Source organism: Toxorhynchites rutilus, unplaced genomic scaffold (assembly GCF_029784135.1).
Source record: "Toxorhynchites rutilus septentrionalis strain SRP unplaced genomic scaffold, ASM2978413v1 HiC_scaffold_9, whole genome shotgun sequence".
In the NCBI taxonomy this organism is placed as follows: Eukaryota; Metazoa; Arthropoda; class Insecta; order Diptera; family Culicidae; genus Toxorhynchites; species Toxorhynchites rutilus.
Genome location: NW_026600157.1, coordinates 87,286 through 159,374, shown reverse-complemented (window position 1 = coordinate 159,374; position 72,089 = coordinate 87,286). Strand labels below are relative to the sequence as shown.

General features: G+C 37.1%; 2 long non-coding RNA genes across 2 annotated transcripts in view; both read left to right on the top strand.

Moving 5' to 3' along the window:
• LOC129782473 (uncharacterized) overlaps positions 1-471 on the top strand; it is a 13,903-nt gene extending 13,432 nt beyond the window's left edge. Inside the window, exon 2 of the long non-coding RNA XR_008744594.1 lies at positions 299-471. This is a non-coding gene — a long non-coding RNA (uncharacterized LOC129782473). The remainder of the gene's footprint in view (positions 1-298) is intronic.
• A 30,058-nt stretch (positions 472-30,529) lies between these two features.
• Positions 30,530-44,431, top strand: LOC129782474 (uncharacterized). The gene is made up of 2 exons (XR_008744595.1): positions 30,530-30,688; positions 44,259-44,431. It is a non-coding gene; the product is annotated as an uncharacterized LOC129782474 (long non-coding RNA).
• The last annotated feature ends 27,658 nt before the right edge of the window (positions 44,432-72,089 follow it).

Here is a 72,089-nt window from a genome sequence, read left to right as displayed (position 1 = left end):
TACTACGATTGGTCTATTTTTGACTGCCTCATGGATTACGATCATGAAACCACCGTATCCATCTAACCTTGAACTATAGTAATTGTTGTATCTCGGAATTTTGTATTTACTATTTTCATATTGTTGTTTCGTCCAACATTCAGAAATTATTCCAACTGTATACTTTTCTTTAACTAATACTCTGACTAGCTCTGATTTATTCTTTTCCAAACTTTGTATATTGCACTGAAAGATTTTACAGCTCATTTTGGTTATTACTTTTTTGGTAATACTTTTTTACCCTCATGTATATTTTCAGGTGATTGCATCCAGAAATCTTTAGCGATATCTCACAAAATTCAGCCATTCGAAATGACGTTCCTTCACAACAAACAGGCTCAAAACAAAAGAATTCTGATACTGGAAATACGTTGTCTAGCAATGAAAGCACGTCTGTTGTCGATGAATTGAAAGGTATTGTACATCAATCAATTTTTTTTTATTCTTCTAATTTGTTGATTCGTATGTTGTAATTTAAAAACCAAAGATTGTTTAAAGCACTGGTTGGAAAACTTATGAAGCGATCGCCGTTGACGTATTCTATGACCAAAACCGCGTTCTCTCTTGACCTCTCCGTCATTGGTTCCGATCTAAAATTGATTGGATTGTTATATATTTGGATTTTTGAAATATTTTGAGCGTATCAGTGGTGCAATGAGTTTGTTCTCTATGATCGGAAAAATTACCGACTGGACCATTTTTGGATCCATTACATCACGGGAACACCAAGCCAAACTGATGGTATTGGATTACATCACGGGAACACCAAGCCGAATGCGTAAATGGGTGCGAATATTACTTCGCTCGGACGCATTCATACGCAAACAATTTTTCATGACTGTTCCATGCGAAAGCAGAACAGAAACCGATGCGAGTGAAAGTACTCACGCCTTGCGTATGTCTGCTTTTCGCGTTGACGGTGGAATGGTGTCATCTGGATACGACATTAGTTTGTATGAGACCAGCTATTCTCTATCAGATTAGTCGCCCTTAAAGAAGTTTTAAATTGCTTGCACAAAATATGTGCAATTTTTCATATTTTCTGTTTGGACAACACATAGGTTCCATGTAAGAACATTTTTCATGATGTTCATTCAGAGAAAAAAATCAGCAGCGATCTTCACTCACAATCAATCGTACAAACAATTACGATAACTCGTACACGCAATAGGCCATGCAATGGATTGAAAGCAACGAAAAACCTTTTTGCTCAATTCGCCCTCACTAGAAGATTTCATGTTTACCTTATTCATGCATCGCCCCAGCTTCCCCCAGATTTTTTTTCTGATGATCAGGAAGTATATGAATGTTTCGCGGAATTGAAAAAAAAAACATGAAATTGAAAATATATAGCTTCGGTTTGAAATCTTCTTCTTCTTCTTCAATGGCACTAACGTTCCTAGGGGAACTTCGCCGTCTCAACGTAGTATTACTTGCGTCATTTTTATTAGTACTTAGTTGAGATTTCGATGCCAAATAACACGCCTTGAATGCATTCTGAGTGGCAAGCTCTAGAATACGGGTGATCACAGTGCAAGTCGGAGGAAATTTCTTTGACGAAAAATTCTCCCGACCAGAACGGGAATCGAACCCGAACACCCGGCATGTTAGTTATGACGCTAACCACTCGGCCACGGGAGCACTCGTACCAACTTATATGATACGCCAAACGATGATGAACAACGAATGACGAAGCTAGAGAGAATCGCAATGTCGTAGTGTTGATGTTTTCTGAGAAATGAACGAATTATTGATTTCTTGGTCTCTCAGACCTATGCGCGAGTATAGGAGTGTTAACCGTCATGGTGTTTCGTCGATTTTTTTCGGATATGCTAAATCTTTTACGGTTGAACCATAAAAATGATTCCCTGGTGGTGGAGGAGACTGGGAAGAAGAATTCAGGGTCTGCAGGAGTAAAATGCGGACTTAGAGAAGGTGCTCCCGTTCTAAAATAGTAGTATTCAAATTCAGAGTGCCGAGGAAAATATACCATACTAGTGGTCAATGATTCTATAAATGTACCTCTTTTGAACTAGTAGCTATTAGGACCAAGCAGAAATATTCAAACAAATGAGCTATTTCATTCAACATTCAAAGAACAGGTAATTTTGAACAGAAAAAAAATTATGTTGGTACAATAATAACATTGTGCATCATTCTCATTGTGTACTTTTTTTTCAATCATCCTCAAAAAATCATGAAATGGTAAATTTATCAATATACTAAAATACCATTTCATTCAAAAACAATTATTCTGCACCATGTTCATTTCAAAATTATATTTAATGTAACTTTTAAAATTATGATTCATACTTTTTTTATTACAAATATATCTGTTCTTTTTGATAACAAGAAATAAATATTCGCTCGGTTAATCGAATACTGAAAAACAATTATTCGAATGAATCGAATATTTAAAAATGACCCCACGATTAATCGACAATTGAATAAACGAAAAATTTAGACATCTCTATTTGCAGTCAAATCCCTTTCCACAGTCCTCTGTATATTTATACCGTTTCCCCTGCGCACTTATTGACGACACGGTCACACCTTTATTCCACACATCTTGGTTGAAACCAAGACGGGTCTATGGTACTAGGTGAGGCCGTTTCTTCACTAAGTTGGTTAGGGGAGCGGTATATGAAAACAGTACGGAAGAAAGCAGAAGGGGAATTTTTTCCTTGAAGTGTGAAAGAGACAGACTGATCACGAGCGAGCTTGGGCACAAGCGTATTGTGTTTTGTTTACAAACAAAACAGTAGACTTCCAAGATAGCTGAAGAGTGGTTTTAGCAAGTTGACCCACCTTAGGAATACTTCTACGCACCTTGGTTGAAACTAATTCATATTCAAAGACAATTTCGCTATATCTTTTCTCTGAGTGTACCATAAGTCACAAACGTCATAAGGATAAACAAAAGCGCTTTGTGGTTCACTTCGAGAAAACTGTTTTGCTTTTAATATGAATATTCAAGTTATCAACACTTATTAAATTCATTGCTTACCGGTCATTCATTACATTTTTTGTTTTTCTTGGTTGAGAATAATACTATAAAAACTGTGCCTCATAAGAAAGTGCTGGTTAGAAACTGTGATGGAATATAAAGAAGTATAAACATCATTGCAATCTGTTTTAAGATCTTATGGAAACCCTAAAAGTGATGTCTCAAACTTCGGCGGAAAGTAAAAACTCTAGCCGGGAAACCTCACCTAGTCGCAAAAATTGCCATTCAGGTAATTTATACTATAAACTAACGCATATTTTTCTTCTGTTTTGTTTATACAATTCATTGGGACCCAAAAAATTCTTCATTCGTGTGATAAATTTTGCTAATTGTTCGAAATGGATGTTTTTTAGTTGTTTTTCTAAAATGTTCAATTATGATGTGAAAATTTCCAGATACAGTAAGTTACATCTTATTCGACAGATCTGACGAATTTATGCAAAGCTACATCAGTTTATGCGACACCTACGTTAGGCCGCGGTGCAATTGCTTGCAGCTCATTAATGCTGGTTTAGAGTTCCCGTTAACGTGAACTTGAACAGGTGGTGGAATAGTACGATCATTTCACGGATGATTTTGTTCACGTTCACGTTCACGTTCATATTAAAAGTTCGGCAGTAAACGTGAAGTAAATAAATATCGATCTTCAATAAAGTAGTTTGGGTGAAGCATACAGTTGTTCATCAACCCGAAGCAACGAAGTTTTGACGTAGAACTACGTCTTTCATTTCTATACCGGGGTGTAAAATCAAAGTTTCGAAAACGAAAGCGTTACGCCGGAGACCGAGATTTTGAGCGTTAATAGCTCCTAAACAACTGAACGAAATGGTATGATAAACACTTCATTCGAAAGATAAAATGTCTACGCGTTCTATACTTGTCACTTTTTGATCCAAAAACTTGTTTCAATAGTCTTAAAATTGCTTTCAAAACAGGCTATTGAAATCACCAATCGGTATATAAGCGAGCACCGCTCGGAAATCCACTCAGTTCTAATTGATCTATTTGAAAAAATGATCACAAGTGTAAGTGTAAATTTTGTGTTGTGGTGAAAATTACTTGATATGTGAAACGATTTATTTCAATTTTCATAAATAAAAAACCAAGCTGTTTTTCCGCTCGAGAACGGGTCGTTTGGTTAAGCGGCGAGAAAAATTGTAGAAGTGAAGAAATATTAGAAAAAGTGACTTCCCATATGCTCTACATATAGTATAGTGTAGGTGTTGTTAGTCCAATTAAAATTCGCATTGGGTTGAATTAAACACAAACTAAAAATTATAAAAGAAAATTACTTTTTCCGTTTCCAATATGTTTTCTCTATATTAAGGTTAAAGTGGAAGCTAGCAACAAATGGCTGCCACAATTGCGCTCATTTCTTTCATGTCCCTCCCTCATCACTCGCCCGAAAATCAATAATTTTGCGAAACAGTGTGAAGAAAATGATCGTTTTCGCACACTTCCCATCAAAACTCGAGCAAGTGCTCTGAAAGTTAAATTTTCATTTTTCAATCTTCGACCATGGTTTTGTTTGTTTGGTGAAATTCGTTATTTTTTCGACACTGATGCCAATCAACATCATCGAAACAGCTATAAAAACTACTCAATAAAATGTTATTCCTTAGTCATAGCGTTTCATGTCATGAAAATCAATAGAATAAAATTTTATTGATATCAATACAATTATTATTTTTACGTTTAATGGGTGTATAATGTAAGTTTAAGCAACTTTAACATTGGGTAAGAAAATTGTATTGCAGAGCTCGGAACTCTGCCACGGCTGCCTATGCTTTCAAAAATAGTAAACGGAAAAGTATTACATTACATCAAAATGCCTCGGCCAACGAATATGTTCGAATATGCTCTCCAACGTGAATAGGTTCACAACAATACGATCAACGAAGGAAAATATTAAGGAATTCACCTCTATTCCGGATCCCGAACGGGTTGAAATTGGCAAAATAATGCATTTTGTAACCCGTTCGACTTCTTCTTCTTCTTCTTCTTCTTCTTCTAAATCGTGGGACTTTGACAATCCCCACTGTCAAATGGCACAGCATACTTGCTATCAAGACGGGTCTATGGTACTAGGTGAGGCCGTTTCTTCACTAAGTTGGTTAGGGGAGCGGTATATGAAAACAGCACGGAAGAAAGTAGAAGGGGAATTATTTGCTTGTAGCGTGAAAGAGACAGACTGATCACGAGCGAGCTTCGGCAATAGCGTATTGTGTTTCGTTTACAAACAAAACACAGTAGACTTTCAAGATGGCTGAAGAGTGGTTTTAGCAAGTTGACCCACCTTAGGAATACTTCTACGCACCTTGGTTGAAACTAATTCATATTCAAAGACAATTTCGCTATATCTTTTCTCTGAGTGTACCATAAGTCACAAACGTCATAAGGATAAACAAAAGCGCTTTGTGGTTCACTTCGAGAAAACTGTTTTGCTTTTAATATGAATATTCAAGTTATCAACACTTATTAAATTCATTGCTTACCGGTCATTCATTACATTTTTTGTTTTTCTTGGTTGAGAATAATACTATAAAAACTGTGCCTCATAAGAAAGTGCTGGTTAGAAACTGTGATGGAATATAAAGAAGTATAAACATCATTGCAATCTGTTTTAAGATCTTATGGAAACCCTAAAAGTGATGTCTCAATCTTCGGCGGAAAGTAAAAACTCTAGCCGGGAAACCTCACCTAGTCGCAAAAATTGCCATTCAGGTAATTTATACTATAAACTAACGCATGTTTTTCTTCTGTTTTGTTTATACAATTCATTGGGACCCAAAAAATTCTTCATTCGTGTGATAAATTTTGCTAATTGTTCGAAATGGATGTTTTTTAGTTGTTTTTCTAAAATGTTCAATTATGATGTGAAAATTTCCAGATACAGTAAGTTACATCTTATTCGACAGATCTGACGAATTTATGCAAAGCTACATCAGTTTATGCGACACCTACGTTAGGCCGCGGTGCAATTGCTTGTAGCTCATTAATGCTGGTTTAGAGTTCCCGTTAACGTGAACTTGAACAGGTGGTGGAATAGTACGATCATTTCACGGATGATTTTGTTCACGTTCACGTTCACGTTCATATTAAAAGTTCGGCAGTAAACGTGAAGTAAATAAATATCGATCTTCAATAAAGTAGTTTGGGAGACGGCGCCAGTGGTTGTATGGTTAGCGTAACAGCCTCACAATCCGATCGGCCTGGGTTCAATCCCAGCTGGCGTCGTTGGGATTTTCTGAGGCGAAAAATCTCTGGTTACGTCTTCCTTCGGAGCGGAAGTAAAAGAAGTTGGCCCGGCTCATGAGTTGTTGAGTCTGATAGGTAGGAACAGGTGGAGTCGCCTCCCTGATGTCGGTGATTGGCACTAAAGTGGCGGAAATAGGCCGACGAAAAATAAGCGAAGATAAAAAAAAAAAAAAAAAAAAGTAGTTTGGGTGAAGCATACCGTTGTTCATCAACCCGAAGCAACGAAGTTTTGACGTAGAACTACGTCTTTCATTTCTATACCGGGGTGTAAAATCAAAGTTTCGAAAACGAAAGCGTTACGCCGGAGACCGAGATTTTGAGCGTTAATAGCTCCTAAACAACTGAACGAAATGGTATGATAAACACTTCATTCGAAAGATAAAATGTCTACGCGTTCTATACTTGTCACTTTTTGATCCAAAAACTTGTTTCAATAGTCTTAAAATTGCTTTCAAAACAGGCTATTGAAATCACCAATCGGTATATAAGCGAGCACCGCTCGGAAATCCACTCAGTTCTAATTGATCTAATTGAAAAAATGATCACAAGTGTAAGTGTAAATTTTGTGTTGTGGTGAAAATTACTTGATATGTGAAACGATTTATTTCAATTTTCATAAATAAAAAACCAAGCTGTTTTTCCGCTCGAGAACGGGTCGTTTGGTTAAGCGGCGAGAAAAATTGTAGAAGTGAAGAAATATTAGAAAAAGTGACTTCCCATATGCTCTACATATAGTATAGTGTAGGTGTTGTTAGTCCAATTAAAATTCGCATTGGGTTGAATTAAACACAAACTAAAAATTATAAAAGAAAATTACTTTTTCCGTTTCCAATATGTTTTCTCTATATTAAGGTTAAAGTGGAAGCTAGCAACAAATGGCTGCCACAATGGCGCTCATTTCTTTCATGTCCCTCCCTCATCACTCGCCTGAAAATCAATAATTTTGCGAAACAGTGTGAAGAAAATGATCGTTTTCGCACACTTCCCATCAAAACTCGAGCAAGTGCTCTGAAAGTTAAATTTTCATTTTTCAATCTTCGACCATGGTTTTGTTTGTTTGGTGAAATTCGTTATTTTTTCGACACTGATGCCAGACAACATCATCGAAACAGCTATAAAAAACTACTCAATAAAATGTTATTCCTTAGTCATAGCGTTTCATGTCATGAAAATCAATAGAATAAAATTTTATTGATATCAATACAATTATTATTTTTACGTTTAATGGGTGTATAATGTAAGTTTAAGCAACTTTAACATTGGGTAAGAAAATTGTATTGCAGAGCTCGGAACTCTGCCACGGCTGCCTATGCTTTCAAAAATAGTAAACGGAAAAGTATTACATTACATCAAAATGCCTCGGCCAACGAATATGTTCGAATATGCTCTCCAACGTGAATAGGTTCACAACAATACGATCAACGAAGGAAAATATTAAGGAATTCACCTCTATTCCGGATCCCGAACGGGTTGAAATTGGCAAAATAATGCATTTTGTAACCCGTTCGACTTCTTCTTCTTCTTCTTCTTCTAAATCGTGGGACTTTGACAATCCCCACTGTCAAATGGCACAGCATACTTGCTATCAAGACGGGTCTATGGTACTAGGTGAGGCCGTTTCTTCACTAAGTTGGTTAGGGGAGCGGTATATGAAAACAGCACGGAAGAAAGTAGAAGGGGAATTATTTGCTTGTAGCGTGAAAGAGACAGACTGATCACGAGCGAGCTTCGGCAATAGCGTATTGTGTTTCGTTTACAAACAACACACAGTAGACTTTCAAGATGGCTGAAGAGTGGTTTTAGCAAGTTGCCCACCTTAGGAATACTTCTACGCACCTTGGTTGAAACTAATTCATATTCAAAGACAATTTCGCTATATCTTTTCTCTGAGTGTACCATAAGTCACAAACGTCATAAGGATAAACAAAAGCGCTTTGTGGTTCACTTCGAGAAAACTGTTTTGCTTTTAATATGAATATTCAAGTTATCAACACTTATTAAATTCATTGCTTACCGGTCATTCATTACATTTTTTGTTTTTCTTGGTTGAGAATAATACTATAAAAACTGTGCCTCATAAGAAAGTGCTGGTTAGAAACTGTGATGGAATATAAAGAAGTATAAACATCATTGCAATCTGTTTTAAGATCTTATGGAAACCCTAAAAGTGATGTCTCAAACTTCGGCGGAAAGTAAAAACTCTAGCCGGGAAACCTCACCTAGTCGCAAAAATTGCCATTCAGGTAATTTATACTATAAACTAACGCATATTTTTCTTCTGTTTTGTTTATACAATTCATTGGGACCCAAAAAATTCTTCATTCGTGTGATAAATTTTGCTAATTGTTCGAAATGGATGTTTTTTAGTTGTTTTTCTAAAATGTTCAATTATGATGTGAAAATTTCCAGATACAGTAAGTTACATCTTATTCGACAGATCTGACGAATTTATGCAAAGCTACATCAGTTTATGCGACACCTACGTTAGGCCGCGGTGCAATTGCTTGTAGCTCATTAATGCTGGTTTAGAGTTCCCGTTAACGTGAACTTGAACAGGTGGTGGAATAGTACGATCATTTCACGGATGATTTTGTTCACGTTCACGTTCACGTTCATATTAAAAGTTCGGCAGTAAACGTGAAGTAAATAAATATCGATCTTCAATAAAGTAGTTTGGGTGAAGCATACAGTTGTTCATCAACCCGAAGCAACGAAGTTTTGACGTAGAACTACGTCTTTCATTTCTATACCGGGGTGTAAAATCAAAGTTTCGAAAACGAAAGCGTTACGCCGGAGACCGAGATTTTGAGCGTTAATAGCTCCTAAACAACTGAACGAAATGGTATGATAAACACTTCATTCGAAAGATAAAATGTCTACGCGTTCTATACTTGTCACTTTTTGATCCAAAAACTTGTTTCAATAGTCTTAAAATTGCTTTCAAAACAGGCTATTGAAATCACCAATCGGTATATAAGCGAGCACCGCTCGGAAATCCACTCAGTTCTAATTGATCTAATTGAAAAAATGATCACAAGTGTAAGTGTAAATTTTGTGTTGTGGTGAAAATTACTTGATATGTGAAACGATTTATTTCAATTTTCATAAATAAAAAACCAAGCTGTTTTTCCGCTCGAGAACGGGTCGTTTGGTTAAGCGGCGAGAAAAATTGTAGAAGTGAAGAAATATTAGAAAAAGTGACTTCCCATATGCTCTACATATAGTATAGTGTAGGTGTTGTTATTCCAATTAAAATTCGCATTGGGTTGAATTAAACACAAACTAAAAATTATAAAAGAAAATTACTTTTTCCGTTTCCAATATATTTTCTCTATATTAAAGTTAAAGTGGAAGCTAGCAACAAATGGCTGCCACAATGGCGCTCATTTCTTTCATGTCCCTCCCTCATCACTCGCCCGAAAATCAATAATTTTGCGAAACAGTGTGAAGAAAATGATCGTTTTCGCACACTTCCCATCAAAACTCGAGCAAGTGCTCTGAAAGTTAAATTTTCATTTTTCAATCTTCGACCATGGTTTTGTTTGTTTGGTGAAATTCGTTATTTTTTCGACACTGATGCCAGACAACATCATCGAAACAGCTATAAAAACTACTCAATAAAATGTTATTCCTTAGTCATAGCGTTTCATGTCATGAAAATCAATAGAATAAAATTTTATTGATATCAATACAATTATTATTTTTACGTTTAATGGGTGTATAATGTAAGTTTAAGCAACTTTAACATTGGGTAAGAAAATTGTATTGCAGAGCTCGGAACTCTGCCACGGCTGCCTATGCTTTCAAAAATAGTAAACGGAAAAGTATTACATTACATCAAAATGCCTCGGCCAACGAATATGTTCGAATATGCTCTCCAACGTGAATAGGTTCACAACAATACGATCAACGAAGGAAAATATTAAGGAATTCATCTCTATTCCGGATCCCGAACGGGTTGAAATTGGCAAAATAATGCATTTTGTAACCCGTTCGACTTCTTCTTCTTCTTCTTCTTCTTCTTCTAAATCGTGGGACTTTGACAATCCCCACTGTCAAATGGCACAGCATACTTGCTATCAAGACGGGTCTATGGTACTAGGTGAGGCCGTTTCTTCACTAAGTTGGTTAGGGGAGCGGTATATGAAAACAGCACGGAAGAAAGTAGAAGGGGAATTATTTGCTTGTAGCGTGAAAGAGACAGACTGATCACGAGCGAGCTTCGGCAATAGCGTATTGTGTTTCGTTTACAAACAAAACACAGTAGACTTTCAAGATGGCTGAAGAGTGGTTTTAGCAAGTTGACCCACCTTAGGAATACTTCTACGCACCTTGGTTGAAACTAATTCATATTCAAAGACAATTTCGCTATATCTTTTCTCTGAGTGTACCATAAGTCACAAACGTCATAAGGATAAACAAAAGCGCTTTGTGGTTCACTTCGAGAAAACTGTTTTGCTTTTAATATGAATATTCAAGTTATCAACACTTATTAAATTCATTGCTTACCGGTCATTCATTACATTTTTTGTTTTTCTTGGTTGAGAATAATACTATAAAAACTGTGCCTCATAAGAAAGTGCTGGTTAGAAACTGTGATGGAATATAAAGAAGTATAAACATCATTGCAATCTGTTTTAAGATCTTATGGAAACCCTAAAAGTGATGTCTCAATCTTCGGCGGAAAGTAAAAACTCTAGCCGGGAAACCTCACCTAGTCGCAAAAATTGCCATTCAGGTAATTTATACTATAAACTAACGCATGTTTTTCTTCTGTTTTGTTTATACAATTCATTGGGACCCAAAAAATTCTTCATTCGTGTGATAAATTTTGCTAATTGTTCGAAATGGATGTTTTTTAGTTGTTTTTCTAAAATGTTCAATTATGATGTGAAAATTTCCAGATACAGTAAGTTACATCTTATTCGACAGATCTGACGAATTTATGCAAAGCTACATCAGTTTATGCGACACCTACGTTAGGCCGCGGTGCAATTGCTTGTAGCTCATTAATGCTGGTTTAGAGTTCCCGTTAACGTGAACTTGAACAGGTGGTGGAATAGTACGATCATTTCACGGATGATTTTGTTCACGTTCACGTTCACGTTCATATTAAAAGTTCGGCAGTAAACGTGAAGTAAATAAATATCGATCTTCAATAAAGTAGTTTGGGTGAAGCATACAGTTGTTCATCAACCCGAAGCAACGAAGTTTTGACGTAGAACTACGTCTTTCATTTCTATACCGGGGTGTAAAATCAAAGTTTCGAAAACGAAAGCGTTACGCCGGAGACCGAGATTTTGAGCGTTAATAGCTCCTAAACAACTGAACGAAATGGTATGATAAACACTTCATTCGAAAGATAAAATGTCTACGCGTTCTATACTTGTCACTTTTTGATCCAAAAACTTGTTTCAATAGTCTTAAAATTGCTTTCAAAACAGGCTATTGAAATCACCAATCGGTATATAAGCGAGCACCGCTCGGAAATCCACTCAGTTCTAATTGATCTAATTGAAAAAATGATCACAAGTGTAAGTGTAAATTTTGTGTTGTGGTGAAAATTACTTGATATGTGAAACGATTTATTTCAATTTTCATAAATAAAAAACCAAGCTGTTTTTCCGCTCGAGAACGGGTCGTTTGGTTAAGCGGCGAGAAAAATTGTAGAAGTGAAGAAATATTAGAAAAAGTGACTTCCCATATGCTCTACATATAGTATAGTGTAGGTGTTGTTAGTCCAATTAAAATTCGCATTGGGTTGAATTAAACACAAACTAAAAATTATAAAAGAAAATTACTTTTTCCGTTTCCAATATGTTTTCTCTATATTAAGGTTAAAGTGGAAGCTAGCAACAAATGGCTGCCACAATGGCGCTCATTTCTTTCATGTCCCTCCCTCATCACTCGCCCGAAAATCAATAATTTTGCGAAACAGTGTGAAGAAAATGATCGTTTTCGCACACTTCCCATCAAAACTCGAGCAAGTGCTCTGAAAGTTAAATTTTCATTTTTCAATCTTCGACCATGGTTTTGTTTGTTTGGTGAAATTCGTTATTTTTTCGACACTGATGCCAGACAACATCATCGAAACAGCTATAAAAACTACTCAATAAAATGTTATTCCTTAGTCATAGCGTTTCATGTCATGAAAATCAATAGAATAAAATTTTATTGATATCAATACAATTATTATTTTTACGTTTAATGGGTGTATAATGTAAGTTTAAGCAACTTTAACATTGGGTAAGAAAATTGTATTGCAGAGCTCGGAACTCTGCCACGGCTGCCTATGCTTTCAAAAATAGTAAACGGAAAAGTATTACATTACATCAAAATGCCTCGGCCAACGAATATGTTCGAATATGCTCTCCAACGTGAATAGGTTCACAACAATACGATCAACGAAGGAAAATATTAAGGAATTCACCTCTATTCCGGATCCCGAACGGGTTGAAATTGGCAAAATAATGCATTTTGTAACCCGTTCGACTTCTTCTTCTTCTTCTAAATCGTGGGACTTTGACAATCCCCACTGTCAAATGGCACAGCATACTTGCTATCAAGACGGGTCTATGGTACTAGGTGAGGCCGTTTCGCCACTAAGTTGGTTAGGGGAGCGGTATATGAAAACAGCACGGAAGAAAGTAGAAGGGGAATTATTTGCTTGTAGCGTGAAAGAGACAGACTGATCACGAGCGAGCTTCGGCAATAGCGTATTGTGTTTCGTTTACAAACAAAACACAGTAGACTTTCAAGATGGCTGAAGAGTGGTTATAGCAAGTTGGCCCACCTTAGTATATACTTCTAGGCGCCTTGCTTGCTATAACGCCAGTCAGTTTTTCATTGGGAGTAGCTTTTGTTTATTTTCGTCTTGTCAAAAGGTGCAAAGAGCGGTTTAGATTTTCATTTCGATTTCTTTGAGAAATTTACAAATGTTTTTCAGAGTATCAATGTTTTTGTCGTCGAAAGCATCTTGGATTGAGAAATATTTGTCAAGGTTGTGTTTGTCTCTGTGTGTTACGTAGTTAATACAGTTGAAAATTATGTGTTCTGATGTGTTAAGGCAGTCGCAAAGCTGGCAGTAGAACTCATCTTTAATTTTCATCTTGCTCAGCCAGAATGGAGAATAATCGTGTCCGGCCAGTAGACGGTTTAGGGTTCTTATCTCGGTGTTGGTTAGTGGCAGGTTATGGAACCAAGATTTCGAATTAATCCCTGTCTGCAGTTTGAAAAACTTTCTTCCTTTGCCAAATTCTTGAGTGTAGTTTACATACCATTGTTGTATTTTTTCAGTGACGTCGTTCTTGATCCAGTTGATTGCATCGTGTGGTAAAAACCGATTGTGGATCACCTCGTTCGACTGGAGCCCGGCTTTAGCCAGACTATCAGCTATCTCGTTGCCTTCCAGGTTCACGTGCCCCGGAATCCACTGAATACAGGAGTTGGTTGTTATGGCTGTTTCCAGGATTTCCTGAATGATTTCGTCCCTTTCTGTTGCATCTAGTTGCCCTCTGATGAACTCACATCCAGACTTCGAATCAGTAAGAATAACAGCATTATTGAGCTGGTTCCTCTTCAAATACCGTAGAGCTTCTCCAATCGCTTCCAGCTCAGCCGACATCGTACATACAGAGTGATTTAGTTTCCTGCTGATCATCCTCTTGCTGTAGTCATCGTAGATTCCAATGCCACAGTGATCGTTGTCCTTCGAAGCATCCGTATAGATCTTCCGGTGGAACTTGTATTGTCCGTGAATTTTTCCCAGTTGCTTCAAGATTCTGGCTGATGTATTTCTTTTAGTCCATGGTTGATCATCAATTTCTGATTGAACCCATACAACTTGTGAGATCTCGCTGAAAACATCCTTGTACTCCTCGAACTTCCGCTTCTTGGTAAGTTTGCTTATCTGCTGGTATGTCGTTGTGGGCAATTAACTGCCTCCAGACTGGTGTTGAGTACTGTGCGTGTCTAACTATTTCCTTTGCCGTTGTTAACTTCCGATGAAATTGCAAGGGTGGTTGACTGGCTATAGCGCAGAGAGTGTTAATTGGTGTTGTTTTTGAACAACCCGTTATTTTTCTCAAACAAACGTTATTCGTGACCGTGAGTTTTTCCAGGTTCGTTTTTGAAGAGTTTGCGTATATCGAAACCCCATATTCCAGGTAGCTCCGAACTATTGCGTTGTACAGTATGTTTAGGGTTTGAGGGTGTCCTCCATTTCGTGTACTGCTCACGACCTTCTGCATGTTAATCCTGTCAGTGGAGCAACTCTTAATCTCCCTTATATGTGCTCCATAAGTTAATGAACGATCGAGTGTAACCCCAAGGTATTTGTACATGTTCACCGATTCCAATTCTGTGTGTCCTATCTTTAGCTTCAAAACTTTTTTATTGAGCTGGAATAACATGACTTTTGTTTTGATTTCATTTATTTTCAGGTTCAAATTTTCAGTTTTACTCTTGAATTCGTTCAAAAAGATCTGGCCGCGGTTTTGAACGTCTTCGAAGTTTTTACCTTTGATTATCTCCATGAAGTCGTCGGCGTATTGCACCAGAACTACTCCTTCCGTTATTCCATTGTGTAGCTGTGCCGTATAGATGTTGAACAATACAGGGGACAAAACGTCTCCTTGAGGAAGTCCATCTCTGACGGTCCTTTCAACTGTCCTCGTTCCTACCTGTATTTGGATTGTTCTATCCTTAAGGAAGTTCACAATCCATTTGATAAATTCGATTGGAGTACCGTATTCAAAGAGGATTTGTTCCAGAGTTCCTGTTTTTACGGTGTTGTACGCATTTGACATATCAATGAAGATCGCACCTGCTACTTTACCTTCTCTTTTGATAGCGTTAATGTGGTTCGTGACGTAGCTCAAGCATGTTGTGGTAGAGTTATGTCTTCGGAAACCAAATGATGTATTCGGCAACACACGCTTCTTCTGGATAAATTGATTGAGTTCACCTAGTACTGCCGAGTTAATAATCTTCAAAGGGCAGTTAAGCATGGAAATCGGTCGTAGGTTGCTGATTATTTCTGGGTTCCGTCCCGGTTTTGGTAAGGCAATTACTTTTATTTTGTTCAACGCTAAATCAGCTCTACCATTTTTCCACATTCTGTTGAGGTCGTAAATCACGCTATCTCGAACATCTGGTTTTATACTTCTTAACATTTCGTAGCTAAGGCCATCTGGGCCTGCTGCAGATGGCTTCTTCTTCTTATGTAGAATTTCGTTCCATTTTTCCACGCTCAAAATGTCGTACGTGACCTCCTTGTAGAGACAGTCACCGTAGTCGTCCCCACTTGGGAAATTGGCATTCAGGAATTGGATTGCGGCTTCTTCGTCTTCATGTACGACCGAGGGCTGGTTCATTTTCTTCTTTTTGCCCGTTAGTCCGTTAATCTTCTTCCATAACTCTTTACTGCTCGTGCTTGGGTCGATCTCATTGACGTATTCTTGAAATTTCTCCCTCATGAGTTTGTGTTTGCACCTTGTGAACAAACTTTCTCTCCTTTTCATCTCCATTAAATCCTCTAGATTGCCACTGTTGTTGAATTTGGTCCTAGCTTCGTTTTTGCTTCTCCATGCTTCTTCCACTTCTGCACTCCACCAAAACTTCGGTTCGTACCGGTTCTTCTGCTTCGCTGTTTTCTGGATTTTTCGTGCTATCTGTTGTAGTTCGGCCCATCCGTATACTTGCTTTGTGTCCAAATTTCCTAATTGTTCCGTCACTTGTTTCCGGTTGATAAAGTATTTGTTTGTGGTTTTTTGTTCAGTCTTGATTGTGATGTGGATGACAAGGTGTCTGCTGCCAATCCCGTACTGCAGAATCTCCATTTTCGTATCATGGTATAGTGCTGGGGAGACCATAACCAGATCGATCGTGGATGATTTTTTGTTGAGCTCCGCTGGTATGTATGTTGGTTCACCATTGTTCAGCAGGATTATATCCTCGTCATTGATAAAGTCGAAAAGGATTCTCCCTTTCGCGTCCGAGTGGTGACGATCCCATAGATGATGATGTGAGTTCAAATCACCTATTAGAACCTTTTTGTACTTTTCTACGCTTTTGAATAACTTTGTCAGGAATTCTTTGAATTCGTTGACCGATGCACTTGGTGAAACATATATTGAAAATATTACTACATCCATTTTGGTCATATACCTGCCTACACATTGTATATCCTCCGTAGAGTCTACTACGATTGGTCTATTTTTGACTGCCTCATGGATTACGATCATGGAACCACCGTATCCATCTAACCTTGAACTATAGTAATTGTTGTATCTCGGATTTTTGTATTTACTATTTTCATATTGTTGTTTCGTCCAACATTCAGAAATTATTCCAACTGTATACTTTTCTTTAACTAATACTCTGACTAGCTCTGATTTATTCTTTTCCAAACTTTGTATATTGCACTGAAAGATTTTACAGCTCATTTTGGTTATTACATTTTTGGTAATACTTTTTTACCCTCATGTATATTTTCAGGTGATTGCATCCAGAAATCTTTAGACGATATCTCACAAAATTCAGCCATTCGAAATGACGTTCCTTCACAACAAACAGGCTCAAAACAAAAGAATTCTGATACTGGAAATACGTTGTCTAGCAATGAAAGCACGTCTGTTGTCGATGAATTGAAAGGTATGTACAATAGAACAATCAATTTTTTTTATTCTTCTAATTTGTTGATTCGTATGTTGTAATTTAAAAACCAAAGATTGTTTAAAGCACTGGTTGGAAAACTTATGAAGCGATCGCCGTTGACGTATTCTATGACCAAAACCGCGTTCTCTCTTGACCTCTCCGTCATTGGTTCCGATCTAAAATTGATTGGATTGTTATATATTTGGATTTTTGAAATATTTTGAGCGTATCAGTGGTGCAATGAGTTTGTTCTCTATGATCGGAAAAATTACCGACTGGACCATTTTTGGATCCATTACATCACGGGAACACCAAGCCAAACTGATGGTATTGGATTACATCACGGGAACACCAAGCCGAATGCGTAAATGGGTGCGAATATTACTTCGCTCGGACGCATTCATACGCAAACAATTTTTCATGACTGTTCCATGCGAAAGCAGAACAGAAACCGATGCGAGTGAAAGTACTCACGCCTTGCGTATGTCTGCTTTTCGCGTTGACGGTGGAATGGTGTCATCTGGATACGACATTAGTTTGTATGAGACCAGCTATTCTCTATCAGATTAGTCGCCCTTAAAGAAGTTTTAAATTGCTTGCACAAAATGTGTGCAATTTTTCATATTTTCTGTTTGGACAACACATAGGTTCCATGTAAGAACATTTTTCATGATGTTCATGCAGAGAAAAAAATCAGCAGCGATCTTCACTCACAATCAATCGTACAAACAATTACGATAACTCGTACACGCAATAGGCCATGCAATGGATTGAAAGCAACGAAAAACCTTTTTGCTCAATTCGCCCTCACTAGAAGATTTCATGTTTACCTTATTCATGCATCGCCCCAGCTTCCCCCAGATTTTTTTTCTGATGATCAGGAAGTATATGAATGTTTCGCGGTATTGAAAAAAAAAACATGAAATTGAAAATATATAGCTTCGGTTTGAAATCTTCTTCTTCTTCTTCAATGGCACTAACGTTCCTAGGGGAACTTCGCCGTCTCAACGTAGTATTACTTGCGTCATTTTTATTAGTACTTAGTTGAGATTTCGATGCCAAATAACACGCCTTGAATGCATTCTGAGTGGCAAGCTCTAGAATACGGGTGATCACAGTGCAAGTCGGAGGAAATTTCTTTGACGAAAAATTCTCCCGACCAGAACGGGAATCGAACCCGAACACCCGGCATGTTAGTTATGACGCTAACCACTCGGCCACGGGAGCACTCGTACCAACTTATATGATACGCCAAACAATGATGAACAACGAATGACGAAGCTAGAGAGAATCGCAATGTCGTAGTGTTGATGTTTTCTGAGAAATGAACGAATTATTGATTTCTTGGTCTCTCAGACCTATGCGCGAGTATAGGAGTGTTAACCGTCATGGTGTTTCGTCGATTTTTTTCGGATATGCTAAATCTTTTACGGTTGAACCATAAAAATGATTCCCTGGTGGTGGAGGAGACTGGGAAGAAGAATTCAGGGTCTGCAGGAGTAAAATGCGGACTTAGAGAAGGTGCTCCCGTTCTAAAATAGTAGTATTCAAATTCAGAGTGCCGAGGAAAATATACCATACTAGTGGTCAATGATTCTATAAATGTACCTCTTTTGAACTAGTAGCTATTAGGACCAAGCAGAAATATTCAAACAAATGAGCTATTTCATTCAACATTCAAAGAACAGGTAATTTTGAACAGAAAAAAAATTATGTTGGTACAATAATAACATTGTGCATCATTCTCATTGTGTACTTTTTTTTCAATCATCCTCAAAAAATCATGAAATGGTAAATTTATCAATATACTAAAATACCATTTCATTCAAAAACAATTATTCTGCACCATGTTTATTTCAAAATTATATTTAATGTAACTTTTAAAATTATGACATCATACTTTTTTATTACAAATATATCTGTTCTTTTTGATAACAAGAAATAAATATTCGCTCGGTTAATCGAATACTGAAAAACAATTATTCGAATGAATCGAATATTTAAAAATGACCCCACGATTAATCGACAATTGAATAAACGAAAAATTTAGACATCTCTATTTGCAGTCAAATCCCTTTCCACAGTCCTCTGTATATTTATACCGTTTCCCCTGCGCACTTATTGACGACACGGTCACACCTTTATTCCACACATCTTGGTTGAAACCAAGACGGGTCTATGGTACTAGGTGAGGCCGTTTCTTCACTAAGTTGGTTAGGGGAGCGGTATATGAAAACAGTACGGAAGAAAGCAGAAGGGGAATTTTTTCCTTGAAGTGTGAAAGAGACAGACTGATCACGAGCGAGCTTGGGCACAAGCGTATTGTGTTTTGTTTACAAACAAAACAGTAGACTTCCAAGATAGCTGAAGAGTGGTTTTAGCAAGTTGACCCACCTTAGGAATACTTCTACGCACCTTGGTTGAAACTAATTCATATTCAAAGACAATTTCGCTATATCTTTTCTCTGAGTGTACCATAAGTCACAAACGTCATAAGGATAAACAAAAGCGCTTTGTGGTTCACTTCGAGAAAACTGTTTTGCTTTTAATATGAATATTCAAGTTATCAACACTTATTAAATTCATTGCTTACCGGTCATTCATTACATTTTTTGTTTTTCTTGGTTGAGAATAATACTATAAAAACTGTGCCTCATAAGAAAGTGCTGGTTAGAAACTGTGATGGAATATAAAGAAGTATAAACATCATTGCAATCTGTTTTAAGATCTTATGGAAACCCTAAAAGTGATGTCTCAAACTTCGGCGGAAAGTAAAAACTCTAGCCGGGAAACCTCACCTAGTCGCAAAAATTGCCATTCAGGTAATTTATACTATAAACTAACGCATATTTTTCTTCTGTTTTGTTTATACAATTCATTGGGACCCAAAAAATTCTTCAATCGTGTGATAAATTTTGCTAATTGTTCGAAATGGATGTTTTTTAGTTGTTTTTCTAAAATGTTCAATTATGATGTGAAAATTTCCAGATACAGTAAGTTACATCTTATTCGACAGATCTGACGAATTTATGCAAAGCTACATCAGTTTATGCGACACCTACGTTAGGCCGCGGTGCAATTGCTTGCAGCTCATTAATGCTGGTTTAGAGTTCCCGTTAACGTGAACTTGAACAGGTGGTGGAATAGTACGATCATTTCACGGATGATTTTGTTCACGTTCACGTTCACGTTCATATTAAAAGTTCGGCATTACTGCCGTGCCTTTACGTGAAGTAAATAAATATCGATCTTCAATAAAGTAGTTTGGGTGAAGCATACAGTTGTTCATCAACCCGAAGCAACGAAGTTTTGACGTAGAACTACGTCTTTCATTTCTATACCGGGGTGTAAAATCAAAGTTTCGAAAACGAAAGCGTTACGCCGGAGACCGAGATTTTGAGCGTTAATAGCTCCTAAACAACTGAACGAAATGGTATGATAAACACTTCATTCGAAAGATAAAATGTCTACGCGTTCTATACTTGTCACTTTTTGATCCAAAAACTTGTTTCAATAGTCTTAAAATTGCTTTCAAAACAGGCTATTGAAATCACCAATCGGTATATAAGCGAGCACCGCTCGGAAATCCACTCAGTTCTAATTGATCTAATTGAAAAAATGATCACAAGTGTAAGTGTAAATTTTGTGTTGTGGTGAAAATTACTTGATATGTGAAACGATTTATTTCAATTTTCATAAATAAAAAACCAAGCTGTTTTTCCGCTCGAGAACGGGTCGTTTGGTTAAGCGGCGAGAAAAATTGTAGAAGTGAAGAAATATTAGAAAAAGTGACTTCCCATATGCTCTACATATAGTATAGTGTAGGTGTTGTTAGTCCAATTAAAATTCGCATTGGGTTGAATTAAACACAAACTAAAAATTATAAAAGAAAATTACTTTTTCCGTTTCCAATATGTTTTCTCTATATTAAGGTTAAAGTGGAAGCTAGCAACAAATGGCTGCCACAATTGCGCTCATTTCTTTCATGTCCCTCCCTCATCACTCGCCCGAAAATCAATAATTTTGCGAAACAGTGTGAAGAAAATGATCGTTTTCGCACACTTCCCATCAAAACTCGAGCAAGTGCTCTGAAAGTTAAATTTTCATTTTTCAATCTTCGACCATGGTTTTGTTTGTTTGGTGAAATTCGTTATTTTTTCGACACTGATGCCAGACAACATCATCGAAACAGCTATAAAAACTACTCAATAAAATGTTATTCCTTAGTCATAGCGTTTCATGTCATGAAAATCAATAGAATAAAATTTTATTGATATCAATACAATTATTATTTTTACGTTTAATGGGTGTATAATGTAAGTTTAAGCAACTTTAACATTGGGTAAGAAAATTGTATTGCAGAGCTCGGAACTCTGCCACGGCTGCCTATGCTTTCAAAAATAGTAAACGGAAAAGTATTACATTACATCAAAATGCCTCGGCCAACGAATATGTTCGAATATGCTCTCCAACGTGAATAGGTTCACAACAATACGATCAACGAAGGAAAATATTAAGGAATTCACCTCTATTCCGGATCCCGAACGGGTTGAAATTGGCAAAATAATGCATTTTGTAACCCGTTCGACTTCTTCTTCTTCTTCTTCTTCTAAATCGTGGGACTTTGACAATCCCCACTGTCAAATGGCACAGCATACTTGCTATCAAGACGGGTCTATGGTACTAGGTGAGGCCGTTTCTTCACTAAGTTGGTTAGGGGAGCGGTATATGAAAACAGCACGGAAGAAAGTAGAAGGGGAATTATTTGCTTGTAGCGTGAAAGAGACAGACTGATCACGAGTGAGCTTCGGCAATAGCGTATTGTGTTTCGTTTACAAACAAAACACAGTAGACTTTCAAGATGGCTGAAGAGTGGTTTTAGCAAGTTGACCCACCTTAGGAATACTTCTACGCACCTTGGTTGAAACTAATTCATATTCAAAGACAATTTCGCTATATCTTTTCTCTGAGTGTACCATAAGTCACAAACGTCATAAGGATAAACAAAAGCGCTTTGTGGTTCACTTCGAGAAAACTGTTTTGCTTTTAATATGAATATTCAAGTTATCAACACTTATTAAATTCATTGCTTACCGGTCATTCATTACATTTTTTGTTTTTCTTGGTTGAGAATAATACTATAAAAACTGTGCCTCATAAGAAAGTGCTGGTTAGAAACTGTGATGGAATATAAAGAAGTATAAACATCATTGCAATCTGTTTTAAGATCTTATGGAAACCCTAAAAGTGATGTCTCAAACTTCGGCGGAAAGTAAAAACTCTAGCCGGGAAACCTCACCTAGTCGCAAAAATTGCCATTCAGGTAATTTATACTATAAACTAACGCATATTTTTCTTCTGTTTTGTTTATACAATTCATTGGGACCCAAAAAATTCTTCATTCGTGTGATAAATTTTGCTAATTGTTCGAAATGGATGTTTTTTAGTTGTTTTTCTAAAATGTTCAATTATGTTGTGAAAATTTCCAGATACAGTAAGTTACATCTTATTCGACAGATCTGACGAATTTATGCAAAGCTACATCAGTTTATGCGACACCTACGTTAGGCCGCGGTGCAATTGCTTGCAGCTCATTAATGCTGGTTTAGAGTTCCCGTTAACGTGAACTTGAACAGGTGGTGGAATAGTACGATCATTTCACGGATGATTTTGTTCACGTTCACGTTCACGTTCATATTAAAAGTTCGGCATTACTGCCGTGCCTTTACGTGAAGTAAATAAATATCGATCTTCAATAAAGTAGTTTGGGTGAAGCATACAGTTGTTCATCAACCCGAAGCAACGAAGTTTTGACGTAGAACTACGTCTTTCATTTCTATACCGGGGTGTAAAATCAAAGTTTCGAAAACGAAAGCGTTACGCCGGAGACCGAGATTTTGAGCGTTAATAGCTCCTAAACAACTGAACGAAATGGTATGATAAACACTTCATTCGAAAGATAAAATGTCTACGCGTTCTATACTTGTCACTTTTTGATCCAAAAACTTGTTTCAATAGTCTTAAAATTGCTTTCAAAACAGGCTATTGAAATCACCAATCGGTATATAAGCGAGCACCGCTCGGAAATCCACTCAGTTCTAATTGATCTAATTGAAAAAATGATCACAAGTGTAAGTGTAAATTTTGTGTTGTGGTGAAAATTACTTGATATGTGAAACGATTTATTTCAATTTTCATAAATAAAAAACCAAGCTGTTTTTCCGCTCGAGAACGGGTCGTTTGGTTAAGCGGCGAGAAAAATTGTAGAAGTGAAGAAATATTAGAAAAAGTGACTTCCCATATGCTCTACATATAGTATAGTGTAGGTGTTGTTAGTCCAATTAAAATTCGCATTGGGTTGAATTAAACACAAACTAAAAATTATAAAAGAAAATTACTTTTTCCGTTTCCAATATGTTTTCTCTATATTAAGGTTAAAGTGGAAGCTAGCAACAAATGGCTGCCACAATTGCGCTCATTTCTTTCATGTCCCTCCCTCATCACTCGCCCGAAAATCAATAATTTTGCGAAACAGTGTGAAGAAAATGATCGTTTTCGCACACTTCCCATCAAAACTCGAGCAAGTGCTCTGAAAGTTAAATTTTCATTTTTCAATCTTCGACCATGGTTTTGTTTGTTTGGTGAAATTCGTTATTTTTTCGACACTGATGCCAGACAACATCATCGAAACAGCTATAAAAACTACTCAATAAAATGTTATTCCTTAGTCATAGCGTTTCATGTCATGAAAATCAATAGAATAAAATTTTATTGATATCAATACAATTATTATTTTTACGTTTAATGGGTGTATAATGTAAGTTTAAGCAACTTTAACATTGGGTAAGAAAATTGTATTGCAGAGCTCGGAACTCTGCCACGGCTGCCTATGCTTTCAAAAATAGTAAACGGAAAAGTATTACATTACATCAAAATGCCTCGGCCAACGAATATGTTCGAATATGCTCTCCAACGTGAATAGGTTCACAACAATACGATCAACGAAGGAAAATATTAAGGAATTCACCTCTATTCCGGATCCCGAACGGGTTGAAATTGGCAAAATAATGCATTTTGTAACCCGTTCGACTTCTTCTTCTTCTTCTTCTTCTAAATCGTGGGACTTTGACAATCCCCACTGTCAAATGGCACAGCATACTTGCTATCAAGACGGGTCTATGGTACTAGGTGAGGCCGTTTCTTCACTAAGTTGGTTAGGGGAGCGGTATATGAAAACAGCACGGAAGAAAGTAGAAGGGGAATTATTTGCTTGTAGCGTGAAAGAGACAGACTGATCACGAGTGAGCTTCGGCAATAGCGTATTGTGTTTCGTTTACAAACAAAACACAGTAGACTTTCAAGATGGCTGAAGAGTGGTTTTAGCAAGTTGACCCACCTTAGGAATACTTCTACGCACCTTGGTTGAAACTAATTCATATTCAAAGACAATTTCGCTATATCTTTTCTCTGAGTGTACCATAAGTCACAAACGTCATAAGGATAAACAAAAGCGCTTTGTGGTTCACTTCGAGAAAACTGTTTTGCTTTTAATATGAATATTCAAGTTATCAACACTTATTAAATTCATTGCTTACCGGTCATTCATTACATTTTTTGTTTTTCTTGGTTGAGAATAATACTATAAAAACTGTGCCTCATAAGAAAGTGCTGGTTAGAAACTGTGATGGAATATAAAGAAGTATAAACATCATTGCAATCTGTTTTAAGATCTTATGGAAACCCTAAAAGTGATGTCTCAAACTTCGGCGGAAAGTAAAAACTCTAGCCGGGAAACCTCACCTAGTCGCAAAAATTGCCATTCAGGTAATTTATACTATAAACTAACGCATATTTTTCTTCTGTTTTGTTTATACAATTCATTGGGACCCAAAAAATTCTTCATTCGTGTGATAAATTTTGCTAATTGTTCGAAATGGATGTTTTTTAGTTGTTTTTCTAAAATGTTCAATTATGTTGTGAAAATTTCCAGATACAGTAAGTTACATCTTATTCGACAGATCTGACGAATTTATGCAAAGCTACATCAGTTTATGCGACACCTACGTTAGGCCGCGGTGCAATTGCTTGCAGCTCATTAATGCTGGTTTAGAGTTCCCGTTAACGTGAACTTGAACAGGTGGTGGAATAGTACGATCATTTCACGGATGATTTTGTTCACGTTCACGTTCACGTTCATATTAAAAGTTCGGCAGTAAACGTGAAGTAAATAAATATCGATCTTCAATAAAGTAGTTTGGGTGAAGCATACAGTTGTTCATCAACCCGAAGCAACGAAGTTTTGACGTAGAACTACGTCTTTCATTTCTATACCGGGGTGTAAAATCAAAGTTTCGAAAACGAAAGCGTTACGCCGGAGACCGAGATTTTGAGCGTTAATAGCTCCTAAACAACTGAACGAAATGGTATGATAAACACTTCATTCGAAAGATAAAATGTCTACGCGTTCTATACTTGTCACTTTTTGATCCAAAAACTTGTTTCAATAGTCTTAAAATTGCTTTCAAAACAGGCTATTGAAATCACCAATCGGTATATAAGCGAGCACCGCTCGGAAATCCACTCAGTTCTAATTGATCTAATTGAAAAAATGATCACAAGTGTAAGTGTAAATTTTGTGTTGTTGTGAAAATTACTTGATATGTGAAACGATTTATTTCAATTTTCATAAATAAAAAACCAAGCTGTTTTTCCGCTCGAGAACGGGTCGTTTGGTTAAGCGGCGAGAAAAATTGTAGAAGTGAAGAAATATTAGAAAAAGTGACTTCCCATATGCTCTACATATAGTATAGTGTAGGTGTTGTTAGTCCAATTAAAATTCGCATTGGGTTGAATTAAACACAAACTAAAAATTATAAAAGAAAATTACTTTTTCCGTTTCCAATATGTTTTCTCTATATTAAGGTTAAAGTGGAAGCTAGCAACAAATGGCTGCCACAATGGCGCTCATTTCTTTCATGTCCCTCCCTCATCACTCGCCCGAAAATCAATAATTTTGCGAAACAGTGTGAAGAAAATGATCGTTTTCGCACACTTCCCATCAAAACTCGAGCAAGTGCTCTGAAAGTTAAATTTTCATTTTTCAATCTTCGACCATGGTTTTGTTTGTTTGGTGAAATTCGTTATTTTTTCGACACTGATGCCAGACAACATCATCGAAACAGCTATAAAAACTACTCAATAAAATGTTATTCCTTAGTCATAGCGTTTCATGTCATGAAAATCAATAGAATAAAATTTTATTGATATCAATACAATTATTATTTTTACGTTTAATGGGTGTATAATGTAAGTTTAAGCAACTTTAACATTGGGTAAGAAAATTGTATTGCAGAGCTCGGAACTCTGCCACGGCTGCCTATGCTTTCAAAAATAGTAAACGGAAAAGTATTACATTACATCAAAATGCCTCGGCCAACGAATATGTTCGAATATGCTCTCCAACGTGAATAGGTTCACAACAATACGATCAACGAAGGAAAATATTAAGGAATTCACCTCTATTCCGGATCCCGAACGGGTTGAAATTGGCAAAATAATGCATTTTGTAACCCGTTCGACTTCTTCTTCTTCTTCTAAATCGTGGGACTTTGACAATCCCCACTGTCAAATGGCACAGCATACTTGCTATCAAGACGGGTCTATGGTACTAGGTGAGGCCGTTTCGCCACTAAGTTGGTTAGGGGAGCGGTATATGAAAACAGCACGGAAGAAAGTAGAAGGGGAATTATTTGCTTGTAGCGTGAAAGAGACAGACTGATCACGAGCGAGCTTCGGCAATAGCGTATTGTGTTTCGTTTACAAACAAAACACAGTAGACTTTCAAGATGGCTGAAGAGTGGTTATAGCAAGTTGGCCCACCTTAGTATATACTTCTAGGCGCCTTGCTTGCTATAACGCCAGTCAGTTTTTCATTGGGAGTAGCTTTTGTTTATTTTCGTCTTGTCAAAAGGTGCAAAGAGCGGTTTAGATTTTCATTTCGATTTCTTTGAGAAATTTACAAATGTTTTTCAGAGTATCAATGTTTTTGTCGTCGAAAGCATCTTGGATTGAGAAATATTTGTCAAGGTTGTGTTTGTCTCTGTGTGTTACGTAGTTAATACAGTTGAAAATTATGTGTTCTGATGTGTTAAGGCAGTCGCAAAGCTGGCAGTAGAACTCATCTTTAATTTTCATCTTGCTCAGCCAGAATGGAGAATAATCGTGTCCGGCCAGTAGACGGTTTAGGGTTCTTATCTCGGTGTTGGTTAGTGGCAGGTTATGGAACCAAGATTTCGAATTAATCCCTGTCTGCAGTTTGAAAAACTTTCTTCCTTTGCCAAATTCTTGAGTGTAGTTTACATACCATTGTTGTATTTTTTCAGTGACGTCGTTCTTGATCCAGTTGATTGCATCGTGTGGTAAAAACCGATTGTGGATCACCTCGTTCGACTGGAGCCCGGCTTTAGCCAGACTATCAGCTATCTCGTTGCCTTCCAGGTTCACGTGCCCCGGAATCCACTGAATACAGGAGTTGGTTGTTATGGCTGTTTCCAGGATTTCCTGAATGATTTCGTCCCTTTCTGTTGCATCTAGTTGCCCTCTGATGAACTCACATCCAGACTTCGAATCAGTAAGAATAACAGCATTATTGAGCTGGTTCCTCTTCAAATACCGTAGAGCTTCTCCAATCGCTTCCAGCTCAGCCGACATCGTACATACAGAGTGATTTAGTTTCCTGCTGATCATCCTCTTGCTGTAGTCATCGTAGATTCCAATGCCACAGTGATCGTTGTCCTTCGAAGCATCCGTATAGATCTTCCGGTGGAACTTGTATTGTCCGTGAATTTTTCCCAGTTGCTTCAAGATTCTGGCTGATGTATTTCTTTTAGTCCATGGTTGATCATCAATTTCTGATTGAACCCATACAACTTGTGAGATCTCGCTGAAAACATCCTTGTACTCCTCGAACTTCCGCTTCTTGGTAAGTTTGCTTATCTGCTGGTATGTCGTTGTGGGCAATTAACTGCCTCCAGAATGGTGTTGAGTACTGTGCGTGTCTAACTATTTCCTTTGCCGTTGTTAACTTCCGATGAAATTGCAAGGGTGGTTGACTGGCTATAGCGCAGAGAGTGTTAATTGGTGTTGTTTTTGAACAACCCGTTATTTTTCTCAAACAAACGTTATTCGTGACCGTGAATTTTTCCAGGTTCGTTTTTGAAGAGTTTGCGTATATCGAAACCCCATATTCCAGGTAGCTCCGAACTATTGCGTTGTACAGTATGTTTAGGGTTTGAGGGTGTCCTCCATTTCGTGTACTGCTCACGACCTTCAGCATGTTAATCCTGTCAGTGGAGCAACTCTTAATCTCCCTTATATGTGCTCCATAAGTTAATGAACGATCGAGTGTAACCCCAAGGTATTTGTACATGTTCACCGATTCCAATTCTGTGTGTCCTATCTTTAGCTTCAAAACTTTTTTATTGAGCTGGAATAACATGACTTTTGTTTTGATTTCATTTATTTTCAGGTTCAAATTTTCAGTTTTACTCTTGAATTCGTTCAAAAAGATCTGGCCGCGGTTTTGAACGTCTTCGAAGTTTTTACCTTTGATTATCTCCATGAAGTCGTCGGCGTATTGCACCAGAACTACTCCTTCCGTTATTCCATTGTGTAGCTGTGCCGTATAGATGTTGAACAATACAGGGGACAAAACGTCTCCTTGAGGAAGTCCATCTCTGACGGTCCTTTCAACTGTCCTCGTTCCTACCTGTATTAGGATTGTTCTATCCTTAAGGAAGTTCACAATCCATTTGATAAATTCGATTGGAGTACCGTATTCAAAGAGGATTTGTTCCAGAGTTCCTGTTTTTACGGTGTTGTACGCATTTGACATATCAATGAAGATCGCACCTGCTACTTTACCTTCTCTTTTGATAGCGTTAATGTGGTTCGTGACGTAGCTCAAGCATGTTGTGGTAGAGTTATGTCTTCGGAAACCAAATGATGTATTCGGCAACACACGCTTCTTCTGGATAAATTGATTGAGTTCACCTAGTACTGCCGAGTTAATAATCTTCAAAGGGCAGTTAAGCATGGAAATCGGTCGTAGGTTGCTGATTATTTCTGGGTTCCGTCCCGGTTTTGGTATAGCAATTACTTTTATTTTGTTCAACGCTAAATCAGCTCTACAATTTTTCCACATTCTGTTGAGGTCGTAAATCACGCTATCTCGAACATCTGGTTTTATACTTCTTAACATTTCGTAGCTAAGGCCATCTGGGCCTGCTGCAGATGGCTTCTTCTTCTTATGTAGAATTTCGTTCCATTTTTCCACGCTCAAAATGTCGTACGTGACCTCCTTGTAGAGACAGTCACCGTAGTCGTCCCCACTTGGGAAATTGGCATTCAGGAATTGGATTGCGGCTTCTTCGTCTTCATGTACGACCGAGGGCTGGTTCATTTTCTTCTTTTTGCCCGTTAGTCCGTTAATCTTCTTCCATAACTCTTTACTGCTCGTGCTTGGGTCGATCTCATTGACGTATTCTTGAAATTTCTCCCTCATGAGTTTGTGTTTGCACCTTGTGAACAAACTTTCTCTCCTTTTCATCTCCATTAAATCCTCTAGATTGCCACTGTTGTTGAATTTGGTCCTAGCTTCGTTTTTGCTTCTCCATGCTTCTTCCACTTCTGCACTCCACCAAAACTTCGGTTCGTACCGGTTCTTCTGCTTCGCTGTTTTCTGGATTTTTCGTGCTATCTGTTGTAGTTCGGCCCATCCGTATACTTGCTTTGTGTCCAAATTTCCTAATTGTTCCGTCACTTGTTTCCGGTTGATAAAGTATTTGTTTGTGGTTTTTTGTTCAGTCTTGATTGTGATGTGGATGACAAGGTGTCTGCTGCCAATCCCGTACTGCAGAATCTCCATTTTCGTATCATGGTATAGTGCTGGGGAGACCATAACCAGATCGATCGTGGATGATTTTTTGTTGAGCTCCGCTGGTATGTATGTTGGTTCACCATTGTTCAGCAGGATTATATCCTCGTCATTGATAAAGTCGAAAAGGATTCTCCCTTTCGCGTCCGAGTGGTGACGATCCCATAGATGATGATGTGAGTTCAAATCACCGCCTATTAGAACCTTTTTGTACTTTTCTACGCTTTTGAATAACTTTGTCAGGAATTCTTTGAATTCGTTGACCGATGCACTTGGTGAAACATATATTGAAAATATTACTACATCCATTTTGGTCACATTGTATATCCTCCGTAGAGTCTACTACGATTGGTCTATTTTTGACTGCCTCATGGATTACGATCATGGAACCACCGTATCCATCTAACCTTGAACTATAGTAATTGTTGTATCTCGGAATTTTGTATTTACTATTTTCATATTGTTGTTTCGTCCAACATTCAGAAATTATTCCAACTGTATACTTTTCTTTAACTAATACTCTGACTAGCTCTGATTTATTCTTTTCCAAACTTTGTATATTGCACTGAAAGATTTTACAGCTCATTTTGGTTATTACTTTTTTGGTAATACTTTTTTACCCTCATGTATATTTTCAGGTGATTGCATCCAGAAATCTTTAGACGATATCTCACAAAATTCAGCCATTCGAAATGACGTTCCTTCACAACAAACAGGCTCAAAACAAAAGAATTCTGATACTGGAAATACGTTGTCTAGCAATGAAAGCACGTCTGTTGTCGATGAATTGAAAGGTATGTACAATAGAACAATCAATTTTTTTTATTCTTCTAATTTGTTGATTCGTATGTTGTAATTTAAAAACCAAAGATTGTTTAAAGCACTGGTTGGAAAACTTATGAAGCGATCGCCGTTGACGTATTCTATGACCAAAACCGCGTTCTCTCTTGACCTCTCCGTCATTGGTTCCGATCTAAAATTGATTGGATTGTTATATATTTGGATTTTTGAAATATTTTGAGCGTATCAGTGGTGCAATGAGTTTGTTCTCTATGATCGGAAAAATTACCGACTGGACCATTTTTGGATCCATTACATCACGGGAACACCAAGCCAAACTGATGGTATTGGATTACATCACGGGAACACCAAGCCGAATGCGTAAATGGGTGCGAATATTACTTCGCTCGGACGCATTCATACGCAAACAATTTTTCATGACTGTTCCATGCGAAAGCAGAACAGAAACCGATGCGAGTGAAAGTACTCACGCCTTGCGTATGTCTGCTTTTCGCGTTGACGGTGGAATGGTGTCATCTGGATACGACATTAGTTTGTATGAGACCAGCTATTCTCTATCAGATTAGTCGCCCTTAAAGAAGTTTTAAATTGCTTGCACAAAATATGTGCAATTTTTCATATTTTCTGTTTGGACAACACATAGGTTCCATGTAAGAACATTTTTCATGATGTTCATTCAGAGAAAAAAATCAGCAGCGATCTTCACTCACAATCAATCGTACAAACAATTACGATAACTCGTACACGCAATAGGCCATGCAATGGATTGAAAGCAACGAAAAACCTTTTTGCTCAATTCGCCCTCACTAGAAGATTTCATGTTTACCTTATTCATGCATCGCCCCAGCTTCCCCCAGATTTTTTTTCTGATGATCAGGAAGTATATGAATGTTTCGCGGAATTGAAAAAAAAACATGAAATTGAAAATATATAGCTTCGGTTTGAAATCTTCTTCTTCTTCTTCAATGGCACTAACGTTCCTAGGGGAACTTCGCCGTCTCAACGTAGTATTACTTGCGTCATTTTTATTAGTACTTAGTTGAGATTTCGATGCCAAATAACACGCCTTGAATGCATTCTGAGTGGCAAGCTCTAGAATACGGGTGATCACAGTGCAAGTCGGAGGAAATTTCTTTGACGAAAAATTCTCCCGACCAGAACGGGAATCGAACCCGAACACCCGGCATGTTAGTTATGACGCTAACCACTCGGCCACGGGAGCACTCGTACCAACTTATATGATACGCCAAACGATGATGAACAACGAATGACGAAGCTAGAGAGAATCGCAATGTCGTAGTGTTGATGTTTTCTGAGAAATGAACGAATTATTGATTTCTTGGTCTCTCAGACCTATGCGCGAGTATAGGAGTGTTAACCGTCATGGTGTTTCGTCGATTTTTTTCGGATATGCTAAATCTTTTACGGTTGAACCATAAAAATGATTCCCTGGTGGTGGAGGAGACTGGGAAGAAGAATTCAGGGTCTGCAGGAGTAAAATGCGGACTTAGAGAAGGTGCTCCCGTTCTAAAATAGTAGTATTCAAATTCAGAGTGCCGAGGAAAATATACCATACTAGTGGTCAATGATTCTATAAATGTACCTCTTTTGAACTAGTAGCTATTAGGACCAAGCAGAAATATTCAAACAAATGAGCTATTTCATTCAACATTCAAAGAACAGGTAATTTTGAACAGAAAAAAAATTATGTTGGTACAATAATAACATTGTGCATCATTCTCATTGTGTACTTTTTTTTCAATCATCCTCAAAAAATCATGAAATGGTAAATTTATCAATATACTAAAATACCATTTCATTCAAAAACAATTATTCTGCACCATGTTCATTTCAAAATTATATTTAATGTAACTTTTAAAATTATGATTCATACTTTTTTTATTACAAATATATCTGTTCTTTTTGATAACAAGAAATAAATATTCGCTCGGTTAATCGAATACTGAAAAACAATTATTCGAATGAATCGAATATTTAAAAATGACCCCACGATTAATCGACAATTGAATAAACGAAAAATTTAGACATCTCTATTTGCAGTCAAATCCCTTTCCACAGTCCTCTGTATATTTATACCGTTTCCCCTGCGCACTTATTGACGACACGGTCACACCTTTATTCCACACATCTTGGTTGAAACCAAGACGGGTCTATGGTACTAGGTGAGGCCGTTTCTTCACTAAGTTGGTTAGGGGAGCGGTATATGAAAACAGTACGGAAGAAAGCAGAAGGGGAATTTTTTCCTTGAAGTGTGAAAGAGACAGACTGATCACGAGCGAGCTTGGGCACAAGCGTATTGTGTTTTGTTTACAAACAAAACAGTAGACTTCCAAGATAGCTGAAGAGTGGTTTTAGCAAGTTGACCCACCTTAGGAATACTTCTACGCACCTTGGTTGAAACTAATTCATATTCAAAGACAATTTCGCTATATCTTTTCTCTGAGTGTACCATAAGTCACAAACGTCATAAGGATAAACAAAAGCGCTTTGTGGTTCACTTCGAGAAAACTGTTTTGCTTTTAATATGAATATTCAAGTTATCAACACTTATTAAATTCATTGCTTACCGGTCATTCATTACATTTTTTGTTTTTCTTGGTTGAGAATAATACTATAAAAACTGTGCCTCATAAGAAAGTGCTGGTTAGAAACTGTGATGGAATATAAAGAAGTATAAACATCATTGCAATCTGTTTTAAGATCTTATGGAAACCCTAAAAGTGATGTCTCAAACTTCGGCGGAAAGTAAAAACTCTAGCCGGGAAACCTCACCTAGTCGCAAAAATTGCCATTCAGGTAATTTATACTATAAACTAACGCATATTTTTCTTCTGTTTTGTTTATACAATTCATTGGGACCCAAAAAATTCTTCATTCGTGTGATAAATTTTGCTAATTGTTCGAAATGGATGTTTTTTAGTTGTTTTTCTAAAATGTTCAATTATGATGTGAAAATTTCCAGATACAGTAAGTTACATCTTATTCGACAGATCTGACGAATTTATGCAAAGCTACATCAGTTTATGCGACACCTACGTTAGGCCGCGGTGCAATTGCTTGCAGCTCATTAATGCTGGTTTAGAGTTCCCGTTAACGTGAACTTGAACAGGTGGTGGAATAGTACGATCATTTCACGGATGATTTTGTTCACGTTCACGTTCACGTTCATATTAAAAGTTCGGCAGTAAACGTGAAGTAAATAAATATCGATCTTCAATAAAGTAGTTTGGGTGAAGCATACAGTTGTTCATCAACCCGAAGCAACGAAGTTTTGACGTAGAACTACGTCTTTCATTTCTATACCGGGGTGTAAAATCAAAGTTTCGAAAACGAAAGCGTTACGCCGGAGACCGAGATTTTGAGCGTTAATAGCTCCTAAACAACTGAACGAAATGGTATGATAAACACTTCATTCGAAAGATAAAATGTCTACGCGTTCTATACTTGTCACTTTTTGATCCAAAAACTTGTTTCAATAGTCTTAAAATTGCTTTCAAAACAGGCTATTGAAATCACCAATCGGTATATAAGCGAGCACCGCTCGGAAATCCACTCAGTTCTAATTGATCTATTTGAAAAAATGATCACAAGTGTAAGTGTAAATTTTGTGTTGTGGTGAAAATTACTTGATATGTGAAACGATTTATTTCAATTTTCATAAATAAAAAACCAAGCTGTTTTTCCGCTCGAGAACGGGTCGTTTGGTTAAGCGGCGAGAAAAATTGTAGAAGTGAAGAAATATTAGAAAAAGTGACTTCCCATATGCTCTACATATAGTATAGTGTAGGTGTTGTTAGTCCAATTAAAATTCGCATTGGGTTGAATTAAACACAAACTAAAAATTATAAAAGAAAATTACTTTTTCCGTTTCCAATATGTTTTCTCTATATTAAGGTTAAAGTGGAAGCTAGCAACAAATGGCTGCCACAATTGCGCTCATTTCTTTCATGTCCCTCCCTCATCACTCGCCCGAAAATCAATAATTTTGCGAAACAGTGTGAAGAAAATGATCGTTTTCGCACACTTCCCATCAAAACTCGAGCAAGTGCTCTGAAAGTTAAATTTTCATTTTTCAATCTTCGACCATGGTTTTGTTTGTTTGGTGAAATTCGTTATTTTTTCGACACTGATGCCAGACAACATCATCGAAACAGCTATAAAAACTACTCAATAAAATGTTATTCCTTAGTCATAGCGTTTCATGTCATGAAAATCAATAGAATAAAATTTTATTGATATCAATACAATTATTATTTTTACGTTTAATGGGTGTATAATGTAAGTTTAAGCAACTTTAACATTGGGTAAGAAAATTGTATTGCAGAGCTCGGAACTCTGCCACGGCTGCCTATGCTTTCAAAAATAGTAAACGGAAAAGTATTACATTACATCAAAATGCCTCGGCCAACGAATATGTTCGAATATGCTCTCCAACGTGAATAGGTTCACAACAATACGATCAACGAAGGAAAATATTAAGGAATTCACCTCTATTCCGGATCCCGAACGGGTTGAAATTGGCAAAATAATGCATTTTGTAACCCGTTCGACTTCTTCTTCTTCTTCTTCTTCTAAATCGTGGGACTTTGACAATCCCCACTGTCAAATGGCACAGCATACTTGCTATCAAGACGGGTCTATGGTACTAGGTGAGGCCGTTTCTTCACTAAGTTGGTTAGGGGAGCGGTATATGAAAACAGCACGGAAGAAAGTAGAAGGGGAATTATTTGCTTGTAGCGTGAAAGAGACAGACTGATCACGAGCGAGCTTCGGCAATAGCGTATTGTGTTTCGTTTACAAACAACACACAGTAGACTTTCAAGATGGCTGAAGAGTGGTTTTAGCAAGTTGCCCACCTTAGGAATACTTCTACGCACCTTGGTTGAAACTAATTCATATTCAAAGACAATTTCGCTATATCTTTTCTCTGAGTGTACCATAAGTCACAAACGTCATAAGGATAAACAAAAGCGCTTTGTGGTTCACTTCGAGAAAACTGTTTTGCTTTTAATATGAATATTCAAGTTATCAACACTTATTAAATTCATTGCTTACCGGTCATTCATTACATTTTTTGTTTTTCTTGGTTGAGAATAATACTATAAAAACTGTGCCTCATAAGAAAGTGCTGGTTAGAAACTGTGATGGAATATAAAGAAGTATAAACATCATTGCAATCTGTTTTAAGATCTTATGGAAACCCTAAAAGTGATGTCTCAAACTTCGGCGGAAAGTAAAAACTCTAGCCGGGAAACCTCACCTAGTCGTAAAAATTGCCATTCAGGTAATTTATACTATAAACTAACGCATATTTTTCTTCTGTTTTGTTTATACAATTCATTGGGACCCAAAAAATTCTTCATTCGTGTGATAAATTTTGCTAATTGTTCGAAATGGATGTTTTTTAGTTGTTTTTCTAAAATGTTCAATTATGATGTGAAAATTTCCAGATACAGTAAGTTACATCTTATTCGACAGATCTGACGAATTTATGCAAAGCTACATCAGTTTATGCGACACCTACGTTAGGCCGCGGTGCAATTGCTTGTAGCTCATTAATGCTGGTTTAGAGTTCCCGTTAACGTGAACTTGAACAGGTGGTGGAATAGTACGATCATTTCACGGATGATTTTGTTCACGTTCACGTTCACGTTCATATTAAAAGTTCGGCAGTAAACGTGAAGTAAATAAATATCGATCTTCAATAAAGTAGTTTGGGTGAAGCATACAGTTGTTCATCAACCCGAAGCAACGAAGTTTTGACGTAGAACTACGTCTTTCATTTCTATACCGGGGTGTAAAATCAAAGTTTCGAAAACGAAAGCGTTACGCCGGAGACCGAGATTTTGAGCGTTAATAGCTCCTAAACAACTGAACGAAATGGTATGATAAACACTTCATTCGAAAGATAAAATGTCTACGCGTTCTATACTTGTCACTTTTTGATCCAAAAACTTGTTTCAATAGTCTTAAAATTGCTTTCAAAACAGGCTATTGAAATCACCAATCGGTATATAAGCGAGCACCGCTCGGAAATCCACTCAGTTCTAATTGATCTAATTGAAAAAATGATCACAAGTGTAAGTGTAAATTTTGTGTTGTGGTGAAAATTACTTGATATGTGAAACGATTTATTTCAATTTTCATAAATAAAAAACCAAGCTGTTTTTCCGCTCGAGAACGGGTCGTTTGGTTAAGCGGCGAGAAAAATTGTAGAAGTGAAGAAATATTAGAAAAAGTGACTTCCCATATGCTCTACATATAGTATAGTGTAGGTGTTGTTATTCCAATTAAAATTCGCATTGGGTTGAATTAAACACAAACTAAAAATTATAAAAGAAAATTACTTTTTCCGTTTCCAATATATTTTCTCTATATTAAAGTTAAAGTGGAAGCTAGCAACAAATGGCTGCCACAATGGCGCTCATTTCTTTCATGTCCCTCCCTCATCACTCGCCCGAAAATCAATAATTTTGCGAAACAGTGTGAAGAAAATGATCGTTTTCGCACACTTCCCATCAAAACTCGAGCAAGTGCTCTGAAAGTTAAATTTTCATTTTTCAATCTTCGACCATGGTTTTGTTTGTTTGGTGAAATTCGTTATTTTTTCGACACTGATGCCAGACAACATCATCGAAACAGCTATAAAAACTACTCAATAAAATGTTATTCCTTAGTCATAGCGTTTCATGTCATGAAAATCAATAGAATAAAATTTTATTGATATCAATACAATTATTATTTTTACGTTTAATGGGTGTATAATGTAAGTTTAAGCAACTTTAACATTGGGTAAGAAAATTGTATTGCAGAGCTCGGAACTCTGCCACGGCTGCCTATGCTTTCAAAAATAGTAAACGGAAAAGTATTACATTACATCAAAATGCCTCGGCCAACGAATATGTTCGAATATGCTCTCCAACGTGAATAGGTTCACAACAATACGATCAACGAAGGAAAATATTAAGGAATTCATCTCTATTCCGGATCCCGAACGGGTTGAAATTGGCAAAATAATGCATTTTGTAACCCGTTCGACTTCTTCTTCTTCTTCTTCTTCTTCTAAATCGTGGGACTTTGACAATCCCCACTGTCAAATGGCACAGCATACTTGCTATCAAGACGGGTCTATGGTACTAGGTGAGGCCGTTTCTTCACTAAGTTGGTTAGGGGAGCGGTATATGAAAACAGCACGGAAGAAAGTAGAAGGGGAATTATTTGCTTGTAGCGTGAAAGAGACAGACTGATCACGAGCGAGCTTCGGCAATAGCGTATTGTGTTTCGTTTACAAACAAAACACAGTAGACTTTCCAGATGGCTGAAGAGTGGTTTTAGCAAGTTGACCCACCTTAGGAATACTTCTACGCACCTTGGTTGAAACTAATTCATATTCAAAGACAATTTCGCTATATCTTTTCTCTGAGTGTACCATAAGTCACAAACGTCATAAGGATAAACAAAAGCGCTTTGTGGTTCACTTCGAGAAAACTGTTTTGCTTTTAATATGAATATTCAAGTTATCAACACTTATTAAATTCATTGCTTACCGGTCATTCATTACATTTTTTGTTTTTCTTGGTTGAGAATAATACTATAAAAACTGTGCCTCATAAGAAAGTGCTGGTTAGAAACTGTGATGGAATATAAAGAAGTATAAACATCATTGCAATCTGTTTTAAGATCTTATGGAAACCCTAAAAGTGATGTCTCAATCTTCGGCGGAAAGTAAAAACTCTAGCCGGGAAACCTCACCTAGTCGCAAAAATTGCCATTCAGGTAATTTATACTATAAACTAACGCATGTTTTTCTTCTGTTTTGTTTATACAATTCATTGGGACCCAAAAAATTCTTCATTCGTGTGATAAATTTTGCTAATTGTTCGAAATGGATGTTTTTTAGTTGTTTTTCTAAAATGTTCAATTATGATGTGAAAATTTCCAGATACAGTAAGTTACATCTTATTCGACAGATCTGACGAATTTATGCAAAGCTACATCAGTTTATGCGACACCTACGTTAGGCCGCGGTGCAATTGCTTGTAGCTCATTAATGCTGGTTTAGAGTTCCCGTTAACGTGAACTTGAACAGGTGGTGGAATAGTACGATCATTTCACGGATGATTTTGTTCACGTTCACGTTCACGTTCATATTAAAAGTTCGGCAGTAAACGTGAAGTAAATAAATATCGATCTTCAATAAAGTAGTTTGGGTGAAGCATACAGTTGTTCATCAACCCGAAGCAACGAAGTTTTGACGTAGAACTACGTCTTTCATTTCTATACCGGGGTGTAAAATCAAAGTTTCGAAAACGAAAGCGTTACGCCGGAGACCGAGATTTTGAGCGTTAATAGCTCCTAAACAACTGAACGAAATGGTATGATAAACACTTCATTCGAAAGATAAAATGTCTACGCGTTCTATACTTGTCACTTTTTGATCCAAAAACTTGTTTCAATAGTCTTAAAATTGCTTTCAAAACAGGCTATTGAAATCACCAATCGGTATATAAGCGAGCACCGCTCGGAAATCCACTCAGTTCTAATTGATCTAATTGAAAAAATGATCACAAGTGTAAGTGTAAATTTTGTGTTGTGGTGAAAATTACTTGATATGTGAAACGATTTATTTCAATTTTCATAAATAAAAAACCAAGCTGTTTTTCCGCTCGAGAACGGGTCGTTTGGTTAAGCGGCGAGAAAAATTGTAGAAGTGAAGAAATATTAGAAAAAGTGACTTCCCATATGCTCTACATATAGTATAGTGTAGGTGTTGATAGTCCAATTAAAATTCGCATTGGGTTGAATTAAACACAAACTAAAAATTATAAAAGAAAATTACTTTTTCCGTTTCCAATATGTTTTCTCTATATTAAGGTTAAAGTGGAAGCTAGCAACAAATGGCTGCCACAATGGCGCTCATTTCTTTCATGTCCCTCCCTCATCACTCGCCTGAAAATCAATAATTTTGCGAAACAGTGTGAAGAAAATGATCGTTTTCGCACACTTCCCATCAAAACTCGAGCAAGTGCTCTGAAAGTTAAATTTTCATTTTTCAATCTTCGACCATGGTTTTGTTTGTTTGGTGAAATTCGTTATTTTTTCGACACTGATGCCAGACAACATCATCGAAACAGCTATAAAAAACTACTCAATAAAATGTTATTCCTTAGTCATAGCGTTTCATGTCATGAAAATCAATAGAATAAAATTTTATTGATATCAATACAATTATTATTTTTACGTTTAATGGGTGTATAATGTAAGTTTAAGCAACTTTAACATTGGGTAAGAAAATTGTATTGCAGAGCTCGGAACTCTGCCACGGCTGCCTATGCTTTCAAAAATAGTAAACGGAAAAGTATTACATTACATCAAAATGCCTCGGCCAACGAATATGTTCGAATATGCTCTCCAACGTGAATAGGTTCACAACAATACGATCAACGAAGGAAAATATTAAGGAATTCACCTCTATTCCGGATCCCGAACGGGTTGAAATTGGCAAAATAATGCATTTTGTAACCCGTTCGACTTCTTCTTCTTCTTCTTCTAAATCGTGGGACTTTGACAATCCCCACTGTCAAATGGCACAGCATACTTGCTATCAAGACGGGTCTATGGTACTAGGTGAGGCCGTTTCTTCACTAAGTTGGTTAGGGGAGCGGTATATGAAAACAGCACGGAAGAAAGTAGAAGGGGAATTATTTGCTTGTAGCGTGAAAGAGACAGACTGATCACGAGCGAGCTTCGGCAATAGCGTATTGTGTTTCGTTTACAAACAAAACACAGTAGACTTTCAAGATGGCTGAAGAGTGGTTATAGCAAGTTGGCCCACCTTAGTATATACTTCTAGGCGCCTTGCTTGCTATAACGCCAGTCAGTTTTTCATTGGGAGTAGCTTTTGTTTATTTTCGTCTTGTCAAAAGGTGCAAAGAGCGGTTTAGATTTTCATTTCGATTTCTTTGAGAAATTTACAAATGTTTTTCAGAGTATCAATGTTTTTGTCGTCGAAAGCATCTTGGATTGAGAAATATTTGTCAAGGTTGTGTTTGTCTCTGTGTGTTACGTAGTTAATACAGTTGAAAATTATGTGTTCTGATGTGTTAAGGCAGTCGCAAAGCTGGCAGTAGAACTCATCTTTAATTTTCATCTTGCTCAGCCAGAATGGAGAATAATCGTGTCCGGCCAGTAGACGGTTTAGGGTTCTTATCTCGGTGTTGGTTAGTGGCAGGTTATGGAACCAAGATTTCGAATTAATCCCTGTCTGCAGTTTGAAAAACTTTCTTCCTTTGCCAAATTCTTGAGTGTAGTTTACATACCATTGTTGTATTTTTTCAGTGACGTCGTTCTTGATCCAGTTGATTGCATCGTGTGGTAAAAACCGATTGTGGATCACCTCGTTCGACTGGAGCCCGGCTTTAGCCAGACTATCAGCTATCTCGTTGCCTTCCAGGTTCACGTGCCCCCGAATCCACTGAATACAGGAGTTGGTTGTTATGGCTGTTTCCAGGATTTCCTGAATGATTTCGTCCCTTTCTGTTGCATCTAGTTGCCCTCTGATGAACTCACATCCAGACTTCGAATCAGTAAGAATAACAGCATTATTGAGCTGGTTCCTCTTCAAATACCGTAGAGCTTCTCCAATCGCTTCCAGCTCAGCCGACATCGTACATACAGAGTGATTTAGTTTCCTGCTGATCATCCTCTTGCTGTAGTCATCGTAGATTCCAATGCCACAGTGATCGTTGTCCTTCGAAGCATCCGTATAGATCTTCCGGTGGAACTTGTATTGTCCGTGAATTTTTCCCAGTTGCTTCAAGATTCTGGCTGATGTATTTCTTTTAGTCCATGGTTGATCATCAATTTCTGATTGAACCCATACAACTTGTGAGATCTCGCTGAAAACATCCTTGTACTCCTCGAACTTCCGCTTCTTGGTAAGTTTGCTTATCTGCTGGTATGTCGTTGTGGGCAATTAACTGCCTCCAGACTGGTGTTGAGTACTGTGCGTGTCTAACTATTTCCTTTGCCGTTGTTAACTTCCGATGAAATTGCAAGGGTGGTTGACTGGCTATAGCGCAGAGAGTGTTAATTGGTGTTGTTTTTGAACAACCCGTTATTTTTCTCAAACAAACGTTATTCGTGACCGTGAATTTTTCCAGGTTCGTTTTTGAAGAGTTTGCGTATATCGAAACCCCATATTCCAGGTAGCTCCGAACTATTGCGTTGTACAGTATGTTTAGGGTTTGAGGGTGTCCTCCATTTCGTGTACTGCTCACGACCTTCAGCATGTTAATCCTGTCAGTGGAGCAACTCTTAATCTCCCTTATATGTGCTCCATAAGTTAATGAACGATCGAGTGTAACCCCAAGGTATTTGTACATGTTCACCGATTCCAATTCTGTGTGTCCTATCTTTAGCTTCAAAACTTTTTTATTGAGCTGGAATAACATGACTTTTGTTTTGATTTCATTTATTTTCAGGTTCAAATTTTCAGTTTTACTCTTGAATTCGTTCAAAAAGATCTGGCCGCGGTTTTGAACGTCTTCGAAGTTTTTACCTTTGATTATCTCCATGAAGTCGTCGGCGTATTGCACCAGAACTACTCCTTCCGTTATTCCATTGTGTAGCTGTGCCGTATAGATGTTGAACAATACAGGGGACAAAACGTCTCCTTGAGGAAGTCCATCTCTGACGGTCCTTTCAACTGTCCTCGTTCCTACCTGTATTAGGATTGTTCTATCCTTAAGGAAGTTCACAATCCATTTGATAAATTCGATTGGAGTACCGTATTCAAAGAGGATTTGTTCCAGAGTTCCTGTTTTTACGGTGTTGTACGCATTTGACATATCAATGAAGATCGCACCTGCTACTTTACCTTCTCTTTTGATAGCGTTAATGTGGTTCGTGACGTAGCTCAAGCATGTTGTGGTAGAGTTATGTCTTCGGAAACCAAATGATGTATTCGGCAACACACGCTTCTTCTGGATAAATTGATTGAGTTCACCTAGTACTGCCGAGTTAATAATCTTCAAAGGGCAGTTAAGCATGGAAATCGGTCGTAGGTTGCTGATTATTTCTGGGTTCCGTCCCGGTTTTGGTATAGCAATTACTTTTATTTTGTTCAACGCTAAATCAGCTCTACAATTTTTCCACATTCTGTTGAGGTCGTAAATCACGCTATCTCGAACATCTGGTTTTATACTTCTTAACATTTCGTAGCTAAGGCCATCTGGGCCTGCTGCAGATGGCTTCTTCTTCTTATGTAGAATTTCGTTCCATTTTTCCACGCTCAAAATGTCGTACGTGACCTCCTTGTAGAGACAGTCACCGTAGTCGTCCCCACTTGGGAAATTGGCATTCAGGAATTGGATTGCGGCTTCTTCGTCTTCATGTACGACCGAGGGCTGGTTCATTTTCTTCTTTTTGCCCGTTAGTCCGTTAATCTTCTTCCATAACTCTTTACTGCTCGTGCTTGGGTCGATCTCATTGACGTATTCTTGAAATTTCTCCCTCATGAGTTTGTGTTTGCACCTTGTGAACAAACTTTCTCTCCTTTTCATCTCCATTAAATCCTCTAGATTGCCACTGTTGTTGAATTTGGTCCTAGCTTCGTTTTTGCTTCTCCATGCTTCTTCCACTTCTGCACTCCACCAAAACTTCGGTTCGTACCGGTTCTTCTGCTTCGCTGTTTTCTGGATTTTTCGTGCTATCTGTTGTAGTTCGGCCCATCCGTATACTTGCTTTGTGTCCAAATTTCCTAATTGTTCCGTCACTTGTTTCCGGTTGATAAAGTATTTGTTTGTGGTTGTTTGTTCAGTCTTGATTGTGATGTGGATGACAAGGTGTCTGCTGCCAATCCCGTACTGCAGAATCTCCATTTTCGTATCATGGTATAGTGCTGGGGAGACCATAACCAGATCGATCGTGGATGATTTTTTGTTGAGCTCCGCTGGTATGTATGTTGGTTCACCATTGTTCAGCAGGATTATATCCTCGTCATTGATAAAGTCGAAAAGGATTCTCCCTTTCGCGTCCGAGTGGTGACGATCCCATAGATGATGATGTGAGTTCAAATCACCGCCTATTAGAACCTTTTTGTACTTTTCTACGCTTTTGAATAACTTTGTCAGGAATTCTTTGAATTCGTTGACCGATGCACTTGGTGAAACATATATTGAAAATATTGCTACATCCATTTTGGTCATATACCTGCCTACACATTGTATATCCTCCGTAGAGTCTACTACGATTGGTCTATTTTTGACTGCCTCATGGATTACGATCATGGAACCACCGTATCCATCTAACCTTGAACTATAGTAATTGTTGTATCTCGGAATTTTGTATTTACTATTTTCATATTGTTGTTTCGTCCAACATTCAGAAATTATTCCAACTGTATACTTTTCTTTAACTAATACTCTGACTAGCTCTGATTTATTCTTTTCCAAACTTTGTATATTGCACTGAAAGATTTTACAGCTCATTTTGGTTATTACTTTTTTGGTAATACTTTTTTACCCTCATGTATATTTTCAGGTGATTGCATCCAGAAATCTTTAGCGATATCTCACAAAATTCAGCCATTCGAAATGACGTTCCTTCACAACAAACAGGCTCAAAACAAAAGAATTCTGATACTGGAAATACGTTGTCTAGCAATGAAAGCACGTCTGTTGTCGATGAATTGAAAGGTATTGTACATCAATCAATTTTTTTTTATTCTTCTAATTTGTTGATTCGTATGTTGTAATTTAAAAACCAAAGATTGTTTAAAGCACTGGTTGGAAAACTTATGAAGCGATCGCCGTTGACGTATTCTATGACCAAAACCGCGTTCTCTCTTGACCTCTCCGTCATTGGTTCCGATCTAAAATTGATTGGATTGTTATATATTTGGATTTTTGAAATATTTTGAGCGTATCAGTGGTGCAATGAGTTTGTTCTCTATGATCGGAAAAATTACCGACTGGACCATTTTTGGATCCATTACATCACGGGAACACCAAGCCAAACTGATGGTATTGGATTACATCACGGGAACACCAAGCCGAATGCGTAAATGGGTGCGAATATTACTTCGCTCGGACGCATTCATACGCAAACAATTTTTCATGACTGTTCCATGCGAAAGCAGAACAGAAACCGATGCGAGTGAAAGTACTCACGCCTTGCGTATGTCTGCTTTTCGCGTTGACGGTGGAATGGTGTCATCTGGATACGACATTAGTTTGTATGAGACCAGCTATTCTCTATCAGATTAGTCGCCCTTAAAGAAGTTTTAAATTGCTTGCACAAAATATGTGCAATTTTTCATATTTTCTGTTTGGACAACACATAGGTTCCATGTAAGAACATTTTTCATGATGTTCATTCAGAGAAAAAAATCAGCAGCGATCTTCACTCACAATCAATCGTACAAACAATTACGATAACTCGTACACGCAATAGGCCATGCAATGGATTGAAAGCAACGAAAAACCTTTTTGCTCAATTCGCCCTCACTAGAAGATTTCATGTTTACCTTATTCATGCATCGCCCCAGCTTCCCCCAGATTTTTTTTCTGATGATCAGGAAGTATATGAATGTTTCGCGGAATTGAAAAAAAAAACATGAAATTGAAAATATATAGCTTCGGTTTGAAATCTTCTTCTTCTTCTTCAATGGCACTAACGTTCCTAGGGGAACTTCGCCGTCTCAACGTAGTATTACTTGCGTCATTTTTATTAGTACTTAGTTGAGATTTCGATGCCAAATAACACGCCTTGAATGCATTCTGAGTGGCAAGCTCTAGAATACGGGTGATCACAGTGCAAGTCGGAGGAAATTTCTTTGACGAAAAATTCTCCCGACCAGAACGGGAATCGAACCCGAACACCCGGCATGTTAGTTATGACGCTAACCACTCGGCCACGGGAGCACTCGTACCAACTTATATGATACGCCAAACGATGATGAACAACGAATGACGAAGCTAGAGAGAATCGCAATGTCGTAGTGTTGATGTTTTCTGAGAAATGAACGAATTATTGATTTCTTGGTCTCTCAGACCTATGCGCGAGTATAGGAGTGTTAACCGTCATGGTGTTTCGTCGATTTTTTTCGGATATGCTAAATCTTTTACGGTTGAACCATAAAAATGATTCCCTGGTGGTGGAGGAGACTGGGAAGAAGAATTCAGGGTCTGCAGGAGTAAAATGCGGACTTAGAGAAGGTGCTCCCGTTCTAAAATAGTAGTATTCAAATTCAGAGTGCCGAGGAAAATATACCATACTAGTGGTCAATGATTCTATAAATGTACCTCTTTTGAACTAGTAGCTATTAGGACCAAGCAGAAATATTCAAACAAATGAGCTATTTCATTCAACATTCAAAGAACAGGTAATTTTGAACAGAAAAAAAATTATGTTGGTACAATAATAACATTGTGCATCATTCTCATTGTGTACTTTTTTTTCAATCATCCTCAAAAAATCATGAAATGGTAAATTTATCAATATACTAAAATACCATTTCATTCAAAAACAATTATTCTGCACCATGTTCATTTCAAAATTATATTTAATGTAACTTTTAAAATTATGATTCATACTTTTTTTATTACAAATATATCTGTTCTTTTTGATAACAAGAAATAAATATTCGCTCGGTTAATCGAATACTGAAAAACAATTATTCGAATGAATCGAATATTTAAAAATGACCCCACGATTAATCGACAATTGAATAAACGAAAAATTTAGACATCTCTATTTGCAGTCAAATCCCTTTCCACAGTCCTCTGTATATTTATACCGTTTCCCCTGCGCACTTATTGACGACACGGTCACACCTTTATTCCACACATCTTGGTTGAAACCAAGACGGGTCTATGGTACTAGGTGAGGCCGTTTCTTCACTAAGTTGGTTAGGGGAGCGGTATATGAAAACAGTACGGAAGAAAGCAGAAGGGGAATTTTTTCCTTGAAGTGTGAAAGAGACAGACTGATCACGAGCGAGCTTGGGCACAAGCGTATTGTGTTTTGTTTACAAACAAAACAGTAGACTTCCAAGATAGCTGAAGAGTGGTTTTAGCAAGTTGACCCACCTTAGGAATACTTCTACGCACCTTGGTTGAAACTAATTCATATTCAAAGACAATTTCGCTATATCTTTTCTCTGAGTGTACCATAAGTCACAAACGTCATAAGGATAAACAAAAGCGCTTTGTGGTTCACTTCGAGAAAACTGTTTTGCTTTTAATATGAATATTCAAGTTATCAACACTTATTAAATTCATTGCTTACCGGTCATTCATTACATTTTTTGTTTTTCTTGGTTGAGAATAATACTATAAAAACTGTGCCTCATAAGAAAGTGCTGGTTAGAAACTGTGATGGAATATAAAGAAGTATAAACATCATTGCAATCTGTTTTAAGATCTTATGGAAACCCTAAAAGTGATGTCTCAAACTTCGGCGGAAAGTAAAAACTCTAGCCGGGAAACCTCACCTAGTCGCAAAAATTGCCATTCAGGTAATTTATACTATAAACTAACGCATATTTTTCTTCTGTTTTGTTTATACAATTCATTGGGACCCAAAAAATTCTTCATTCGTGTGATAAATTTTGCTAATTGTTCGAAATGGATGTTTTTTAGTTGTTTTTCTAAAATGTTCAATTATGATGTGAAAATTTCCAGATACAGTAAGTTACATCTTATTCGACAGATCTGACGAATTTATGCAAAGCTACATCAGTTTATGCGACACTTACGTTAGGCCGCGGTGCAATTGCTTGCAGCTCATTAATGCTGGTTTAGAGTTCCCGTTAACGTGAACTTGAACAGGTGGTGGAATAGTACGATCATTTCACGGATGATTTTGTTCACGTTCACGTTCACGTTCATATTAAAAGTTCGGCAGTAAACGTGAAGTAAATAAATATCGATCTTCAATAAAGTAGTTTGGGTGAAGCATACAGTTGTTCATCAACCCGAAGCAACGAAGTTTTGACGTAGAACTACGTCTTTCATTTCTATACCGGGGTGTAAAATCAAAGTTTCGAAAACGAAAGCGTTACGCCGGAGACCGAGATTTTGAGCGTTAATAGCTCCTAAACAACTGAACGAAATGGTATGATAAACACTTCATTCGAAAGATAAAATGTCTACGCGTTCTATACTTGTCACTTTTTGATCCAAAAACTTGTTTCAATAGTCTTAAAATTGCTTTCAAAACAGGCTATTGAAATCACCAATCGGTATATAAGCGAGCACCGCTCGGAAATCCACTCAGTTCTAATTGATCTATTTGAAAAAATGATCACAAGTGTAAGTGTAAATTTTGTGTTGTGGTGAAAATTACTTGATATGTGAAACGATTTATTTCAATTTTCATAAATAAAAAACCAAGCTGTTTTTCCGCTCGAGAACGGGTCGTTTGGTTAAGCGGCGAGAAAAATTGTAGAAGTGAAGAAATATTAGAAAAAGTGACTTCCCATATGCTCTACATATAGTATAGTGTAGGTGTTGTTAGTCCAATTAAAATTCGCATTGGGTTGAATTAAACACAAACTAAAAATTATAAAAGAAAATTACTTTTTCCGTTTCCAATATGTTTTCTCTATATTAAGGTTAAAGTGGAAGCTAGCAACAAATGGCTGCCACAATTGCGCTCATTTCTTTCATGTCCCTCCCTCATCACTCGCCCGAAAATCAATAATTTTGCGAAACAGTGTGAAGAAAATGATCGTTTTCGCACACTTCCCATCAAAACTCGAGCAAGTGCTCTGAAAGTTAAATTTTCATTTTTCAATCTTCGACCATGGTTTTGTTTGTTTGGTGAAATTCGTTATTTTTTCGACACTGATGCCAATCAACATCATCGAAACAGCTATAAAAACTACTCAATAAAATGTTATTCCTTAGTCATAGCGTTTCATGTCATGAAAATCAATAGAATAAAATTTTATTGATATCAATACAATTATTATTTTTACGTTTAATGGGTGTATAATGTAAGTTTAAGCAACTTTAACATTGGGTAAGAAAATTGTATTGCAGAGCTCGGAACTCTGCCACGGCTGCCTATGCTTTCAAAAATAGTAAACGGAAAAGTATTACATTACATCAAAATGCCTCGGCCAACGAATATGTTCGAATATGCTCTCCAACGTGAATAGGTTCACAACAATACGATCAACGAAGGAAAATATTAAGGAATTCACCTCTATTCCGGATCCCGAACGGGTTGAAATTGGCAAAATAATGCATTTTGTAACCCGTTCGACTTCTTCTTCTTCTTCTTCTTCTTCTAAATCGTGGGACTTTGACAATCCCCACTGTCAAATGGCACAGCATACTTGCTATCAAGACGGGTCTATGGTACTAGGTGAGGCCGTTTCTTCACTAAGTTGGTTAGGGGAGCGGTATATGAAAACAGCACGGAAGAAAGTAGAAGGGGAATTATTTGCTTGTAGCGTGAAAGAGACAGACTGATCACGAGCGAGCTTCGGCAATAGCGTATTGTGTTTCGTTTACAAACAAAACACAGTAGACTTTCAAGATGGCTGAAGAGTGGTTTTAGCAAGTTGACCCACCTTAGGAATACTTCTACGCACCTTGGTTGAAACTAATTCATATTCAAAGACAATTTCGCTATATCTTTTCTCTGAGTGTACCATAAGTCACAAACGTCATAAGGATAAACAAAAGCGCTTTGTGGTTCACTTCGAGAAAACTGTTTTGCTTTTAATATGAATATTCAAGTTATCAACACTTATTAAATTCATTGCTTACCGGTCATTCATTACATTTTTTGTTTTTCTTGGTTGAGAATAATACTATAAAAACTGTGCCTCATAAGAAAGTGCTGGTTAGAAACTGTGATGGAATATAAAGAAGTATAAACATCATTGCAATCTGTTTTAAGATCTTATGGAAACCCTAAAAGTGATGTCTCAATCTTCGGCGGAAAGTAAAAACTCTAGCCGGGAAACCTCACCTAGTCGCAAAAATTGCCATTCAGGTAATTTATACTATAAACTAACGCATGTTTTTCTTCTGTTTTGTTTATACAATTCATTGGGACCCAAAAAATTCTTCATTCGTGTGATAAATTTTGCTAATTGTTCGAAATGGATGTTTTTTAGTTGTTTTTCTAAAATGTTCAATTATGATGTGAAAATTTCCAGATACAGTAAGTTACATCTTATTCGACAGATCTGACGAATTTATGCAAAGCTACATCAGTTTATGCGACACCTACGTTAGGCCGCGGTGCAATTGCTTGTAGCTCATTAATGCTGGTTTAGAGTTCCCGTTAACGTGAACTTGAACAGGTGGTGGAATAGTACGATCATTTCACGGATGATTTTGTTCACGTTCACGTTCACGTTCATATTAAAAGTTCGGCAGTAAACGTGAAGTAAATAAATATCGATCTTCAATAAAGTAGTTTGGGTGAAGCATACCGTTGTTCATCAACCCGAAGCAACGAAGTTTTGACGTAGAACTACGTCTTTCATTTCTATACCGGGGTGTAAAATCAAAGTTTCGAAAACGAAAGCGTTACGCCGGAGACCGAGATTTTGAGCGTTAATAGCTCCTAAACAACTGAACGAAATGGTATGATAAACACTTCATTCGAAAGATAAAATGTCTACGCGTTCTATACTTGTCACTTTTTGATCCAAAAACTTGTTTCAATAGTCTTAAAATTGCTTTCAAAACAGGCTATTGAAATCACCAATCGGTATATAAGCGAGCACCGCTCGGAAATCCACTCAGTTCTAATTGATCTAATTGAAAAAATGATCACAAGTGTAAGTGTAAATTTTGTGTTGTGGTGAAAATTACTTGATATGTGAAACGATTTATTTCAATTTTCATAAATAAAAAACCAAGCTGTTTTTCCGCTCGAGAACGGGTCGTTTGGTTAAGCGGCGAGAAAAATTGTAGAAGTGAAGAAATATTAGAAAAAGTGACTTCCCATATGCTCTACATATAGTATAGTGTAGGTGTTGTTAGTCCAATTAAAATTCGCATTGGGTTGAATTAAACACAAACTAAAAATTATAAAAGAAAATTACTTTTTCCGTTTCCAATATGTTTTCTCTATATTAAGGTTAAAGTGGAAGCTAGCAACAAATGGCTGCCACAATGGCGCTCATTTCTTTCATGTCCCTCCCTCATCACTCGCCTGAAAATCAATAATTTTGCGAAACAGTGTGAAGAAAATGATCGTTTTCGCACACTTCCCATCAAAACTCGAGCAAGTGCTCTGAAAGTTAAATTTTCATTTTTCAATCTTCGACCATGGTTTTGTTTGTTTGGTGAAATTCGTTATTTTTTCGACACTGATGCCAGACAACATCATCGAAACAGCTATAAAAAACTACTCAATAAAATGTTATTCCTTAGTCATAGCGTTTCATGTCATGAAAATCAATAGAATAAAATTTTATTGATATCAATACAATTATTATTTTTACGTTTAATGGGTGTATAATGTAAGTTTAAGCAACTTTAACATTGGGTAAGAAAATTGTATTGCAGAGCTCGGAACTCTGCCACGGCTGCCTATGCTTTCAAAAATAGTAAACGGAAAAGTATTACATTACATCAAAATGCCTCGGCCAACGAATATGTTCGAATATGCTCTCCAACGTGAATAGGTTCACAACAATACGATCAACGAAGGAAAATATTAAGGAATTCACCTCTATTCCGGATCCCGAACGGGTTGAAATTGGCAAAATAATGCATTTTGTAACCCGTTCGACTTCTTCTTCTTCTTCTTCTTCTAAATCGTGGGACTTTGACAATCCCCACTGTCAAATGGCACAGCATACTTGCTATCAAGACGGGTCTATGGTACTAGGTGAGGCCGTTTCTTCACTAAGTTGGTTAGGGGAGCGGTATATGAAAACAGCACGGAAGAAAGTAGAAGGGGAATTATTTGCTTGTAGCGTGAAAGAGACAGACTGATCACGAGCGAGCTTCGGCAATAGCGTATTGTGTTTCGTTTACAAACAACACACAGTAGACTTTCAAGATGGCTGAAGAGTGGTTTTAGCAAGTTGCCCACCTTAGGAATACTTCTACGCACCTTGGTTGAAACTAATTCATATTCAAAGACAATTTCGCTATATCTTTTCTCTGAGTGTACCATAAGTCACAAACGTCATAAGGATAAACAAAAGCGCTTTGTGGTTCACTTCGAGAAAACTGTTTTGCTTTTAATATGAATATTCAAGTTATCAACACTTATTAAATTCATTGCTTACCGGTCATTCATTACATTTTTTGTTTTTCTTGGTTGAGAATAATACTATAAAAACTGTGCCTCATAAGAAAGTGCTGGTTAGAAACTGTGATGGAATATAAAGAAGTATAAACATCATTGCAATCTGTTTTAAGATCTTATGGAAACCCTAAAAGTGATGTCTCAAACTTCGGCGGAAAGTAAAAACTCTAGCCGGGAAACCTCACCTAGTCGCAAAAATTGCCATTCAGGTAATTTATACTATAAACTAACGCATATTTTTCTTCTGTTTTGTTTATACAATTCATTGGGACCCAAAAAATTCTTCATTCGTGTGATAAATTTTGCTAATTGTTCGAAATGGATGTTTTTTAGTTGTTTTTCTAAAATGTTCAATTATGATGTGAAAATTTCCAGATACAGTAAGTTACATCTTATTCGACAGATCTGACGAATTTATGCAAAGCTACATCAGTTTATGCGACACCTACGTTAGGCCGCGGTGCAATTGCTTGTAGCTCATTAATGCTGGTTTAGAGTTCCCGTTAACGTGAACTTGAACAGGTGGTGGAATAGTACGATCATTTCACGGATGATTTTGTTCACGTTCACGTTCACGTTCATATTAAAAGTTCGGCAGTAAACGTGAAGTAAATAAATATCGATCTTCAATAAAGTAGTTTGGGTGAAGCATACAGTTGTTCATCAACCCGAAGCAACGAAGTTTTGACGTAGAACTACGTCTTTCATTTCTATACCGGGGTGTAAAATCAAAGTTTCGAAAACGAAAGCGTTACGCCGGAGACCGAGATTTTGAGCGTTAATAGCTCCTAAACAACTGAACGAAATGGTATGATAAACACTTCATTCGAAAGATAAAATGTCTACGCGTTCTATACTTGTCACTTTTTGATCCAAAAACTTGTTTCAATAGTCTTAAAATTGCTTTCAAAACAGGCTATTGAAATCACCAATCGGTATATAAGCGAGCACCGCTCGGAAATCCACTCAGTTCTAATTGATCTAATTGAAAAAATGATCACAAGTGTAAGTGTAAATTTTGTGTTGTGGTGAAAATTACTTGATATGTGAAACGATTTATTTCAATTTTCATAAATAAAAAACCAAGCTGTTTTTCCGCTCGAGAACGGGTCGTTTGGTTAAGCGGCGAGAAAAATTGTAGAAGTGAAGAAATATTAGAAAAAGTGACTTCCCATATGCTCTACATATAGTATAGTGTAGGTGTTGTTATTCCAATTAAAATTCGCATTGGGTTGAATTAAACACAAACTAAAAATTATAAAAGAAAATTACTTTTTCCGTTTCCAATATATTTTCTCTATATTAAAGTTAAAGTGGAAGCTAGCAACAAATGGCTGCCACAATGGCGCTCATTTCTTTCATGTCCCTCCCTCATCACTCGCCCGAAAATCAATAATTTTGCGAAACAGTGTGAAGAAAATGATCGTTTTCGCACACTTCCCATCAAAACTCGAGCAAGTGCTCTGAAAGTTAAATTTTCATTTTTCAATCTTCGACCATGGTTTTGTTTGTTTGGTGAAATTCGTTATTTTTTCGACACTGATGCCAGACAACATCATCGAAACAGCTATAAAAACTACTCAATAAAATGTTATTCCTTAGTCATAGCGTTTCATGTCATGAAAATCAATAGAATAAAATTTTATTGATATCAATACAATTATTATTTTTACGTTTAATGGGTGTATAATGTAAGTTTAAGCAACTTTAACATTGGGTAAGAAAATTGTATTGCAGAGCTCGGAACTCTGCCACGGCTGCCTATGCTTTCAAAAATAGTAAACGGAAAAGTATTACATTACATCAAAATGCCTCGGCCAACGAATATGTTCGAATATGCTCTCCAACGTGAATAGGTTCACAACAATACGATCAACGAAGGAAAATATTAAGGAATTCATCTCTATTCCGGATCCCGAACGGGTTGAAATTGGCAAAATAATGCATTTTGTAACCCGTTCGACTTCTTCTTCTTCTTCTTCTTCTTCTTCTAAATCGTGGGACTTTGACAATCCCCACTGTCAAATGGCACAGCATACTTGCTATCAAGACGGGTCTATGGTACTAGGTGAGGCCGTTTCTTCACTAAGTTGGTTAGGGGAGCGGTATATGAAAACAGCACGGAAGAAAGTAGAAGGGGAATTATTTGCTTGTAGCGTGAAAGAGACAGACTGATCACGAGCGAGCTTCGGCAATAGCGTATTGTGTTTCGTTTACAAACAAAACACAGTAGACTTTCAAGATGGCTGAAGAGTGGTTTTAGCAAGTTGACCCACCTTAGGAATACTTCTACGCACCTTGGTTGAAACTAATTCATATTCAAAGACAATTTCGCTATATCTTTTCTCTGAGTGTACCATAAGTCACAAACGTCATAAGGATAAACAAAAGCGCTTTGTGGTTCACTTCGAGAAAACTGTTTTGCTTTTAATATGAATATTCAAGTTATCAACACTTATTAAATTCATTGCTTACCGGTCATTCATTACATTTTTTGTTTTTCTTGGTTGAGAATAATACTATAAAAACTGTGCCTCATAAGAAAGTGCTGGTTAGAAACTGTGATGGAATATAAAGAAGTATAAACATCATTGCAATCTGTTTTAAGATCTTATGGAAACCCTAAAAGTGATGTCTCAATCTTCGGCGGAAAGTAAAAACTCTAGCCGGGAAACCTCACCTAGTCGCAAAAATTGCCATTCAGGTAATTTATACTATAAACTAACGCATGTTTTTCTTCTGTTTTGTTTATACAATTCATTGGGACCCAAAAAATTCTTCATTCGTGTGATAAATTTTGCTAATTGTTCGAAATGGATGTTTTTTAGTTGTTTTTCTAAAATGTTCAATTATGATGTGAAAATTTCCAGATACAGTAAGTTACATCTTATTCGACAGATCTGACGAATTTATGCAAAGCTACATCAGTTTATGCGACACCTACGTTAGGCCGCGGTGCAATTGCTTGTAGCTCATTAATGCTGGTTTAGAGTTCCCGTTAACGTGAACTTGAACAGGTGGTGGAATAGTACGATCATTTCACGGATGATTTTGTTCACGTTCACGTTCACGTTCATATTAAAAGTTCGGCAGTAAACGTGAAGTAAATAAATATCGATCTTCAATAAAGTAGTTTGGGTGAAGCATACAGTTGTTCATCAACCCGAAGCAACGAAGTTTTGACGTAGAACTACGTCTTTCATTTCTATACCGGGGTGTAAAATCAAAGTTTCGAAAACGAAAGCGTTACGCCGGAGACCGAGATTTTGAGCGTTAATAGCTCCTAAACAACTGAACGAAATGGTATGATAAACACTTCATTCGAAAGATAAAATGTCTACGCGTTCTATACTTGTCACTTTTTGATCCAAAAACTTGTTTCAATAGTCTTAAAATTGCTTTCAAAACAGGCTATTGAAATCACCAATCGGTATATAAGCGAGCACCGCTCGGAAATCCACTCAGTTCTAATTGATCTAATTGAAAAAATGATCACAAGTGTAAGTGTAAATTTTGTGTTGTGGTGAAAATTACTTGATATGTGAAACGATTTATTTCAATTTTCATAAATAAAAAACCAAGCTGTTTTTCCGCTCGAGAACGGGTCGTTTGGTTAAGCGGCGAGAAAAATTGTAGAAGTGAAGAAATATTAGAAAAAGTGACTTCCCATATGCTCTACATATAGTATAGTGTAGGTGTTGTTAGTCCAATTAAAATTCGCATTGGGTTGAATTAAACACAAACTAAAAATTATAAAAGAAAATTACTTTTTCCGTTTCCAATATGTTTTCTCTATATTAAGGTTAAAGTGGAAGCTAGCAACAAATGGCTGCCACAATGGCGCTCATTTCTTTCATGTCCCTCCCTCATCACTCGCCCGAAAATCAATAATTTTGCGAAACAGTGTGAAGAAAATGATCGTTTTCGCACACTTCCCATCAAAACTCGAGCAAGTGCTCTGAAAGTTAAATTTTCATTTTTCAATCTTCGACCATGGTTTTGTTTGTTTGGTGAAATTCGTTATTTTTTCGACACTGATGCCAGACAACATCATCGAAACAGCTATAAAAACTACTCAATAAAATGTTATTCCTTAGTCATAGCGTTTCATGTCATGAAAATCAATAGAATAAAATTTTATTGATATCAATACAATTATTATTTTTACGTTTAATGGGTGTATAATGTAAGTTTAAGCAACTTTAACATTGGGTAAGAAAATTGTATTGCAGAGCTCGGAACTCTGCCACGGCTGCCTATGCTTTCAAAAATAGTAAACGGAAAAGTATTACATTACATCAAAATGCCTCGGCCAACGAATATGTTCGAATATGCTCTCCAACGTGAATAGGTTCACAACAATACGATCAACGAAGGAAAATATTAAGGAATTCACCTCTATTCCGGATCCCGAACGGGTTGAAATTGGCAAAATAATGCATTTTGTAACCCGTTCGACTTCTTCTTCTTCTTCTAAATCGTGGGACTTTGACAATCCCCACTGTCAAATGGCACAGCATACTTGCTATCAAGACGGGTCTATGGTACTAGGTGAGGCCGTTTCGCCACTAAGTTGGTTAGGGGAGCGGTATATGAAAACAGCACGGAAGAAAGTAGAAGGGGAATTATTTGCTTGTAGCGTGAAAGAGACAGACTGATCACGAGCGAGCTTCGGCAATAGCGTATTGTGTTTCGTTTACAAACAAAACACAGTAGACTTTCAAGATGGCTGAAGAGTGGTTATAGCAAGTTGGCCCACCTTAGTATATACTTCTAGGCGCCTTGCTTGCTATAACGCCAGTCAGTTTTTCATTGGGAGTAGCTTTTGTTTATTTTCGTCTTGTCAAAAGGTGCAAAGAGCGGTTTAGATTTTCATTTCGATTTCTTTGAGAAATTTACAAATGTTTTTCAGAGTATCAATGTTTTTGTCGTCGAAAGCATCTTGGATTGAGAAATATTTGTCAAGGTTGTGTTTGTCTCTGTGTGTTACGTAGTTAATACAGTTGAAAATTATGTGTTCTGATGTGTTAAGGCAGTCGCAAAGCTGGCAGTAGAACTCATCTTTAATTTTCATCTTGCTCAGCCAGAATGGAGAATAATCGTGTCCGGCCAGTAGACGGTTTAGGGTTCTTATCTCGGTGTTGGTTAGTGGCAGGTTATGGAACCAAGATTTCGAATTAATCCCTGTCTGCAGTTTGAAAAACTTTCTTCCTTTGCCAAATTCTTGAGTGTAGTTTACATACCATTGTTGTATTTTTTCAGTGACGTCGTTCTTGATCCAGTTGATTGCATCGTGTGGTAAAAACCGATTGTGGATCACCTCGTTCGACTGGAGCCCGGCTTTAGCCAGACTATCAGCTATCTCGTTGCCTTCCAGGTTCACGTGCCCCGGAATCCACTGAATACAGGAGTTGGTTGTTATGGCTGTTTCCAGGATTTCCTGAATGATTTCGTCCCTTTCTGTTGCATCTAGTTGCCCTCTGATGAACTCACATCCAGACTTCGAATCAGTAAGAATAACAGCATTATTGAGCTGGTTCCTCTTCAAATACCGTAGAGCTTCTCCAATCGCTTCCAGCTCAGCCGACATCGTACATACAGAGTGATTTAGTTTCCTGCTGATCATCCTCTTGCTGTAGTCATCGTAGATTCCAATGCCACAGTGATCGTTGTCCTTCGAAGCATCCGTATAGATCTTCCGGTGGAACTTGTATTGTCCGTGAATTTTTCCCAGTTGCTTCAAGATTCTGGCTGATGTATTTCTTTTAGTCCATGGTTGATCATCAATTTCTGATTGAACCCATACAACTTGTGAGATCTCGCTGAAAACATCCTTGTACTCCTCGAACTTCCGCTTCTTGGTAAGTTTGCTTATCTGCTGGTATGTCGTTGTGGGCAATTAACTGCCTCCAGACTGGTGTTGAGTACTGTGCGTGTCTAACTATTTCCTTTGCCGTTGTTAACTTCCGATGAAATTGCAAGGGTGGTTGACTGGCTATAGCGCAGAGAGTGTTAATTGGTGTTGTTTTTGAACAACCCGTTATTTTTCTCAAACAAACGTTATTCGTGACCGTGAGTTTTTCCAGGTTCGTTTTTGAAGAGTTTGCGTATATCGAAACCCCATATTCCAGGTAGCTCCGAACTATTGCGTTGTACAGTATGTTTAGGGTTTGAGGGTGTCCTCCATTTCGTGTACTGCTCACGACCTTCAGCATGTTAATCCTGTCAGTGGAGCAACTCTTAATCTCCCTTATATGTGCTCCATAAGTTAATGAACGATCGAGTGTAACCCCAAGGTATTTGTACATGTTCACCGATTCCAATTCTGTGTGTCCTATCTTTAGCTTCAAAACTTTTTTATTGAGCTGGAATAACATGACTTTTGTTTTGATTTCATTTATTTTCAGGTTCAAATTTTCAGTTTTACTCTTGAATTCGTTCAAAAAGATCTGGCCGCGGTTTTGAACGTCTTCGAAGTTTTTACCTTTGATTATCTCCATGAAGTCGTCGGCGTATTGCACCAGAACTACTCCTTCCGTTATTCCATTGTGTAGCTGTGCCGTATAGATGTTGAACAATACAGGGGACAAAACGTCTCCTTGAGGAAGTCCATCTCTGACGGTCCTTTCAACTGTCCTCGTTCCTACCTGTATTTGGATTGTTCTATCCTTAAGGAAGTTCACAATCCATTTGATAAATTCGATTGGAGTACCGTATTCAAAGAGGATTTGTTCCAGAGTTCCTGTTTTTACGGTGTTGTACGCATTTGACATATCAATGAAGATCGCACCTGCTACTTTACCTTCTCTTTTGATAGCGTTAATGTGGTTCGTGACGTAGCTCAAGCATGTTGTGGTAGAGTTATGTCTTCGGAAACCAAATGATGTATTCGGCAACACACGCTTCTTCTGGATAAATTGATTGAGTTCACCTAGTACTGCCGAGTTAATAATCTTCAAAGGGCAGTTAAGCATGGAAATCGGTCGTAGGTTGCTGATTATTTCTGGGTTCCGTCCCGGTTTTGGTAAGGCAATTACTTTTATTTTGTTCAACGCTAAATCAGCTCTACCATTTTTCCACATTCTGTTGAGGTCGTAAATCACGCTATCTCGAACATCTGGTTTTATACTTCTTAACATTTCGTAGCTAAGGCCATCTGGGCCTGCTGCAGATGGCTTCTTCTTCTTATGTAGAATTTCGTTCCATTTTTCCACGCTCAAAATGTCGTACGTGACCTCCTTGTAGAGACAGTCACCGTAGTCGTCCCCACTTGGGAAATTGGCATTCAGGAATTGGATTGCGGCTTCTTCGTCTTCATGTACGACCGAGGGCTGGTTCATTTTCTTCTTTTTGCCCGTTAGTCCGTTAATCTTCTTCCATAACTCTTTACTGCTCGTGCTTGGGTCGATCTCATTGACGTATTCTTGAAATTTCTCCCTCATGAGTTTGTGTTTGCACCTTGTGAACAAACTTTCTCTCCTTTTCATCTCCATTAAATCCTCTAGATTGCCACTGTTGTTGAATTTGGTCCTAGCTTCGTTTTTGCTTCTCCATGCTTCTTCCACTTCTGCACTCCACCAAAACTTCGGTTCGTACCGGTTCTTCTGCTTCGCTGTTTTCTGGATTTTTCGTGCTATCTGTTGTAGTTCGGCCCATCCGTATACTTGCTTTGTGTCCAAATTTCCTAATTGTTCCGTCACTTGTTTCCGGTTGATAAAGTATTTGTTTGTGGTTTTTTGTTCAGTCTTGATTGTGATGTGGATGACAAGGTGTCTGCTGCCAATCCCGTACTGCAGAATCTCCATTTTCGTATCATGGTATAGTGCTGGGGAGACCATAACCAGATCGATCGTGGATGATTTTTTGTTGAGCTCCGCTGGTATGTATGTTGGTTCACCATTGTTCAGCAGGATTATATCCTCGTCATTGATAAAGTCGAAAAGGATTCTCCCTTTCGCGTCCGAGTGGTGACGATCCCATAGATGATGATGTGAGTTCAAATCACCTATTAGAACCTTTTTGTACTTTTCTACGCTTTTGAATAACTTTGTCAGGAATTCTTTGAATTCGTTGACCGATGCACTTGGTGAAACATATATTGAAAATATTACTACATCCATTTTGGTCATATACCTGCCTACACATTGTATATCCTCCGTAGAGTCTACTACGATTGGTCTATTTTTGACTGCCTCATGGATTACGATCATGGAACCACCGTATCCATCTAACCTTGAACTATAGTAATTGTTGTATCTCGGATTTTTGTATTTACTATTTTCATATTGTTGTTTCGTCCAACATTCAGAAATTATTCCAACTGTATACTTTTCTTTAACTAATACTCTGACTAGCTCTGATTTATTCTTTTCCAAACTTTGTATATTGCACTGAAAGATTTTACAGCTCATTTTGGTTATTACTTTTTTGGTAATACTTTTTTACCCTCATGTATATTTTCAGGTGATTGCATCCAGAAATCTTTAGACGATATCTCACAAAATTCAGCCATTCGAAATGACGTTCCTTCACAACAAACAGGCTCAAAACAAAAGAATTCTGATACTGGAAATACGTTGTCTAGCAATGAAAGCACGTCTGTTGTCGATGAATTGAAAGGTATGTACAATAGAACAATCAATTTTTTTTATTCTTCTAATTTGTTGATTCGTATGTTGTAATTTAAAAACCAAAGATTGTTTAAAGCACTGGTTGGAAAACTTATGAAGCGATCGCCGTTGACGTATTCTATGACCAAAACCGCGTTCTCTCTTGACCTCTCCGTCATTGGTTCCGATCTAAAATTGATTGGATTGTTATATATTTGGATTTTTGAAATATTTTGAGCGTATCAGTGGTGCAATGAGTTTGTTCTCTATGATCGGAAAAATTACCGACTGGACCATTTTTGGATCCATTACATCACGGGAACACCAAGCCAAACTGATGGTATTGGATTACATCACGGGAACACCAAGCCGAATGCGTAAATGGGTGCGAATATTACTTCGCTCGGACGCATTCATACGCAAACAATTTTTCATGACTGTTCCATGCGAAAGCAGAACAGAAACCGATGCGAGTGAAAGTACTCACGCCTTGCGTATGTCTGCTTTTCGCGTTGACGGTGGAATGGTGTCATCTGGATACGACATTAGTTTGTATGAGACCAGCTATTCTCTATCAGATTAGTCGCCCTTAAAGAAGTTTTAAATTGCTTGCACAAAATGTGTGCAATTTTTCATATTTTCTGTTTGGACAACACATAGGTTCCATGTAAGAACATTTTTCATGATGTTCATGCAGAGAAAAAAATCAGCAGCGATCTTCACTCACAATCAATCGTACAAACAATTACGATAACTCGTACACGCAATAGGCCATGCAATGGATTGAAAGCAACGAAAAACCTTTTTGCTCAATTCGCCCTCACTAGAAGATTTCATGTTTACCTTATTCATGCATCGCCCCAGCTTCCCCCAGATTTTTTTTCTGATGATCAGGAAGTATATGAATGTTTCGCGGTATTGAAAAAAAAAACATGAAATTGAAAATATATAGCTTCGGTTTGAAATCTTCTTCTTCTTCTTCAATGGCACTAACGTTCCTAGGGGAACTTCGCCGTCTCAACGTAGTATTACTTGCGTCATTTTTATTAGTACTTAGTTGAGATTTCGATGCCAAATAACACGCCTTGAATGCATTCTGAGTGGCAAGCTCTAGAATACGGGTGATCACAGTGCAAGTCGGAGGAAATTTCTTTGACGAAAAATTCTCCCGACCAGAACGGGAATCGAACCCGAACACCCGGCATGTTAGTTATGACGCTAACCACTCGGCCACGGGAGCACTCGTACCAACTTATATGATACGCCAAACAATGATGAACAACGAATGACGAAGCTAGAGAGAATCGCAATGTCGTAGTGTTGATGTTTTCTGAGAAATGAACGAATTATTGATTTCTTGGTCTCTCAGACCTATGCGCGAGTATAGGAGTGTTAACCGTCATGGTGTTTCGTCGTTTTTTTTCGGATATGCTAAATCTTTTACGGTTGAACCATAAAAATGATTCCCTGGTGGTGGAGGAGACTGGGAAGAAGAATTCAGGGTCTGCAGGAGTAAAATGCGGACTTAGAGAAGGTGCTCCCGTTCTAAAATAGTAGTATTCAAATTCAGAGTGCCGAGGAAAATATACCATACTAGTGGTCAATGATTCTATAAATGTACCTCTTTTGAACTAGTAGCTATTAGGACCAAGCAGAAATATTCAAACAAATGAGCTATTTCATTCAACATTCAAAGAACAGGTAATTTTGAACAGAAAAAAAATTATGTTGGTACAATAATAACATTGTGCATCATTCTCATTGTGTACTTTTTTTTCAATCATCCTCAAAAAATCATGAAATGGTAAATTTATCAATATACTAAAATACCATTTCATTCAAAAACAATTATTCTGCACCATGTTTATTTCAAAATTATATTTAATGTAACTTTTAAAATTATGACATCATACTTTTTTATTACAAATATATCTGTTCTTTTTGATAACAAGAAATAAATATTCGCTCGGTTAATCGAATACTGAAAAACAATTATTCGAATGAATCGAATATTTAAAAATGACCCCACGATTAATCGACAATTGAATAAACGAAAAATTTAGACATCTCTATTTGCAGTCAAATCCCTTTCCACAGTCCTCTGTATATTTATACCGTTTCCCCTGCGCACTTATTGACGACACGGTCACACCTTTATTCCACACATCTTGGTTGAAACCAAGACGGGTCTATGGTACTAGGTGAGGCCGTTTCTTCACTAAGTTGGTTAGGGGAGCGGTATATGAAAACAGTACGGAAGAAAGCAGAAGGGGAATTTTTTCCTTGAAGTGTGAAAGAGACAGACTGATCACGAGCGAGCTTGGGCACAAGCGTATTGTGTTTTGTTTACAAACAAAACAGTAGACTTCCAAGATAGCTGAAGAGTGGTTTTAGCAAGTTGACCCACCTTAGGAATACTTCTACGCACCTTGGTTGAAACTAATTCATATTCAAAGACAATTTCGCTATATCTTTTCTCTGAGTGTACCATAAGTCACAAACGTCATAAGGATAAACAAAAGCGCTTTGTGGTTCACTTCGAGAAAACTGTTTTGCTTTTAATATGAATATTCAAGTTATCAACACTTATTAAATTCATTGCTTACCGGTCATTCATTACATTTTTTGTTTTTCTTGGTTGAGAATAATACTATAAAAACTGTGCCTCATAAGAAAGTGCTGGTTAGAAACTGTGATGGAATATAAAGAAGTATAAACATCATTGCAATCTGTTTTAAGATCTTATGGAAACCCTAAAAGTGATGTCTCAAACTTCGGCGGAAAGTAAAAACTCTAGCCGGGAAACCTCACCTAGTCGCAAAAATTGCCATTCAGGTAATTTATACTATAAACTAACGCATATTTTTCTTCTGTTTTGTTTATACAATTCATTGGGACCCAAAAAATTCTTCAATCGTGTGATAAATTTTGCTAATTGTTCGAAATGGATGTTTTTTAGTTGTTTTTCTAAAATGTTCAATTATGATGTGAAAATTTCCAGATACAGTAAGTTACATCTTATTCGACAGATCTGACGAATTTATGCAAAGCTACATCAGTTTATGCGACACCTACGTTAGGCCGCGGTGCAATTGCTTGCAGCTCATTAATGCTGGTTTAGAGTTCCCGTTAACGTGAACTTGAACAGGTGGTGGAATAGTACGATCATTTCACGGATGATTTTGTTCACGTTCACGTTCACGTTCATATTAAAAGTTCGGCATTACTGCCGTGCCTTTACGTGAAGTAAATAAATATCGATCTTCAATAAAGTAGTTTGGGTGAAGCATACAGTTGTTCATCAACCCGAAGCAACGAAGTTTTGACGTAGAACTACGTCTTTCATTTCTATACCGGGGTGTAAAATCAAAGTTTCGAAAACGAAAGCGTTACGCCGGAGACCGAGATTTTGAGCGTTAATAGCTCCTAAACAACTGAACGAAATGGTATGATAAACACTTCATTCGAAAGATAAAATGTCTACGCGTTCTATACTTGTCACTTTTTGATCCAAAAACTTGTTTCAATAGTCTTAAAATTGCTTTCAAAACAGGCTATTGAAATCACCAATCGGTATATAAGCGAGCACCGCTCGGAAATCCACTCAGTTCTAATTGATCTAATTGAAAAAATGATCACAAGTGTAAGTGTAAATTTTGTGTTGTGGTGAAAATTACTTGATATGTGAAACGATTTATTTCAATTTTCATAAATAAAAAACCAAGCTGTTTTTCCGCTCGAGAACGGGTCGTTTGGTTAAGCGGCGAGAAAAATTGTAGAAGTGAAGAAATATTAGAAAAAGTGACTTCCCATATGCTCTACATATAGTATAGTGTAGGTGTTGTTAGTCCAATTAAAATTCGCATTGGGTTGAATTAAACACAAACTAAAAATTATAAAAGAAAATTACTTTTTCCGTTTCCAATATGTTTTCTCTATATTAAGGTTAAAGTGGAAGCTAGCAACAAATGGCTGCCACAATTGCGCTCATTTCTTTCATGTCCCTCCCTCATCACTCGCCCGAAAATCAATAATTTTGCGAAACAGTGTGAAGAAAATGATCGTTTTCGCACACTTCCCATCAAAACTCGAGCAAGTGCTCTGAAAGTTAAATTTTCATTTTTCAATCTTCGACCATGGTTTTGTTTGTTTGGTGAAATTCGTTATTTTTTCGACACTGATGCCAGACAACATCATCGAAACAGCTATAAAAACTACTCAATAAAATGTTATTCCTTAGTCATAGCGTTTCATGTCATGAAAATCAATAGAATAAAATTTTATTGATATCAATACAATTATTATTTTTACGTTTAATGGGTGTATAATGTAAGTTTAAGCAACTTTAACATTGGGTAAGAAAATTGTATTGCAGAGCTCGGAACTCTGCCACGGCTGCCTATGCTTTCAAAAATAGTAAACGGAAAAGTATTACATTACATCAAAATGCCTCGGCCAACGAATATGTTCGAATATGCTCTCCAACGTGAATAGGTTCACAACAATACGATCAACGAAGGAAAATATTAAGGAATTCACCTCTATTCCGGATCCCGAACGGGTTGAAATTGGCAAAATAATGCATTTTGTAACCCGTTCGACTTCTTCTTCTTCTTCTTCTTCTAAATCGTGGGACTTTGACAATCCCCACTGTCAAATGGCACAGCATACTTGCTATCAAGACGGGTCTATGGTACTAGGTGAGGCCGTTTCTTCACTAAGTTGGTTAGGGGAGCGGTATATGAAAACAGCACGGAAGAAAGTAGAAGGGGAATTATTTGCTTGTAGCGTGAAAGAGACAGACTGATCACGAGTGAGCTTCGGCAATAGCGTATTGTGTTTCGTTTACAAACAAAACACAGTAGACTTTCAAGATGGCTGAAGAGTGGTTTTAGCAAGTTGACCCACCTTAGGAATACTTCTACGCACCTTGGTTGAAACTAATTCATATTCAAAGACAATTTCGCTATATCTTTTCTCTGAGTGTACCATAAGTCACAAACGTCATAAGGATAAACAAAAGCGCTTTGTGGTTCACTTCGAGAAAACTGTTTTGCTTTTAATATGAATATTCAAGTTATCAACACTTATTAAATTCATTGCTTACCGGTCATTCATTACATTTTTTGTTTTTCTTGGTTGAGAATAATACTATAAAAACTGTGCCTCATAAGAAAGTGCTGGTTAGAAACTGTGATGGAATATAAAGAAGTATAAACATCATTGCAATCTGTTTTAAGATCTTATGGAAACCCTAAAAGTGATGTCTCAAACTTCGGCGGAAAGTAAAAACTCTAGCCGGGAAACCTCACCTAGTCGCAAAAATTGCCATTCAGGTAATTTATACTATAAACTAACGCATATTTTTCTTCTGTTTTGTTTATACAATTCATTGGGACCCAAAAAATTCTTCATTCGTGTGATAAATTTTGCTAATTGTTCGAAATGGATGTTTTTTAGTTGTTTTTCTAAAATGTTCAATTATGTTGTGAAAATTTCCAGATACAGTAAGTTACATCTTATTCGACAGATCTGACGAATTTATGCAAAGCTACATCAGTTTATGCGACACCTACGTTAGGCCGCGGTGCAATTGCTTGCAGCTCATTAATGCTGGTTTAGAGTTCCCGTTAACGTGAACTTGAACAGGTGGTGGAATAGTACGATCATTTCACGGATGATTTTGTTCACGTTCACGTTCACGTTCATATTAAAAGTTCGGCAGTAAACGTGAAGTAAATAAATATCGATCTTCAATAAAGTAGTTTGGGTGAAGCATACAGTTGTTCATCAACCCGAAGCAACGAAGTTTTGACGTAGAACTACGTCTTTCATTTCTATACCGGGGTGTAAAATCAAAGTTTCGAAAACGAAAGCGTTACGCCGGAGACCGAGATTTTGAGCGTTAATAGCTCCTAAACAACTGAACGAAATGGTATGATAAACACTTCATTCGAAAGATAAAATGTCTACGCGTTCTATACTTGTCACTTTTTGATCCAAAAACTTGTTTCAATAGTCTTAAAATTGCTTTCAAAACAGGCTATTGAAATCACCAATCGGTATATAAGCGAGCACCGCTCGGAAATCCACTCAGTTCTAATTGATCTAATTGAAAAAATGATCACAAGTGTAAGTGTAAATTTTGTGTTGTGGTGAAAATTACTTGATATGTGAAACGATTTATTTCAATTTTCATAAATAAAAAACCAAGCTGTTTTTCCGCTCGAGAACGGGTCGTTTGGTTAAGCGGCGAGAAAAATTGTAGAAGTGAAGAAATATTAGAAAAAGTGACTTCCCATATGCTCTACATATAGTATAGTGTAGGTGTTGTTAGTCCAATTAAAATTCGCATTGGGTTGAATTAAACACAAACTAAAAATTATAAAAGAAAATTACTTTTTCCGTTTCCAATATGTTTTCTCTATATTAAGGTTAAAGTGGAAGCTAGCAACAAATGGCTGCCACAATTGCGCTCATTTCTTTCATGTCCCTCCCTCATCACTCGCCCGAAAATCAATAATTTTGCGAAACAGTGTGAAGAAAATGATCGTTTTCGCACACTTCCCATCAAAACTCGAGCAAGTGCTCTGAAAGTTAAATTTTCATTTTTCAATCTTCGACCATGGTTTTGTTTGTTTGGTGAAATTCGTTATTTTTTCGACACTGATGCCAGACAACATCATCGAAACAGCTATAAAAACTACTCAATAAAATGTTATTCCTTAGTCATAGCGTTTCATGTCATGAAAATCAATAGAATAAAATTTTATTGATATCAATACAATTATTATTTTTACGTTTAATGGGTGTATAATGTAAGTTTAAGCAACTTTAACATTGGGTAAGAAAATTGTATTGCAGAGCTCGGAACTCTGCCACGGCTGCCTATGCTTTCAAAAATAGTAAACGGAAAAGTATTACATTACATCAAAATGCCTCGGCCAACGAATATGTTCGAATATGCTCTCCAACGTGAATAGGTTCACAACAATACGATCAACGAAGGAAAATATTAAGGAATTCACCTCTATTCCGGATCCCGAACGGGTTGAAATTGGCAAAATAATGCATTTTGTAACCCGTTCGACTTCTTCTTCTTCTTCTTCTTCTAAATCGTGGGACTTTGACAATCCCCACTGTCAAATGGCACAGCATACTTGCTATCAAGACGGGTCTATGGTACTAGGTGAGGCCGTTTCTTCACTAAGTTGGTTAGGGGAGCGGTATATGAAAACAGCACGGAAGAAAGTAGAAGGGGAATTATTTGCTTGTAGCGTGAAAGAGACAGACTGATCACGAGTGAGCTTCGGCAATAGCGTATTGTGTTTCGTTTACAAACAAAACACAGTAGACTTTCAAGATGGCTGAAGAGTGGTTTTAGCAAGTTGACCCACCTTAGGAATACTTCTACGCACCTTGGTTGAAACTAATTCATATTCAAAGACAATTTCGCTATATCTTTGAGTGTACCATAAGTCACAAACGTCATAAGGATAAACAAAAGCGCTTTGTGGTTCACTTCGAGAAAACTGTTTTGCTTTTAATATGAATATTCAAGTTATCAACACTTATTAAATTTATTGCTTACCGGTCATTCATTACATTTTTGTTTTTCTTGGTTGAGAATAATACTATAAAAACTGTGCCTCATAAGAAAGTGCTGGTTAGAAACTGTGATGGAATATAAAGAAGTATAAACATCATTGCAATCTGTTTTAAGATCTTATGGAAACCCTAAAAGTGATGTCTCAAACTTCGGCGGAAAGTAAAAACTCTAGCCGGGAAACCTCACCTAGTCGCAAAAATTGCCATTCAGGTAATTTATACTATAAACTAACGCATATTTTTCTTCTGTTTTGTTTATACAATTCATTGGGACCCAAAAAATTCTTCATTCGTGTGATAAATTTTGCTAATTGTTCGAAATGGATGTTTTTTAGTTGTTTTTCTAAAATGTTCAATTATGTTGTGAAAATTTCCAGATACAGTAAGTTACATCTTATTCGACAGATCTGACGAATTTATGCAAAGCTACATCAGTTTATGCGACACCTACGTTAGGCCGCGGTGCAATTGCTTGCAGCTCATTAATGCTGGTTTAGAGTTCCCGTTAACGTGAACTTGAACAGGTGGTGGAATAGTACGATCATTTCACGGATGATTTTGTTCACGTTCACGTTCACGTTCATATTAAAAGTTCGGCATTACTGCCGTGCCTTTACGTGAAGTAAATAAATATCGATCTTCAATAAAGTAGTTTGGGTGAAGCATACAGTTGTTCATCAACCCGAAGCAACGAAGTTTTGACGTAGAACTACGTCTTTCATTTCTATACCGGGGTGTAAAATCAAAGTTTCGAAAACGAAAGCGTTACGCCGGAGACCGAGATTTTGAGCGTTAATAGCTCCTAAACAACTGAACGAAATGGTATGATAAACACTTCATTCGAAAGATAAAATGTCTACGCGTTCTATACTTGTCACTTTTTGATCCAAAAACTTGTTTCAATAGTCTTAAAATTGCTTTCAAAACAGGCTATTGAAATCACCAATCGGTATATAAGCGAGCACCGCTCGGAAATCCACTCAGTTCTAATTGATCTAATTGAAAAAATGATCACAAGTGTAAGTGTAAATTTTGTGTTGTGGTGAAAATTACTTGATATGTGAAACGATTTATTTCAATTTTCATAAATAAAAAACCAAGCTGTTTTTCCGCTCGAGAACGGGTCGTTTGGTTAAGCGGCGAGAAAAATTGTAGAAGTGAAGAAATATTAGAAAAAGTGACTTCCCATATGCTCTACATATAGTATAGTGTAGGTGTTGTTAGTCCAATTAAAATTCGCATTGGGTTGAATTAAACACAAACTAAAAATTATAAAAGAAAATTACTTTTTCCGTTTCCAATATGTTTTCTCTATATTAAGGTTAAAGTGGAAGCTAGCAACAAATGGCTGCCACAATTGCGCTCATTTCTTTCATGTCCCTCCCTCATCACTCGCCCGAAAATCAATAATTTTGCGAAACAGTGTGAAGAAAATGATCGTTTTCGCACACTTCCCATCAAAACTCGAGCAAGTGCTCTGAAAGTTAAATTTTCATTTTTCAATCTTCGACCATGGTTTTGTTTGTTTGGTGAAATTCGTTATTTTTTCGACACTGATGCCAGACAACATCATCGAAACAGCTATAAAAACTACTCAATAAAATGTTATTCCTTAGTCATAGCGTTTCATGTCATGAAAATCAATAGAATAAAATTTTATTGATATCAATACAATTATTATTTTTACGTTTAATGGGTGTATAATGTAAGTTTAAGCAACTTTAACATTGGGTAAGAAAATTGTATTGCAGAGCTCGGAACTCTGCCACGGCTGCCTATGCTTTCAAAAATAGTAAACGGAAAAGTATTACATTACATCAAAATGCCTCGGCCAACGAATATGTTCGAATATGCTCTCCAACGTGAATAGGTTCACAACAATACGATCAACGAAGGAAAATATTAAGGAATTCACCTCTATTCCGGATCCCGAACGGGTTGAAATTGGCAAAATAATGCATTTTGTAACCCGTTCGACTTCTTCTTCTTCTTCTTCTTCTAAATCGTGGGACTTTGACAATCCCCACTGTCAAATGGCACAGCATACTTGCTATCAAGACGGGTCTATGGTACTAGGTGAGGCCGTTTCTTCACTAAGTTGGTTAGGGGAGCGGTATATGAAAACAGCACGGAAGAAAGTAGAAGGGGAATTATTTGCTTGTAGCGTGAAAGAGACAGACTGATCACGAGTGAGCTTCGGCAATAGCGTATTGTGTTTCGTTTACAAACAAAACACAGTAGACTTTCAAGATGGCTGAAGAGTGGTTTTAGCAAGTTGACCCACCTTAGGAATACTTCTACGCACCTTGGTTGAAACTAATTCATATTCAAAGACAATTTCGCTATATCTTTTCTCTGAGTGTACCATAAGTCACAAACGTCATAAGGATAAACAAAAGCGCTTTGTGGTTCACTTCGAGAAAACTGTTTTGCTTTTAATATGAATATTCAAGTTATCAACACTTATTAAATTCATTGCTTACCGGTCATTCATTACATTTTTTGTTTTTCTTGGTTGAGAATAATACTATAAAAACTGTGCCTCATAAGAAAGTGCTGGTTAGAAACTGTGATGGAATATAAAGAAGTATAAACATCATTGCAATCTGTTTTAAGATCTTATGGAAACCCTAAAAGTGATGTCTCAAACTTCGGCGGAAAGTAAAAACTCTAGCCGGGAAACCTCACCTAGTCGCAAAAATTGCCATTCAGGTAATTTATACTATAAACTAACGCATATTTTTCTTCTGTTTCGTTTATACAATTCATTGGGACCCAAAAAATTCTTCATTCGTGTGATAAATTTTGCTAATTGTTCGAAATGGATGTTTTTTAGTTGTTTTTCTAAAATGTTCAATTATGTTGTGAAAATTTCCAGATACAGTAAGTTACATCTTATTCGACAGATCTGACGAATTTATGCAAAGCTACATCAGTTTATGCGACACCTACGTTAGGCCGCGGTGCAATTGCTTGCAGCTCATTAATGCTGGTTTAGAGTTCCCGTTAACGTGAACTTGAACAGGTGGTGGAATAGTACGATCATTTCACGGATGATTTTGTTCACGTTCACGTTCACGTTCATATTAAAAGTTCGGCAGTAAACGTGAAGTAAATAAATATCGATCTTCAATAAAGTAGTTTGGGTGAAGCATACAGTTGTTCATCAACCCGAAGCAACGAAGTTTTGACGTAGAACTACGTCTTTCATTTCTATACCGGGGTGTAAAATCAAAGTTTCGAAAACGAAAGCGTTACGCCGGAGACCGAGATTTTGAGCGTTAATAGCTCCTAAACAACTGAACGAAATGGTATGATAAACACTTCATTCGAAAGATAAAATGTCTACGCGTTCTATACTTGTCACTTTTTGATCCAAAAACTTGTTTCAATAGTCTTAAAATTGCTTTCAAAACAGGCTATTGAAATCACCAATCGGTATATAAGCGAGCACCGCTCGGAAATCCACTCAGTTCTAATTGATCTAATTGAAAAAATGATCACAAGTGTAAGTGTAAATTTTGTGTTGTGGTGAAAATTACTTGATATGTGAAACGATTTATTTCAATTTTCATAAATAAAAAACCAAGCTGTTTTTCCGCTCGAGAACGGGTCGTTTGGTTAAGCGGCGAGAAAAATTGTAGAAGTGAAGAAATATTAGAAAAAGTGACTTCCCATATGCTCTACATATAGTATAGTGTAGGTGTTGTTAGTCCAATTAAAATTCGCATTGGGTTGAATTAAACACAAACTAAAAATTATAAAAGAAAATTACTTTTTCCGTTTCCAATATGTTTTCTCTATATTAAGGTTAAAGTGGAAGCTAGCAACAAATGGCTGCCACAATGGCGCTCATTTCTTTCAT